General features: G+C 42.2%; 1 protein-coding gene across 2 annotated transcripts; it reads left to right on the top strand.

The window, feature by feature from the left end:
* Positions 1-12,889: 12,889 nt before the first annotated feature.
* PKNOX1 (PBX/knotted 1 homeobox 1) lies at positions 12,890-52,870 on the top strand. Of its 2 annotated transcripts, none has more exons than XM_033051521.1 (12): positions 12,890-12,975; positions 23,435-23,512; positions 27,697-27,798; positions 30,711-30,838; positions 31,991-32,162; positions 39,293-39,463; positions 40,753-40,852; positions 41,657-41,754; positions 43,708-43,836; positions 44,884-44,960; positions 46,454-46,626; positions 47,501-52,870. In XM_033051521.1, exons 3-12 carry the CDS (start codon positions 27,748-27,750, stop codon positions 47,710-47,712), a joined length of 1,311 nt encoding a protein of 436 aa, XP_032907412.1. In that variant the 5' UTR covers positions 12,890-12,975; positions 23,435-23,512; positions 27,697-27,747; the 3' UTR covers positions 47,713-52,870. The 2 variants fall into 2 exon arrangements, with proteins under 2 accessions (XP_032907412.1, XP_032907411.1); XM_033051520.1 differs by lacking the exon at positions 12,890-12,975 and adding an exon at positions 14,715-18,368.
* Positions 52,871-62,550: the final 9,680 nt, after the last annotated feature.

Genomic DNA, 62,550 nt, shown 5'->3' with positions numbered 1-62,550 from the left:
CCAGAGAACCTCTCAACTCTGAGGAGCATTAATTAAACTCTTAGGATTGTAAGCAAAATTTTCAGATCATCCTTCTCCTCTTGTGTGGCTCTTTTTAATGGAATTGTAAATTTTTTTTTTATGTTTCTGTGTTTCAGTGCTTAGATATTATCCTGAGTGCTCAGTTCAGGATCACTCCTAATGCAATCTACAAATATTTCTGAGCTCCCCTTTTTTATTTTTGCCTACACACATTCAATTACACTTGGAATTCATACCCACCTCTGGAAGTCTTGGATATGTGGCAGTTTTGGGATAGAATGTATTAATGCATAGTTAGAGACATAAGTATTTATAATGAAATATCCCAAAAACTTTGGCTCAGTGTGTGGAGTCAGTGGGTCAACTCTCAAAATTCATTTTGGTCTCCCCTGCCTTCTTTACAAACTTTTAACTGCAAAATAGATTGACAGGAACATGTTTCTGTAAATCTGCAGCACACAGAATATGCATTTTAACTTCTAACACTCACAGAGCCCATGCCATGTGTCTTTATTAAAATCAACACCTAAAATTCTTAGTGGGGCTGGTTTTGTTAACTCCAGTCTCAAACGTGGTTCAAATGGCAATGCCCTTTCCCAAACACTTCTTAAAGCAGTAATGTAAAAAATGAGCAAATGTAGATAATTCATGCTTGCTTTTTTCCTTTTGTTGGTTGAGATTTTGCTTTGTTTTCTGTTTCTCTCTCACGTTTGTCCATGATAGTGAGGTGCTCTTGCTGTTCCATTTGGCCATGGGGGTGCACTTGGTTTCTACAGTGTGTGACAGCAGTTCTCTGGCAGGGAAGAGGGAATGTGCAAGCCATGACACACCTTGTGCTGCACAAATGCTCATGCTGTGCCTCAAAGAAGGGAGCAAAGAGTTCCTGTTCCCTGGAGGCTTGGAAAGGGACTTGAGAGCACCTCCCCTCCACGCTTCCACTGCTCATTTCCAGGTGCTCCTTTTCCAAAAGGCATCTTCCATGCTTTTTTATTCAGCTAAAAATCATGCCAGACAAGGCCATTCTGATGTTTCCCAAACTCTCCTGGGGTGTTCCTAAAAGTGAGCTGCATCCTATAGTTTGAGGACTGGGAGAAATGTGAGGGGAATTGGAAAGAAACTCAGAATTCAGAAGGAAAATGCAGGAACTGAGAGCAAGGATGGTCCTTATGAGTCAGGTGTTGGATTGGATCATTTGTGAGACCTCTGGCTGCCTGGCAAATTGCATAATTCCTTAGGTTCTCATCCTTACTTTATAGATGAGGAGTTAGTGGTCCCAACTTTCTCTTTGTACATCACATCTATTTAGCGAGCAACTCAGCATAAAAACGAGTAAAAAATTGGAAAGATTTTTTCCTTACAACTTCTGTCTTGGGGGCACACATACTTTAAGAGCTCTGTGCTAACTGAGGTTCTCCCAGGAGATGCAGTGCTTATTAACAGTGTGACAAAAATACACTTCTGATAGGCTGGGCAGAAAATGCCAGAGATTTTGAAACTGCATTCAGGCAATGGCAAGGCCGTTGAGATACAAAAAAAGCTTTACAACTGTTCCAAATACTTACTAGTGGAAGACTGTTAACAGACAGGAAAAAATGGGGATGTGTCCAAAACCAGCAATCCACCCTGGTGAGAAATCCAGCTGCTGGGAAGTGGAATGGTGCTGGAATTCATACCAGGTTGTTGTCTCTGGACACCAGTCAATGGACTCCATCTTTTATATCACCCTCCTGTTAGCCATAAGAAATCAGTGTTTTTCAACTCCTTTTCTCTTGGCAGCTGGATGTGGAGAAGGAGCTTTTTCTCTCAAGTCCTTGCTGAAGAACCATTTCAAAGCTGTTGAATTTTGGAGTTCAGGGAAGGAACTTCACTACTCTGCCCCACTCCTGCCTCTTGAAGGTCACCATTGGACTGAGAAAAATCAACCAGTCTGCCCTTCCTGCAGCTGCTCGGCTCCTGCTGTTTGGGTTTTACTGCTGGGCCCAGAGCTGCTCATCCTCATATCCCCCCTCTGAATAACTTCAGTATTTATCTCTAGAATCAATGGCTGCTTTCTTCTGCACAGTCATGGAAAACCAGCATCTTTAGAGATCTCCAAAAGGACACCCCACTCCTCCCCCCTCTGCTTCCATCGCTGCAAATTCGAGATGACGATAAGAAAAGAGACCCGAAGAAAGAAATAATTGGGGGCTCTTTTCCTTGGTGTTGGCTGCACTTTTATGGTTGTGTTTTTTGAGGCTTTCCACGTAGCCTGGAGGAATGGGGAAGCTGTTTATTCGGACTCGAGGATTGCAGGTAACAGCTACAAGATTCCAGCTGCTGCTCGGGCCTCAGGCTCCGCCATCCTCGCCGATTTATGTGCGCTAATGTTAAGAGATTTGGCAGCACTTCAAGCGAGCGGGTGAAAACAACGTGTTTATTCTAAGCTTTGCTCTTGCCCTTTGACTTGACAGCGGCTGTGCAAGTGGCCTGGCTGCTCCAGCCCTGCTCCTCCAGAGCATGGGAAAAGCAGGAGCAGCAGCAGGGAGGCAGCTGGCTGGCTGCTGACTTAGAAAGGCATCATTGCGTCACGACACGCTGGGTAAGTTGTCTTTGCCATCAGAAGGGCCAGGATTTTCCCTCTTTTTTTTTTTTCTTTTTTAAAAATAATGTTGTGGGAGGTAGGTGCTCCACGAATTGATGGTGGGGATTTGGTCACTTTGAGTGTCACAGGCAAAGTGAGTTTTCATCCTTGAAATGTAATGCTTTTCTGACCCTTAAAAAAATGAACTTTGCTGGACTCCCTTTGAATCACCTTTTAAATTAATTATTTGTGAACTCATTAGGATTTTAGGATATTAGGCCTTCTCATATTTAATGTCTGGATTGTCTGAATGGAAACATTAAAGCCAACACAAGCAATAAAGATGGATTGCCAGTAAAATAAACAGTTTGGCCTCTGACTGCACAAAGGAAGCAGATCAAGTCAAGAAAACATTTCCTAAAATGTAAGGCAATTCTAATGGCTAATTCTTACTTAAACCTCCACTGTTCTCCAGTTTATTAATGCACACATTTAACTTGGTGTGAAAGTGGAAGTTAATTGGCATTCTGCTTCCAAAGCAATCTTGGTGTTATGATGGGCACCAAACTGCCACGTGAAATACAGAGTAAAAGTGAATGGGAAGCAGTAGGGCTGTATTTCTGAGAATCCAAAGAGTTTGCAAATGACACAAATGAACAAACATTGACATGCATATGGATTGCTAGGGAAATTCTGGCTCTGGATGAACCTCAAGGAGAATTTATGGTCATTTCTGTCATGCCAGACTTTCACCTTGTCTCTTTAAAACCCTTATGGTGAAACTCAGGCAGAGGTATGCCTTGCCCAGTTAGCATTTAGTGCTGTAAAATGTACATATGTAGAAGACTCAGTGGTTGGGAATCACATATGGGGCTCCATTCCTGAAGTCACCCAGCCAGTGAGTGCATTTTATACCTCTTTATGTGGAGCAGGCTCAGCAGGTTGCATGAGGAATGCAATGTCCTGGAGGGCTGACTTCATAATTTGTGGCCATGGATATATTTCCTTCATGAAACCACATTTATGTTTCTTTATTGTCATTATTATTTTAAAGGATTTTAACTACTTGCAACTCCAGTTTCTTTTTCCATAAGCCTTGCTCCTCCGTCTTTGCTATTCTGATTTTTGAGATTTCAAATGGCTTGGCTGCGGTGTTGAGGATCAGGTTGCTGGCTGGAGACATCTGGATGGGTCTGAGATCTGTGCATATCATGATCAGATCTCTTCACTGTACATTTTGAGTCCATGTTCTCATCCTTCCTCTGCATTTCTCATTTTTCTGTTTGTATGCAGTCTCATGTAATTATGGATATAAAAATGGTTTCCTTATGCATGGTATGAGCTTTTATTGCTTTGCATTCACTTTCTTTCTTTCTTTCCATCATTTCATGGTTAAATAGGAGAAAAGTTGGGTAATATGTACACAGGGACTGCTCCAGCAGACTGGAGCTCTGAGTATCTCTGTTACCATGTGCTGCAGCCAGAGAAGTTTACAGCATGCAGAGGGAAAAGGTTATTGTTAGTGTAACTGAATAAGTATTAGGGTTAATATATAATGTATAGGTCTATGTAATGGATAGTTTTTATTCATCATAAAATGTTCAAATGACTTGCAGATGTCTGACTGCTGCAGCTGTTGCAGACCTTGTAATGGCATTAGGCTCTGACTCAGAGAGCAGCTTTTTGCCAAGAGATTCTGGCAGTGGCTGCAGCTGTGATATTCCCATCGAAAAAAGGACTGTCAGCAGAGGAGGTGGTGATACAAAATGGAATGGGAGGATGAGAAAGGGGCAAGGCTGGCTCTAGGTATGACAGGAAAATGGAGGTTCTGAAAGCTTCTGTTTTTCCATGTTTAACTGCCTCAGTAGCATCCCACACTGCACTGACCAGGGCAGCAGCTGGAATTTACAGTCAGCACAGATTCTGGCTTGTATTACACTAACTGATGGGGAAAAACACAAAACACCAAACCCTTGATAATGTAAGACTTTTTTCCCAAGTTTTCAAAAAGAAAGAAAGTCCCTAAAAGCAGACAGCACTGAATCTCACTGTGCAAATGCAGTCTGTTGCACAAACAAGCTCAGCTGCTTGCTGTCTGTGGAGACTGTGGAGTCAGGGAATATCTTCCTTGGCAGCCAAAGGAATGCCAGCATCATGAAAAAGCACTGAGGAGGAAAAAAAAAATCCTCTAAGTGTCTCATGATTGTTTCCCTGTATCTGTAAAGAAAATAATGAAGACTGACATGCAAAGTAGGCACACATTATATACGTGGGATGTTGTACTGAGACAAACACGCTGGGTTTGAAACAGCTTTTTGATTCCTGAGTGACTGGAAAAGCAAAAGCATGACCATTTTTAGAAGAGATTTGGAGAAGGCAGTGCTAAACAAAAGCACAATTTTGACTGGGTTTGGTGATAGTTGTCAGAAAGTAGAACTGAGGGAAGCAAAGCCTGGAGGCAGCTCAGCTGTAAATCCCTGAAATGGGGAGGGAGCAGAGCAAGAGTCACCTCTCAGTGAAGAGTGGATTTCATTGCTGCCTTTTCTGTTGCTTTAGCTACTTATGGAGAGCAGAGTTTAGTCATGGAATGGGCTGCAGTGCTGGGCCTGCTCCATGAACCCACAAAGCCAGAAGCAGTATTGTTTCTGGCACCTTTTGAAGGGTGTCTGCTGATTCCAGTGTGTTCTCTCTCCTCATGATCAATGTATTTATGACAGTAAAGCTATCAAAATATGCTGGGTGACCTAATTCTGGCTTTCCAATATCTGAAGGGAGCCTACAAGACAGCTGGAGAGGGACTTTTTACAAGGGCATGGAGTGACAGGACAAGAGGGAATTGCTTCAAACTGACAGAGTTGGTTTAGACCAACTTATTAGGAATTTCTTATTAGGAAGAAATTCTCCCCTGTGAGGGTGGTGCCACAGGTTGCCCAGAGAAGCTGTGTCTGCCCCATCTCTGGAAGTGTTCAAGACCAGATTTGATGGAGCTCTGAACAACCTGGGAGAGTGGAAGGTGTCCCTGCTCATGGCAGATCTCAGAGGATCTCTGAGGTCCCTTCCAACCCACACCATTCTGGGATTCTATGAAAATATACAGATTATTAGAAAAAAGATGCTGTCTACATGAACTTCACTTACTATATTTAATAGAGAAAAATCTTCTTGTTGACATGGCCTTTCTATCCTAGAATGTTTTCTTATCAGTAAATCTTAGAAAAACTGTCTAGAAAGTCTCTTGTATCTCCTCTTTCTTGTGAGGAAAGGCTGACTTGGGTAATCTGACTCCAGGAGAGACTTATTGGCAAGCAAAAGGACATAATAGAATTGCAATCTGTTCAAAATTGGGAATAAAGGAATTAATGGAGGAGAAGTCTGCCAGTGGCAATTGAATATGATGGTCTGATTGCAACTTCTGATTCAGAAAGGTGCAAGCTGTGCCAGGGGAGGTTCATGTTGGACATCAGAATATGATGGTCTGATTGCAACTGCTGATTCAGAAAGGTGCAAGCTGTGCCAGGGGAGGTTCAGCTTCAAATTGTCTTCCTGGAAAGGGCTGCCAAGCATTTCAAGGTGGTGTTGGATTCCCATCCTGGGAGGTGTTCAAGAAACATCTGGATGTGGCACTCAGTGCTTTGCTCTGTCTGACAAGATGGAGATCCTTAAAGGTGAAACTTGATGATCCTGGAGGTCTTTTCCAACCTAAATGCATGTGCTGTGCTTGTACTCAGAGGACAGCAGCCCCTTGTGCTGAGGAAGAGCCTGAAAGCATTAATGGGAATGCTGCCCCAAACATAACCCATCAGCTGATCCAGAGGGGGCCTGGCTGCTCCAAAGATCTGGGCTTCAGCCAGATGTGGTGGTAGGAATGTGTGTCAGCTCTGGGCTCTCAGGGTGGATGTGGCACAACAGAGACAGGCTTGGCTGCCTTCACCCCAGGGCTGGGTGCATGGTAATTTCCACAAATCCCACCTTGGCAGAGATGAGGAGGGGAGTGTTTGTGGAAGGTTTCTGCCCTTGGCATTTCCTATTTGCTTTCAGCTCTGTGCAGACGTCTGTGTGGAGCCCAGCTTTGCTCCTGCTTTGTGCTGGGAGCTCAGGTGCCTGGCTAGACAGTTGCATTAGGCAGCAAAGCACCTAATCCTCACTGAAGGCCACCTAATCCTCTCAGCTTAATGGCCTTCTGCTCCTTCAGATAGTCCCTTCTTTATTCCTTCCCAATTTGTTCAGCAACTGAATTCTTTCCTCTTCCATCTCCAAAAGAGCCAGCTCTGCTGGCCAGCCACCCTCATTCCTGGTTACCAACACCTCCCAGTCCTTCAGGGCTCCAAAATGCAGGAACCCATAAAAGCAGCTGGAAGTAAATGACTAATGGAGAGGGAAGTCACGTCTCTATGGACTGAAGAAAGTGTTCTGTAGACCAGTGTTTGAGAACCTTTCATTAGGGCTTCCTGGTTATTTTTTCTGCATTTCACTTTGCTGAGTCCAAATCCTGCTCGAGCTGCTGGGAATTGTTCCACCGACTTCTGTGAGAGTTGGATCTAACCCCTGGTCTGAAAAGTAAAACTAGTCTTGCTGGGTTTCTTTCATTTCAGTTGGTTTCACTTTCTGCTTCTCAACTCCCAGAATAACATGAATGCATTCATAGTCCTCTGTGGTGACATTCACACAAAATATTCTTTTTATGTTTTTCATAAAATAAAATGGGTATCAGCAATTCCAGCTCTGTCCTTCTGACTCTATTTTTCAACCGTTTTTTGCCCCCTTCCACCCTTCTGACCCTCTACACAGAGGTAAATAAAAAATTCTTTTTACATATAGCACATTTTTGAAGAAACTTTGAACAGTAAAATACCCTCAGCTTTCAGCATTGTTAAAATCAGACAGTTTGCCCTCAGAAAATAACCTGTTTGTAGTTTCCCAAGTGGAAAAAAAGATATGCTGGGTTGTAAAAGGTGTTTGTTCCATCACCATGGACGTCCTTGCACAGTTCCTAGGGCAAGACATGGCACACAGGGAGGTGACAGTGGATTTCTACATCACAGCTTGTGGAAGCCATGCTTTTATTCCTAAAATAGCCATTTCTTCCAATTAACATCTTTCTGGTAAGAGAAAGGGAGCAATGAGTAGAGTATGGTGCTACAGAACACAGAGAAGGGAACATTATCTTACAGAGCTCTGGGGGGTTGTCTTCCAGATCGCCCAAAATTCTTTCCAAGTAACGTGTTAAAATATCGGTAATGCAGTGACTCAACCATATAAACAGATGGAGTAGTGTGCAGCCAGTGATTCAGCTAATGTACAGCTCTGGAAAATTCAAATTCGAATTAACACGAGGAGAAATATTGAATAAGACATTTCTAATTTTTCCTTCTGTTTAAGGAGGCTTTAAGTAGGTTGTTTTTTCTACTGAAAAACATAAACCAGTAGCAGCTGATTCAAAGCATGGCATCCCTGGTCCCTGCACAGAAACTCCTTGCAGCAGTGCTGCAACTGCAGTGCCAGCTCTTGGTCTGAGCCCAAGTCCTGCTGTGGGACACGAGCTCCTGATTTCTCCAGAGGGAGCGCTCCCAGTTCCGCACATCTCCGCGCTCTAGTTCAAGCTTAGCTCACCGTTTATTTCGACCGAGTTAACTCATTCATTTTGGCTTTTAAAATCTTAGAAGCTGTATCCACTATAAAGTAAATCACATGATTTTCCAGGCTCCTCCTATACCACAGAAAGTTGTGGCTGCAGATGTGAGTGTGCTGTGCCTGCAAACAGGGCACAGCGAGGCTGCTCTTGGGGATGCTCTCCAAACAGCCAGAGGACATCTAAGCTGTTGGCAGGTCTCACCACATCCTTTTTATTTCCTTGGAGTGACGAAAGGAGAAACTGGTTTTCTGCACTGTCAGATCAGCACTTTAAAACTCACCTGATTTTTATGGAAATCTGGGGGAAACCCTGTTCTCTTTAGATTATTCCAGTCTTATCACCGCAATTACAGGCTTTATTCCACAAGTTATGAGTACAGATTACTGCCACCTGCTTGGAAGCCCATCCCCTCACCTCTATGTAAATGCTGCCTTTGAAAGCTAAATCATGAAAGAGTTGCCATGCACACAGTCAACAGGCAGGAGAAGTGATCTGAACAGGTTAAATGCAGGTGAATGTTATGTTTTGCACAGAGTTGCAATATTCATAACGTGGTAATTGCTGAAGGATGTCAGAGTAAGCTCATTTCCTCTAGCTGCTGTATGTAGGATAGAGTTTGCCCCCCAATACACTTATACAATCCTACTGTGCCTAAATTGATACTGAAAATGCATTTCAGAGAAGAGATTTGGGAAAGTGCTTGTCTCATTTGGTGAGGCAGGACCTCAATAGTTCAGTGTGTGCAATTATTTGTGCCAGCTCTGAGGAGTGCTCTTATATACTGGGGACTGTTCTGAGTAGTCAGGTAAGGTCCTGACCCCACAAACCTATCTGGGCATGCTTTAAGTAATGAGCTATACTTCATAATTGCATTTAATATGCACATGTTGAAAAGGGTAACAGAAGTTAGAGAATCTGAGTGTTGTTATTTGCCTGAATAATGTCAAACCTCATTTTTATGCACTTGTAATGTGCTATTACAAGTACTAAATTGACATTTCATTCACCCTGGCACATGGCTTTTGCTTTTCAGAAAGAAAAGCAGCCCTCTCACCACTGCATTGACGTGAGTGCACCCATACCAATGGGAGCTCAGAGCATAAAACCTCATCAGCTGGGTAATAATCCTTACAAGATTTGTAGCATGGAGAATTTCCTCAGGAGTGCTCTCTTCCTTCCTATGGATTGGATCCTTGTTCTTTTGCAGAATTGATGAGGGACAACAGAAACAGAAAGTAAAGGCACCTGTCCTTTCTCTTTCTATTTTGTTTGGATTCTTTGTTGTTTGTTGTTCATCTCAGTTATTTCTTCATTCTTTTCCCCTGCTGCTCCTGTTTTACAAGTTGCTGCCTTCTCTCAAGGGTCGTGTAATTTTTAGGGCTTTTCTTAAGTCTTCATCTCCTGGAGCCATTCCAGCTGTGATATTTTAAAAATTAAGATTAAATTTTAAAAATTAAGCCTGCAGAAGCTGTATCAGAGATGACTGAAGACAAATTGAAAAGCAGAGATCTCTTGACAGTGAGTGGGATCAGAGCTTTTCAGTGAGCTGGAAGCCACGAGTTTGATCAGGAATGATTTTTAGGTTAACTTCTTGTGGGAATGAGGTTTATATGGTCATGTCATGTAAGTAGAGCTGTATCTGAGGGTGTATCCATGTTGTTTAATAATGTTTGAATCTACTGGCTTACTCCAGACAGGATTAAAGCTGACAGAATAATTTAGTTCCTGTGACTTTGATTATAATAAGTCGTGGAGCAGGGAGGACGTATCATGTTCTCCCTGAATCGTGGAAAATCTGCAGTGGGAAGTCTTGGGCCATAGCATGTCCCGACTAAAGAGAAATCTTAAATAAATCTCAACTTTGGAATAGATTTCAGTTGAAACTTGAACCTTACACCCTGAAGTTAACAAACCACAATGCACAGACATGTGGGGAACCTTTCTTCATTCTGATTATAAGCTTTAAGATCGAGGGAGTGAAAACATCTACTGAAATCACAAAAAGAGTAAGAGGCTGAGGAGAGTAATGGATGGAGTAACTTTAACTATAAAGGCAACCAAAATGTGGGATTACTGGGGTGAGAGGGAAACAGCAGGTGAGGAATTTCTACACCTGTTGTGCATGAGGGGGGAGCTCAGGAATAGAAAGTGGCAGCCAGGAAGGGAAGGAAAAGCAAAGGGAAGCAGGAGAAAAGAAAATTCAAGTCAGGAAAGGCATTAAGAAAGTCTTTGAAGATCACTGGGAGGAGAGATTAAACAGAAACTAAATTAGTTTTAATTTAATCTGTTTGCTCTCAGAAGAAATCAGTGAACTCCTATCCAAAGAAGTGCAGGCGAGGCACAAGGAGAACAAAGGGGTTGCAGGGAGAATCAAATTTGAAGAAGAGGCAGGTCTGGACATGGGAAGCAGTTAATTTTAAGCACTGTTTAGTGAATGTGTCACTAATGAATGTGTCAGGGATAATGAGAGCTGAAACTTGTGCTAGAAGCAGCCAACCTGGCCACAGAACTGTAGGAGAGGTGTTGCACAGCACAGGAGCAGAAACAGGGAAAGAGGCTCTTGTGAATGAGACAAACTAAGAGTTGGTTGGGGTTTTTTTTCCCTCATCTTTTAAAATAAATCATTCCCATTAACACTGAGCCATGATTTACCCATCTGAGCACTCTGGATTAACACAGTTCAGTTCCACCCTCCCTGCTTGGTGCAGAAGTTCCCTCTCTGCTCACAAGCCTGATGTCCATGTGGTTGAGACTGTGCAGGGAAAAATGGCTTGGAAAGGAACTCCCGTGAAGGCTCCAGGCAGTCTGGAGAGGGGACAGAGCAACTGTTTTGTCAGTGGACAAATGGTGGCAGTGTGCACAGGGTGACAAGATTCCTGAAGCAACTGTTGGCTGAGCAGGGCCTGGACACAGCAGTGACGCACAGCACTGAGGGCAGACTGGCTTGAAGGAACATTTAAGGACCTGTTTCTATTGCCAGTTCTTTAAAAAGTGGCCTGGCCCAGGAAAGTGTTATATAAAACAAACAAACAAAGAAATAATAGCTGGCTTGCTCCTGTTAAACCAGGAAGAGAGACACTGAGCATGAAAAATTGTAGGGTATTCCCAGTTTACAGGATGGATCAAGTAGATTCCCAGTGGTGGCTTTGCAGAGGGACTAAAAGACCTGAAAGTAAAACTGCTTTGGGTTTAAACTGAGCTTCCTAAAATGAGATTTACTTTTTATGTGTCACCTTCTTCCTCCCCTTGCAAACCTTTGCTCTCAAAGCCAGGGAGGGGTTGTGGGGACGATCTTTCAGAAGCCTTGAGAAGGAGGAACAAGGTGGAGATCGATCTCCACCTGTGACATGCATGACTCAAAGGCAATCCAGCCCTTTTGCACAGCAGAGACACTTTTTAAATATCCTGACAGCAAAACGGCCAAGCCACAGGGCACCCGTCTGAAAGCACATTCCTGACACTTTCCTGCCCCTTATATAGGAATGGTTTAGGGAAAGGGGGAATAGTTAACAGTGGTAACTCATAGGGGAAGAAACCGTGACAGCACTGATTCCTCCCAAGTGGAGTTTCGGTACAGAAAAAAACCCCATGTGCGGTCAGCATCTTTATTTCAGGGCATGGCAGGACACAAGCAGCCCCTGATCCATGGGCAGGGACCTGAGCAGTCCCTGATCCATGGGAAGGATCCTGGGCAGCCCCTGATCCATGGGCAGGATCCTGAGCAGTCCCTGATCCATGGGGGGCAGGATCCTGAGCAGCCCCTGATCCATGGGGGGCAGGATCCTGAGCAGCCCCTGATCCATGGGGGGCAGGATCCTGAGCAGCCCCTGATCCATGGGCAGGATCCTGAGCAGCCCTGATCCATGGGCAGGATCCTGAGCAGCCCCTGATCCATGGGGGGCAGGATCCTGAGCAGCCCCTGATCCATGGGCAGGATCCTGAGCAGCTCCTGATCCATGGGCAGGATCCTGAGCAGCTCCTGATCCATGGGCAGGGTCCTGAGCAGTCCCTGATCCATGGGCAGGATCCTGAGCAGCCCCTGATCCATGGGCACCACCCTGAGGGACAGAGCAGGTCTGCCCCCACTCAGATCCCGCAGTTTAGGGGTCTGGGGAGAGCAGGAGGCGCAGCTTTGGGGCTGGAAGGGTCACAAAGATCAGCCGGGCAGTTCCACCCCGCACAGGCCGGAGCAGAAGTTCCTGGCACGGCCCGTGAGGAGCCTCCAGCGCGGCTCCCGCACTCGGGGCTCCCCGGGGCGACCGCCGCCCGCACCAGGCGGCTCCCGCGGGACTCGCAGCTCCGACATCCGAGGCAAGAGGCTCCGCAAGCCCGGGGAGCAGCGCCCTGAGGCGATCCCAGGGCGAGCATCAAACGCTGCCCGAGGGACCGCGGCACGAACCGGCCATACCGGCCGCCACCTTCCCCTCATGGCGGAGCCACTTGGTACCTCCCTCCTCCCCCCATTCCCAGCAGTGGTTTCACCCCCCCGCCTCACACACGGCGAGGGGCGTGGCCTCACCCTCCATGCTTTCCCCGCCCCTTCATGCATATTCATGAGAGCGAGCCGGGCGGCCCCAATGCGGAGGGGCGGTGCGCCCAAGCCCCGCCCCCAATGATGAATATTGATGAGGCGCGCCGTGGCGTCGGGGGCGGCGCGGGCGGCGATTGGCCGGGCGCGGCGGCGCGCGGTGACGCGCGCGGCGGCGGTGCGGGTCCCGATTGCTGCAGCCGCTTGTCAGTGTGACGAAGATTGGCACCCGAGGTAAGCGCTGTCACTCAAACCCCGCTCCAGCCCCGCCGTCCATCACGGCGCGCCCGCCGCCCGGGCACGGCCGCACCGGGGAAGCGGGAGAGCGGCTGGGGAAGGGGCGAGCTGGGCGGCGGCGGCGAGGGGAGAAAGGGGCACCCGCGCTGCGCCGCCGCTCGCACGGACCGGGGGGTTTAAGGGGCGGTGGCGGGCGCGGGGAGGGGAAGGAGGGGAAGGAGGGGAAAAGCGGGGAGGGGTGGGGGGGGGAGCGAGGCGAGGAAGGTTCTGGAACGGCCGCCGTGCGCCCGTTGTGTCCCGGCGGGGGCGCGCGCGGGGAGGGGACGCGGGAGCGCGCGCGGGTCCGCGCGGAGGAGGAGGAGGAGGAAGGAGATGGGGGCGATGGGATGGAGGGGGGGAAGGAAAGAAGGAGGGAGAGGAGAGGAGGCGACGCGGTGCTTAAAGGGGCAGCGCCGTGCTGGCCGCTCCTCGGAGGCGGGGGGGGAGGAATCGGGGGGCGCTCCGGGGGGCTCCAGCACGGCGGGGCCGGAGCGGCGCGGCAGCTGCACCGCGCTGTCCTCCCGTCCCTCCTGCGGTCCCTGCACACCTGCCCTGCCCGCGGGGAGGGCACGCGGAGGTGCCCCCGGCCCTGCCCCGCTCTGGGGGATGCTCCCCCCGCGGTGGCGGGGAGCGGAGCCGGGCCCGGGCGGTGCTGGGCCGCGCTGGGCTTTGCCTCGCTTGTGGCTCCTTGCCGCTGTGAGCCCGCGCTCTCCCGGCTGGGCTGTGAGCAGACACCTTCCCCATAGGCCGGCCAGGGTTGCGGGGTGCTGTGAGCAGACACCATCCCCACAGGCCGGCCAGGGTTGCGGTGCTGTGAGCAGACACCTTCCCCACAGGCCGGCCAGGGTTGCGGTGCTGTGAGCAGACACCGGTGCTGTGAGCAGACACCTTCCCCACAGGCAGGCCCAGGGTTGCGGTGCTGTGAGCAGACACCGGTGCTGTGAGCAGACACCTTCCCCACAGGCAGGCCCAGGGTTGCCGGGTGTTTACGCGGCCGCAATTAGGAGCTGAGACTTGACACTGCCCAGAGGCCCTGCTGGGGATGTGTGTAAACAATAATAAATCAAGCGCTGGTTTTATCCCCGGGTATTGCCACATGTCCCGGGTCTCATGGAGCACTCCATGGCTTTCCCTCGCTCCCACCACGCCGGAGTCGTCAATTAACAATACAGCAATTTGAGTAGTTAACACGTTTGTGTGATAATTGTCTATGCGGCTTATTGCTCTTTTAAAAATATAATTTATTAAATATTTTCTTTAATCTGCTATGGTGATACGTTATTTTAGAGACAGGTCACAGTATTTGCTTATATTTTTAATCTAGTGTTGCTGAAGTTTTTAGTCCCTTTTTGCAGTTTTGTCTGAGTGAATGACTGCTGTGGTTTAGGGAGGGAGAATCACAGAATGGTTTTAGTTGGAAGGAACTTCAAAAATCATCTTGTTCCCACCCCTGCCATTAGCAGGGACAGCTTCCACTATCCCAGACTGTTCAAAGCCTCATCCAGCCTGGCCTTGGGCACTTCCAGGGATCCAGGGACAGCCACAGCTTCTCTGGGCACCTTGTTCCAGTACCTCACCAGTCTCACAGTAAATAATTTCTTCCTAATACGAGACACTATATGAAATCCTTAAAAGTGAATGAATTGCTGTTTTGTTGACTTTTAAATTTTTTTCCAATTTTTTTTTCCAATTTGCACTTGAGAACTACCCAGGCAAGATTCATTTTTTTTGTCCTTGTCCCTCTTTGGAGTAGGTTTGTGTGCATTCCATTAAACAGATCCCAGGAACAGGGGACATGATCATTATGTTCTGGATGTTGGAAAACACTTGGGCCAAGATCCTGTGGAGGAGAGCAAGAAGCTGTAGGTCATTCTCAGAGTATGCTGGATGTCTCAATTTTATTTTTAACTAAAAAAAATCCTTTCTTAGTTTTTACAAAAAACGTGATGACCATTTAGTTAGGTCCTAATTATATTCTCAAGCATGCTCTTGCTCAAAATTTCACTAGTGTGGATGGTTTAATGAGAATTGTAACAGTTATGGCTTAGGATAGCCACATATCTTGCTGCTCTCCACACTGTGAGTGCTCTCACAGGTTGTTCCCTGTCCTCTGTGGGATATAATCTGTTTATGGGCTGCCTGTGCTCTGGGGTTATATCCCTTTAGCTGTATTTGGATGTGTGGCTGAAGTGAGATAGCTTCTGCAGCTGGAGCAGTCCTGGTCAGTCCCTGTTAGCTGCATGTGTGAATTTTATGGATTACACCAAAACAGGAAACAAGTTGTGATTGTATCAGAAATCCATCTTTACGTGTGTTTCCAGATTCTGTCATTGCTACAGTGTCCAGCACCAGCAAACGCATTTTGAGTGCATTTTCTATCAAGTGAAATTGCAGATTTATCCTTTTCTGAGTCTCTGTGTAATCACATATACAATCATTGCATTCAAGCTTTCAAAAATTTCTGAAGGAAAAAAAAAATCCCCCAAACATTTCACATAATCTATTCAAAATAATTCTAATTATTTTTCTCATGTATGTTCTATTTTCTGTTTATTTTATGACCTGTACAGTGTATTTTTACTCTGGACTGTCACCACTTATTTCCTTGTCATCTCATAATTAAAGTATCCACAGGAAAACTTCAGTGTAGGTTTTACTGTGTTTTCTTTACATACTCTCCAGTTCAGTGGTGAAAGGCAGAGCTCAGTCAGGGTGAATATGGGAAATCACAGGGTAAAGAAGTGGCTGTTGTGCTGCACTGAGATTTTGGAGGCTCAGATAATTTCTCACTGATCTCCCCAGTGGGTTTTTTAATCTGTGCTTTTGTGTTTTGCTGGGCTGAAATTTTTCTTGTTACCATTTCCCATGTCCTGATAGAAAACCCAATAATTCTTCACATTTTGAGTACATTGTTGTTGTTAGGGTTGGTGGGGATTTTATTTTATATTTGGAAATTTCACTTTGGCATGTAGAAAGTCAAGCTGGTATTAAGTACTTACAGCTTTGATTTGTACTCTTAATACAATTTGTAATATTTGGGTTAAATAAAAATAGTATTTTAAAACTAAGCCCTTGCAGTCTTCCATGATAGGAGTGAAAGGAGTTTAGAATGAATGAAATATGAATTTAATTTATTTTAAATGCTTTAGTCTTATAAAATGGTTAATCTTCTGGAAGCTGTTATTTCTTCTTCAGAATTTTGCTTTCCAACTGTATTTTTTCTGTGCTGTAAATGCAGTGCTCTAATAAAGCCCTAATAATTCTGATTATTACCAAGTTTGGGAGTGTGGAGGAGCAATTCAATTTCCTGGAAAACAGTAACTCTTTGGTGAAATTAAGCCCTGTGTTAGTGGCTGAGGGTGAATAATCACAGAACCACCAGTGTGGCAGTGGAACTGCCTGTTCTAATGGCCATGCTAATGTCCTGAATGAAGCAGTCCAAATTGTATTTCAGAATATTATGTCGTGGTCTGGGAGCCAAATGTTGCCTCTGCAAAACTGGCACATATGTGAAAGCTTACTGTAAAGCAGATTAATATTTTTATTTTGGTCTAAGTAAGACCAAATGCAATTTTTTTTTGTGTGAAATTAAAAATGTTGCAAATGTTACTTCCCTTGCAGCAGCAGCAGCTGGTTACTTCACTTCTCACCTGTTCAAAGAGTCTGTAGGTTTAAAAATTAGAAGTCTCAGAGGGGTTTATTTTGCCACAGCTCAGTGCTGTACAAAATGTAAAACAACTTAACTGCTTTTCTAAGCAAGAGGATTCCAAGAGCAAGGAGAAAAAGCTGCTGATGGAGTTCTTTCATTTGCTTATTTGATGCCAGATGTTGCCAAAATGTTTTACCCAGACCATTTTATGTCTCCCCAAGAGAGCTGAACACTGAAATATTCACACTTGTAGCAGTTCTTCACTTTGTTCACTGAGGTGCTTTCATGCCAGAACTGTGGAATGTGGGGTTCATTGGGGAGAACTGGGGGTGGGATAGAAAATAAAATGATGGCACCACAGCTCTGGAAATGCCAATTTTGTTGTTATGGAGCTGTGGCACGTTTTTGTGAAGTTGGTAACTTGGCAGTAACTTGGTTCCCTTGCCACTGTATGGCACTGAGAGGCAAAAGTTGGTGACAGAAAAGGAAATAAAAGTTAGATCTTGTTCTTGCATGGCTGGTTCTCATCCTTCACAGGATCACATTGTTTGGGGTTTGATGTGGCAGCTGCTCCAGGCCATGGTGTTCTCATTTTTTAGTACCTGGGTGTACAAAAGAGGTACTTGCTGTTAAACCTGAGGGCTGTTTAGGTACACAGAGAGTCAAAAGGTGACTTTTGAAAATAGGAGCTGAGCACAATGATCACAAACTGTCCCTTGTCCTGCTGCACCCAGGGATCTGCAGCTGATGGGAAAATCAGGCAAAAAAATAGGATATGGCAGCTTCCTTCTGGGATACTGAAAGGAGGATCCATTTCTTTTAAACCTCCAAATTCCAGTTTTTATTTTATTGGTGAGGTTTTGGAATTGCCTGTGTTTTTTCTTGAGGGCAGAAGAAGCTAGGAAGTGTGGCTGTACTTCACATCCTGCTTGGTTTTTTATGAGTTACACAGCAAACAAAGCAAAGGGAAAAGGATAGTATCATACTTGCTGAAAAATAAAGTCCAAGCCTTTTATATTCCAGGGAAACAGAGGCAATTAGAGGACAGAAATTGTCTCTTTGCATGTGTTTAACATGCCTAGAGAACGGGGGAATGAAAATGTGTGCTGTGTTGTATGATTTTGTAACCAAAGAACCTCCAGGTCAGTCTGTGATCACTTCATTTGTGTTTTCTAGACCATTTTTATGTGGTCTAGGCTATGATAGTGGCAATACCAAAAGGAAGATTACCTGGTTATCTTTTTCATTATTATTTTGAGGTGTTGATATCAGTAGCTTAATTCTTAGTCCTACTGAAATTTGCCATGATGAATATGTTTGAGCAGGGTTATTCTGCCAGCTTTAAAATGATTCAGCATCTTGAGAATGACTCTAAGATAAAGTAAATATGTTAATTTATAAGAAAGGCAGGATTCTTCTTATTTAAGAGCCTATCAGCAGTTGAGTTGTGCATTTTAGTGTTGCAGAGGGGAAAGGAGAATAAGCATTCACATGGAGCATATGGCTGTTCCTTGAGAAACTTCAACAGACCTTAACCTCTTGGAAAACCTGATTTACCTGGTACTGGGCAAATATTTATTATCTAAATTACCTGAATATTCCATGTAACATGAGTGTCTTCCTGTCTGTTGGTCCTTGCATGCCACCTGCTCACCTGGACCAAGTAGTTCAGCATGGTGCAGCTCACAGCAGTAGGTGATGGGTAAGTTTAATCCTAAATAGTCTTTCTTTACCCCAGAACTCTTATTCAGCAGCCATAACTCCAGGAAGGATGGAGACTTGTGTTTGGGAGAGGTGGGGAGTAAGAGTGGAGCAGGAAAGGAAGAGTTTTTATTTAATCCTCATTTTAAAAAGAAAATAACAATTTAAGTTAAGACTTAAACTTAGTAGCGAAACAAAGTTAGTTTTTCAGATTTGACCAAATGTTAGAGTCAAAACAAGGAAGGTTCTGGGAAAGTTAGTGATGGAGGATTGCAGGACACGGACTTTGTATCACTTTCAGGTTTTTTGGTTAGTCCAAGTTAATGCTTGACTCATTAATGGGGTATCCAGAAATCATAGAAGATATAAAAATGAAATAATTAATAAGGGAACATCTTGATCTTGATGAATTGTTTAAATGCCAGAAATGTGGAGAGGGCATTTTCTTAGCATTCAACATCCGAAGTCCATTTTAAATGCATTTATTATTTAAATAAAACTCCTATTCACCCTTCAACTGTACTTCAATAGCATCAGGAATTCATGCCTTCTTAGAATAATTGGAAACTTTTATGGTTTTATAATAAAAATGTTGGAAAACATAACATATGCTTACACAAACTGCTCACATTGTAAAATATTCAATAGCAATAAAGGCAGAGAGACTGGTGGTTATTCTGTGTCTTCTTTATGAAACCACAAAGTATAAACACAAAACAAGATTCATTTCAATCACAGTTTATTGGGTGCTGATGCAAATCATGATTAAAATAGGATTTCCTGTTGCTTTGGTTTAATTTGCCTGGAAGGAGATGGTTCCATGAGTGTCTCCAAAAGTAAGAAATTTGGGATGTGCTCATGTGGATATTCCAAAGGTTTCAGTGGCAGAGGGATGGATTTGTGTTTATCACATAAGCATCTCTGTTTATCCATGAGTTCTCACCTTTTTTTGCTGTTTATTGTTTGTTTGTTTTGTAATGAAATTTGATTTTTAAAAGTAATTGAATACCAGTAAGCAGGAGTTGTGCAGGATGAGTTCCAGCTGTGGAAGTGCTGATGCACATCCTCTGGGATGTAAGAAGTGTTTGCATTCTTTCCAATGTCTCCCTCTTGCCACGAGAGCAGCAAGGGCAGATGTGACACCATCTTCCTGATTTTTGGGTCCAACATGTTATGAAAGCACTTTGGGTAAAAACTGAGGGCAAAAAAATAGTTCTCTGTCCTTTAACAGTAAATGTTTGTGAGGTTTCTCATGCTGGACCCATAAAATCCTTCTGTGTGTAGTATTAAAAATACAAAAAAAAAGCAATCTTCATTTATTATGTGAATATTGGCAGTGGATGAAGGAGTGATGGGAAATATTTTTACTCCTTTGTACCCTAATCCTTCAAGAGTCTTGGAACAATTAAAGAGGGAGATTTCCTTTCCCCCAAGTTTTGTTTTTCTCTTGCCAAAAATTGCTGTTTAGTCCCCTAAATTCCTTACTATTACTTTATGAGGCTAATAAAGCTGGGTCAAATTACAGTGTGAATTGGGTAGGAGAAATGAGATACTGCAGGAAGCTCCTTGAGTTTGAGGATCTTTGAGGATTCTATTTTGCAGAAGGTAAGAAAGCAACCTGAGGATTTCCTTCTGGAATTCCAAGAGCTGCCTGGGGGCAGGATAGCTGGCATACATCCTTTAATGACTGCATTGGGTAGAATTCCTCACCTTTCTCATCCTTGTTAAGAAGGACTGTGGTAAATTGGTGATGACATGGAATCAGGAATGTGACCCATGATTATGCAGCTTTCCCTAGAAATATCTTGGTGTACACACCAAGGATGGGTGCAGAATTAGGAGCTGGAGTTCTTCACAAGACTCAGATCCCCTCAGTTTTATTTCTGTTGTGTCAGATCCCCTCAGTTTTATTTCTGTTGTGCCTGGAGAATTCCTATGATCTATGCATTCTTAATATTCATTTTATCACTTAACTACATATGCAGTTTTAGCTTATATAGTGCCACATCTTTTATGATTTTTTTTTTAATTTGATACTTGCAAATAGGGGAATTTATAGACTTAAATGTGCCAAAAGCAGAGTTTAATCAAAGAGTGAGTTGCTAAAGGAACATAAATCTTTTAATGAGATGGTTTGTTGTTGGTCATGCTGTGTGACAATGTGTGGTGGTGCTTGGGAGGTATGGCCTGTGGTCTGAATACTTTGTATGGGTTGTTAAGATCTGAGATGGAGGGATATCAAAAGAGGATGCTGTGAAAAATTAATGGGACAACATAGCAGTAGATACACTGTTGGAGAGCTCTTGCTGAATAAAGTCACTATTACATAGTAAATGTTCTCAAAATCCTACATGTAAAGAAAGGTTGATGGTAGCTTGGAGTGTAGCCTGTATTTCTACAGAAATTCAACTTAAGCTGTGGATTTTAATTTATTTTTAATTTTCAGTTTCTTAAAGTATCATTTGCATTCATTTTTTTAATGTCATCTCATATTCATCAAGATTAACATATAAATAACTATTGCACCACCAAACAATAAAGGGAACAAAGTGACACAAAATAAATCTCATTTTACTGCAATCAGAAATTGGTTTTGTGGCTTTTTAGGGCTTGACTCCCAGGGCAATAGACAGCATAGCTGTTGTAGAGTAAGTGAGTGGCTGTATCTGTGTGATGGAACTCCCTGAGGCTGCTGTTATGTTCCTGAACAGGAACATTGTCTTTCTGAAAAGTATAATATTCTAAATAATGACTGTACTTTTTAAGTACATGAGACAGAGGAAATGAAAGCCACCTTGGTGCTGAATGAGGAGAACATTTTCATTGAGCACGGTTTTAATAAACTTGGCTGCATCAACTTCATATTGATTTGTTTGTCTTAATTCCTGTGAATGTCTGCTCATATTTGTACTTGTGGATGTAGGCACAGGTCTTTGCTTCCTGCAATCTGAAATGCAGAATGAAAGGATGACTCAAAAGAGGCTTCTTCAGTGCTTGAATGAACAAGTTCCTATTTTACTTTGTAGTTAAAACCTCAGTGGTGATTCACTTTCTGAGAGACAGAGCAAGTTGCCCTTTGTTTTGGTTTCACAGTTAGGTATTTTTATTACATTTTACATATTGCAGTTTTTATTATTATTATTATTATTGATGGCATTACTTTAAAGCTTGTCTGCCAGAGGAATAAAAGGAAAATAAAAATGGCAATAGCAAGTCCAGGCTATGACTCCACACTGCCTTGGTGTTGTCTCCACCCTGTAACAGGTGTATGTGTTCCCTCTTTTGCCCCCACTGAAATGTGCAAGAAGAATCATCATCTGCAAGCTCAGATCTCTCTTGTCTGATATGTTTTAGGGAAGACAGCAGTATTAAATGTTGTCCAGTGTCTCTTTGAAGAGGCCAAAATCACTGTAATATCGTGTGGCTTCTTCTCAGCCACATCCTTTCCTCTGCAGCATCTTTCACTTCTTCATACATTGAATATTTGACCAACCAGATCTGGCAGCAGTGGCCCCATCAGTTCTTGGCTGCAGTTATTTCTGAATGGAGGTGCAGGATTTTCAGATTTGCAGTAGTCCTGAGACGAGGAATGGATAATTTATCTGTCTATCTGTCCTGATTTATCTGTCAGTGACCTCTGTTCTGAAGATGCCATGAATAGTGAGAAGTCATTTATTTGAAAATAGCCCAGTAAATGGAAGTGAGGATGAATACCAAAAGGCATGGCATGTGAAGAAGGGAGTAAGAGGGTTACACTGTCCTCAGAACAGAATTAAGAAGCTGTAAAAATGAGAGGAGCCCATTTTCTGGCGATATAGATCTTTGACAGTTTAAGGAAAAGTGGTAAGAACTTTTAATGTGCCATCTGCTCCTTGAACCTTCTAGGCCAGGTTTATCACTTTGGACTGAAAGTCCTTTTTGCTCAGTGTTCAGTCTCTAATGGCTGAAATTTAAACTGCCTTAAAACTCCTCAAATACCTTCCCTGCTCTCTTTAGAACCAGGTTTCATGAACTTGAGATGGCATCTAGATTGAGTGGCACTTCACATTTTGTTTTTCTGTGAACTTGTCTGAAAACCATCACTTCTTGAAAAACAACACATGCATAAATTTTTATAAATTTAAAGACCAATTTCAATTTCATCTTGCTTTCAAAAATGTTGGAGTTACTTTCTCTCTGGTTCTTGTTGTGAACTTTGTCTGTGTGAGAAACAGATAATCAGGTTTAAGATCTCAGCTGTGTTTTAGCCATCATTTAATTTCTGGTGGCCTCTGTGCAAGCTTAGTGTCTGAACTTCCCTAACATGGTTTTTTAAGCAGTTGTGTTTTCTAAGTAGGTTTTCACAATCTTTGCTACTTTGCTTTCACAATCCTTACTACTTTTTAAAAGTAGCTTCAGTGTATCAAATGGGTGCTATTAAATGTAATTAAGGTAATTTTAAGTGGTAATTTTTGGAAAGCTTTTTAAAATTGCCAAATAATCCTGTAGCAGAACCTGTCTTCACAGAACAGGATCCTAACAATGGCCCATTTCTAGCACCATGCTTTGATTTTACCATGGATTGTAGTCAAATGATTATGAAGGAAATTTAAATGGGGGGGAAAATCTCACACCTTTCTTGATTTCATGCTTAATTTTGACAATGGTGGTGAGTTATTCCTGTTTGCATTTCATGGTTTTATTTTTGGGATGTGTCTTGTCTAGTCTTGGCAGACAGACACCAAGCCAAGGAGTAAAATATGAAGGTTGAACAGTGAGGGAGTTATTATCCAAATGGAGCCTTCTGTTAGAGGTGTCAGCAGAGACAAAGGTGAATGTAGAGAATGAATGGAATAAGATGAGAGAAAGATCAAATAATGGGATAAGAAGTTCAAGCGTGGGATAATGGGTGTGATTAGAGATTATTAACAATACAAAATTTGTGAAACGTGCAAAGAAATTCCTGTCTGTTCATTAAAACTTGATGAGGGAACCACATAATAGAACAATTTTTTTAAAAATCATGTTGAGTCTTAAAATGTGTTTTCTGTGGTGTTTTCTTCTGACTGTTTCTCTGTTGGTTTTTAGGTTTCTGTCTTCCACATTGTACATCAGTGGGATCTCTGCTGGAACAAGATAATGTCTTCAGCTCATTGAAGGAAAGGGGTGAGCAGCTTTCTCATGGCCAATATTTTATCTCCTTTAGAAAAGAGTGTGCCTGGAAATAAAGATCATCCTGTACTGTTGAAAGGGAAGCCAGTTCTATTTGCTTTTCATGTATCAAAGAGAATTGATTTTTGTTTCTTTTTAACTTGGTGTGTGAATATAAGGATCTAATGTTACATAGCGAGTGCCAGGAGTAAAGTTAAATAAGAATGAACAAAGAGCCATGCCGAATCTGCCACTCATGCATTTCTCTCTGAAGGACTTCAAAGAAACACGTTTGAGGGAAAATTAGAAGGAATGATTACTTGTTAACAAGTCTGTTGGGTAGTTCCTTCACAACCCTGAGAGGGTTGGTGGTGAGGTTGTAGCCTGCAGCATAACTATTTATATCTCTTACAAACATCTGTTGTAGCTTGTGTATGTTAAAAATGATACCACTGATCTCCAGCAGCTCACTTGCACCTTCTGTTAAGGTTACTGGGTGGTCCCTGTGCCCTTAATTCTAAAGGAGTAAGTGGAACAAGCGAGGAGTGGAGTGATGAATGTGATCACTCTGTGTGTACGTTCCAGCTCGCATTTAATCTCTTCTCTTACATTCTCAGCTTGCACAAAGCCTCCACGTTTCTAATTATGATTACCCCTCTTCATTTAACTTCCTTTCTGCTTTACATTTTCCCTTCATACCTCATTTCATAAAAGGCTTCCCTTTTTTCCCCCCTTTGCTTTGTATACCATGATCTTTTATGAATTCCCTTTTGCCACAGGTATCAGTGGAGTTTCTGATTGCAGGTCATGCTTCAGCTTCCAGTTACACGACCTTAAGTTTTACCTTGGGTTTTCCACATGTTTTGCTTTCAAAATAAATAAAACAAGAGTTAGTTCTGTTCTGTGTGAAGCAGACTGGCAGACTCACCCTCAGGTTATTTTTATTATTTGTAACTCTTTGAATATAACACAAACACACAGTTTTCCCTCTACTCTCAATTTCTTTCACAGACAATAATTGGCATTTTGAAAGCTAAGATGTCCAGGAGTCATATATTCTTGTGTTCACCTCAGATACCCCAACACTCTGTGTCCTGAGGCAGAGTGTGCTGGTTGGAGATGGCCCTGCTGTGAGCTGAGAATCCACACCCATGAGCCAGAAATTAGCACACCAGTAGGTCAGCCAAGAGCAAGGTTTGTCCGAGTGCACTTCAGACCAAGCCAGCTGCTTTCCATCAGAGCCACCTTTAGCTGGGAGAGCCCTGAACCAGCCTGGCTGCTGGATGTGAAAAGGATCAGAAACCATCCACGTGTGGAGGAGCTGTGGAAGTAATTAGCTGTGGCAGTGATAAACATCTGGGAGTGATAGCAGCCCCATGGCTGTCTGCAGCCTGAGCATCTGCTGAGCCTCTGCTGCTAACGAGCCCTGGCTGCTGCATCCCAAACGAGCTTATAAAAGCCAAATCTGGAAATTCCTCCTCTGTCACTTTTCTTCAAGTTTCTACTGAGTAATGAGGAAATGTTTCTTTTTAGTGAGCAGAAGTAATTCCTCAGTTAATTGCCTCAATTTAAGCGTGTGATTAGCTCAATTTGTTCTTCTTGATTTGCAGTGGTTGTCTTCACTAAATCTCATCAGTTCCTATCTTGCCTAATAGCTTAATCTTTTCCTACTGTAATTATAAGTCAGAGGGGAAGCTCTGGTGGGAAATAAAGGATATACCCATGTAGAATTCTTTCCAGTCATTCCCCTGGGAGAAAATCTGGCAAAAGTCCTCTTTAGATGAAATAATCTGTGGATCTAGCTCAAAGCTGTGCACCTCCTTTCTTCTTTTGTGTGGCCTCAGGGCCTTCCAGATGTGGAACGTCTCTTCATTATGGAAATCTGGAAGGAGGGGTTAGTCCAGCTTGTCGTGTTCTCCAAAATTTCTTGCCATGTCCAACTGTCTTACCAGTTATCTGAATTATCTTTGTGGCCTCTCTCTCCAGCCTTTTCTTCATGCCACAAATATGATCTTACTTCCCTGTGAATTCTTAAGATTTTCTTCCTCTTCTGCAACTGTTTTATTTTCTCATTTTTGCCTAAGAATTTCATCTTTCTCCCACAGTCAAACAATTTCTTTAGCAGTGTTTTCTGTGGGACTTAGCTTTAAAATAATCATTAACTAGTGTTCACTCTTTCTTTGTTTATCAACTCTTCTGCTTTTATTTTGAGGGTAGTCTGGTCCATGCTTGGGATGTCACAGTCATAAATTAAATGTATGTCTTTTGAGAAGGAAGAAAAGCAGCATTTTCTATGTGCCTGTTCCCTCCATCAACACAGACAGGCACTTGCACTGGCTGTCAGCTGCCATTTATGAAAGAAAATAAAAGTTTAAACATCAGGCAAATGCTTACAGGGCTGATGCTTTAGAATGTGTTCCCTAAAAGTATTTTGAGGGTATTCATCTCACTTATTATTTGAGTATTTATCTCACTTATTGTGGCAAATGCTGATTTAACTTTCAACACTAAATGATTTATAACTGTAAAAAAAGATTAAATCTGAAGTACTTCTGTCAGTAAGTGCACTTAGGTTGTTCCCTTTGAATTTTTAATTTTGGTGGAGAAATCAGTCATGGTTTTGGAGTTTCAAAGAAAGAATATTGATGTTCTGTAAAAACAGATATAACCTAGTTTGTAGGGAAGCCATGCTTACATCATCTTGGTGAACTTCTCTGGTCTTTGAAGCTGTTTAAAAAAGAAGATTTTAAAAATTGCACTCATACTTAGGAATTACACTGAGTGAATTTGATGCAAAATAAGGCTTGAGGTTGCTCCTGAGGAGTTTGGTTTGTCTCTGTGCCTGAAACTGTTGTCAAAAAAGGGAACCTTGAAATTTGTCCTGTGTTTGCAAAATGAAACACTCACTTGAGACTGTTATAGTCTGTAGGGGAAAATATCCAGAAATGTAAAAATTGCTCTTAAAAATGTTCATATGCAGTAGTAGTATGCAATAAGGGAAGGACTTAAAAATAGTTGCAAAATTTGTAGTGATTGAACACATTGCAAAAGAAAAAGATTCTGTTTTAGATCTTAAACTGGTGAAAATTTTAAAGCTTAGTTCTTCAATACTGACATCAGTGATAAAGAGCAGAAAACCTGGAATTATTAACCTGGATGTAATGTCTTTTGAGACATGAGCTCTGACTTCTTTTTTAACGTGGATTTTTTTTAATAATAGCTAAATGTTAAGACTCCTGTGTGTCAAGGAAAATTGACTTCTGTGTTAATAGTTACTGGTAATAGCTTAATGAGTTATGTGATTTCAGTTGTAATGGCTGCAAATCTGACAGGAAATTGAAATGGGAAGTAATAATTAGTTGGGTACACTCTATCTGGTGGTGGTGCTTTGTTAATTTATTATTTTTTAATTACTGTATGTCTTAACTTAAAAATGTTTAACTCATCTGGGCACCAAACTTCAGCTAATGCCTAGAGGGAATAACATGATGCATTTAGTTGTGTTTAAATCCTGTTGGAATTAATATTTCCCAAAGTATCAAATGTGTCTGAAATCAAGACTGCTGAATTCCTAGGTTCCTTTTGAAACTTTATAATCACGTGGGCCCACTTGTTAAAAAATTGTTAGATATTGTTCCCTTCTTTGTTGAACCTCAAATGACTTGGATGGCAAATTCCTGATGTCAGAAGATTTGAGGCTTGGTCTCTGAAAGTAATTTCAGACCCTGCTTTAGAATAATCTGGGATTCACACCCAAAAGTGAACAGGGTATTCCTTAACATTTTGCATGTGGTTCATCATTTTATCTGTTAGAGTGATGCTCAGTGGGTTGGGAGCCTTTTCAAAACACAGAAACACAAACCTACCCCTTTCTAGATGTCATGAATTACCTTAGAATGTCAGTAAAGTAATGCAGAAATGAATGCTAAAGTTTTTTTGTGAGTACAAAAAAACCCCAGCCTCTTTTTAAAAATTTTACTTTAAAATATAAAAAGATATAATAAACTTTTTGCTGATAAAACCTGTTATATTTCCAAACTGAATTTATCTGTGATTTGAATTTCCATGTGTTCATTGTTGTCAATAAAATCTCTGAGAGGTATGCATAAATCTGAATTTCTACTTTTGTTTTTTCTTCACCCTTTAGAACTGGATTCTAACTGGCCACTTTTTTAACTTTTTTTTTTTTTTCTTTAAAGAATATTTGTTCACACTTATGATGATTTGACACAATTAATGTCTTAATAACCATGATGGCAACACAGACATTAAGTATAGACAACTATCAAGATGGACAACAGGTAGGTGTATTTTCCTTTCTTTAGAAACTAAATCCACTTAGAAAGAGGGAAAAAATTAATGACTTTGTCCTTAGTGCCTGCTTTGGCATTGTTTAAGCTGGAATAATGAATATTTATGTATATTTATGTGTATTTGGTCATGATGTTTCTTTTTTGTACAACAGGCTGCGTAGTTTTACACTTTAAATTGCTGAATTTAAATGCTGTTAAGTGGAAGCAAGTTGTGAGGTGGCCTCTACTTTGAAGACCCATTTTTCTCTTACTCTGTGTCAGCCCTAAACAAAAGTAATTTCACAATTATAAGCCGCACCATTTTGACTAAAATTTTGGTCCAAACCCGAAGTACGGCTTTTAATCAGGTGTGGCTTATATATGGACAAAGAATGAAAAGTTGCTGTTTTAGTTTGGAGGACAGGTGTCTGCTAAGAAAGGCAGGAGCTTCTCTTTGAAATGGAGAATGTAAACCCCCTCCCTCCAAATTATTATAATTTTGAAATCAAGGGGCTCTCAGGCAAAGATATGGGAATTAGGAATAACAGTTCTTTACTAGGGAAATTAAAATAGAAATACAGTACTACAAAGAACAAACCCCAAACCCTGACACAGTCAGAGTACAACCTGACACCCGTCAGGCAGGGTGTTGGCAGCAGTCCCATCCCATGGTGGCTGCATCCTCCTGCAGTGACAGATGTGGCTCAGTTGGAGCAGTGCTCCTGTACAAGGTGCAGTTTCCCTCCGGAGCTCCAGTGGGGATGTGGAGAAATCCGGTTTTCCTCTGGAGTCCAGTGGAGAAAGGGGCTCCCTTAGTGTCCCAAAACCTCTGTTTTTATCTTGGTAAGAAATGTTGGGCTCTTCCCCCTGGCTGGAGCAACTCCCAATGGGATGCAGTAATTTTATCAGTCCCACAGTGGGACTCAATGGCCATGAGCAGAAAATGACTGGCTGGAGGAAGGATGGGTTGTGAAAAGATAAAGAACAATGCCCTGCCTGGTTTCAATGGATGGCCCATTAGCAGAATATCTCCCAGGGAGATCAGGATCACTGCCCCACCCTCAACAGATGGTGATAGAACAGATACCTTTTATCACACTCTGTGTTGTAACCCAAGACAGTTGCCAACACCCGGACATGCGGCTTGTAATCGTGAAATGACTCAGCAGATGGCAACAATGGGGAAAAACCCAGCAACTCTCCACATCTCCTACAAAATGTTCATCTGAAGGCAGTCAGATTTTTGATTTTTAGTTTTATTGTTTGTTTCATCTATTGCAATTCTAATTTCTCTCTCTCCTCTCACATACTTTACATATGTGACTTTATTACCCCAGCAAATACATACCATCCTGTGGCAGTGAAACTAAAATATGGATTTTTTCCTAAATAACAGATTGAGAGAGCTTTTTCTTCCTATCTGTTGTGTGTTTCAAGCTCTCAGTGTCCAAAGCAGACAGGTAATTCTGGTGCCTGCTGTTTTTCTAGTTTGGAAATGGCTCACAGAAAAAACCCTTGCAGTTTTAATTGAGCTGTTTCCTCCTCTTAGGGAGATGGAACCCAAACTGAACACACTCCCTGCCTTCAAACTCTGCAGATGTATGGCCAACATTCATCATCACTTGTCTGAGTCATCCCTTTTTAATTTGCTCCTCCTTCCTGTCATTAGCCAAGAAATTAGTCCATTAGTTACATTTTATTTTTTTTTAAGCGTTCTGGCTGGAAAAGCATCTCTGCTTGCTGAGGGAGCTCTCTGCAATGCAGGCTGCTCTGTTGGGTGGGAGATGCTGAATTTTCTCAGTTTCTGATTTTTCTAGAAGATTACTTGGTCCCAATAGGTAACAAAGCACAAACCTTTTGGTTCTCCCAGACTGTTAAGAATACTATAATTTTTTTCTGCTGCTGTTACTAAATTCTGTTAAAGTCAGGTTCTCTAATAGTTTCTGGAGACCTTCATCTCTGCAGCTGTCAGTTCTGGCTGCCTGGAGATATCTGGAACAATGTTTGTCCTCTACCTGAGATAAGTGAATTAAGAGAAAAGATTGCAGTGGTTTCATGTCTTTGTGCAGAGAAAACCAAAAAGTTTGAGCTGAAGGGTAGAAACTGTGATTTTCACAGCACAGGTTCCTGGAAGATCTTTCAGTCCAAAAGATATTTAGCTGGAGGTGGTGTTAAAAAACCACTTGTTACACCTTCAAAGCACCCCAAAGGTGTGCCCAGCCTCCTGGTGCAATTTAGGAGGTGCTCAGGTGAAGCTGTGGCTCTGTGTTGCTTTTCCATGGTATAAATGTGTGTTACATGGATGTGTAGAATGAGTTACTGCTGTTCTGTGGTTTGATAGCCCTAAAATGCTTAGTTCTTACAATATGTAAAATGGAGTGCCAAAGGTCATGGGAGGTTATGCTCCTATAATTGAGGGACTGGAGGGACACAGGATATTTCAGATCTTCTTATGCAAATGTGCATTTTAATGGACAAGAAAACCTAGAAAATCCTTTTCTTCACTACCCTTATACAATGCACCGTAAAAAATATGAAAGAAAACTTAAGAGAATAAACTTTTCTTTACATTGATTTCATCCTAGATGATTTTTATGCAGACATCCCCATGAACTTTTTGGAGCAATGCACTGTAGGCTATTCCAAAACCAGCCACTTCAGAGACAAAACGCTTCAACAACTCACTAATATCTGTCATTCCCATTTTAAAGCCAAATGCTAAAACTTGGAAGTGACCTTTATCCATCAAAAAGTGTCAGGGATTAAAAGAGGGGTTTTGTTGCTGCTACAACTTCTTGTGTCACTGCCAAGTCACACCAACCTCCTGGCAATATAGGAGCCCTTTGCACTGCTCTTTCCTTAGAACACAGCACCCTTATTTTACGTCAGGGCTGCACATTTACTCTTTTTTTTCTTTACAGATGCAAGTGGTAACAGAGTTAAAAACTGAACAAGATCCCAACTGCTCTGAAACTGATGCTGAAGGGGTGAGTCCTGCCCCTGTGGAATCTCAAACTCCAATGGATGCAGACAAGCAGGCCATTTACAGGTAGTGATGGACTCGTGTTCTGTCTTTGGAAGGGGGAGGACAGGATAGAGGATTTGGGGTTTTTTAATAAATAAAGAATAATTGGCTTCAAATCAGGTGATCTCTTGGCTGTCCCCATGGTTTGTAAGGGAGAGAATGAGATCAAACAGGCTTCACTGTCAGTCATCAGCCAAGGAAAACCCTCCTGAGCTCATGGGATTTTTCCATTTCAGCAGCTTTAAAGGGTATTCTAAGGGTGGCTGGCAAATTTAGAAAGCTACCTTAGATTTTAAACTGTGGTCACTATTTGTCATATTGTAGTTTTATCTTTAATACTTCAATTGTCATTAGATCAATCTTTACTCCTTTTTCTTTAGGGTTAACAATCTATTCCCCAGCAATTAGCTCAAAATGGATTAAATATTGATGTGTGAGCACACTAATGTGAGATTTTTCAGAGGAAAGTTCTGTGCTAAGCAGTTTGCTCAGTTTTCATGGGGTTAAGTGTTCTTTCACTTTAACTGCTTTATAAAGACAGAATTATTACTGGTTTTCAGATTAAAAAAAAAAAAAAACCAACAAAAAAACCAACCACCAAAACAGGAAAAAGCCAAATAAAACACAAAAACCCCTCAACCTAAGGCTGAAAGATGTATCCATTCATTTACAGACTTGTGCTAGCAAAATCTTCTCCTCAGAGCATGATTTCACAGGAGGCCTCTAAGCACAGCCTGAATACTCTTCTCAATTTTTAAAGTTATTTTGTGATCTATAAGTATGGCCCACATTGAGGAATAAATCAATTTTATCAGGCTTCATTTAAATCTGCATTCATCCTCTTTGTAAATCCTAAATCTCATTTCTAGTGCACTGTATTAATCTGTCTCAGTGCCACTCAATTACAGTGAATTAAACAGTCTGAGCTTTTTTGCTTGTGATTGTTCTCTTTAATTAAATCATTAATGCATATTTTACTACTGTATTTGCCTCTGGAGTGTGGTAAATCAAAATGAAAGTAAACTTTTATCTTATTTTGCTCTAGCCAGGGGTGTTTTATGCAGTCTCTTCCAGAAGTTGTCACTTAAATGAGTGACTGTGAGCTTTCCTGAGCTAGATGTCTTAATTTTCATGTAAGTGAAAATACTTATTCATGTATTTAAACTCTTTTTCCAGGCACCCACTATTTCCCTTGTTAGCACTATTATTTGAAAAATGTGAACAATCTACACAAGGCTCAGAAGGCACAACTTCTGCCAGTTTTGATGTAGATATTGAAAACTTTGTAAGGAAGCAGGAGAAAGAAGGAAAACCTTTTTTCTGTGAAGATCCAGAAACTGATAATTTGGTAAGTATTACCTGTTTCTTTAATTTCTGAAACAATCATCGCATTTGCAGCTTCTTCCTAATTCCTGATCTCAACTGTTCCTTGTAGTTTCTCCCCACATTGCCTGTGTGAGATTCTTCTTTATGTTAATGATTAATTTTTTTTTTTAATTCTTTCTGACCCCCTTTTCCCTTTTATCTGTAAATTTACATTGGGCTCTTCATATTTGTTTCATATTCTCAGCTGACATGAGTGTATTGGAGACAAACAGAAACAAATCCTTTCCATAGCCAGATTGACTCTGCAGATTAATTTTAGAGTGTTGGGTGTTTAACATATTTATCAAAAACATGTAATTGATGTAAATTTTTTTCCAATTTTATTTAAATCATGCTTCACCTAGTTAATGTGAGAGAAGAGCTGTTACAAGATGATCTTAGAAAGTTTTTAACATAGACCGTTTTTCTTTCATGTCATTGACTCCTTTAGGCTTTCTGAAAGTCATTCCTGTGATGAGTTCTCTATTTTGAATATAGCTGCCTTCAATATTTCACTCAAAACTGAGAGTTATTTCTATTCTGCATGAAGCAGGTCTGCTGACTTGTTAAGCCTCAGGTTATGTTCTTTATTTGTAGCTCTCTGAATCCAACACAAAATCACTGTTTTCCTGTATCTCTCTAATCCCAGTTTCTTTTCAGAAGCACATCTGAAATCTAATAGTTGGAGTGTAGTAGCTGTGGCTCAGTGGATGAGGAAAGAGCAGTGGTTGTGGTTTATCTTGACTTCTGATGTCTCTTACAATGTTCTCATAGACAAACTGATGAGATAAATGAGCAGTGAGGTGGATTGAAAAATGGGTGACCCCCTGGGCTGGAGGGATTCTGCTCAGCAGCATGAAGTCCAGTTGAGGGCTGCTCATAAGTGCTGTTCTCCAGGGACTGATTGTGACACCAGAACTGTTCAACATCTCCATTAGTGACTGGGGTGATGGGGCACACTGCACCCCAGCAGGTTTGCAGGTGTTGCAGAACTGGGAGGAGAGGCTGATCCTGATCCACACATGGCTCTGCCACCATTCTGAGGTTCTTCATTGCTTTTGGAGGAGCAGAAAAATGGGAACCTCATGGAATTCAGCAAAGGGAAATGCCAGGTCTTGATAGGGGAAAAAAACAGACTGACTCTTCTCAGTGGCGCCCAGTGATAGGGCAAGAAGAAATGGGCATGAACTGAAACACAGGAGGTTTCATTGTACCTTTTTACTGTGATAGTGATTGAATACTGCAGGGAGTTGTGGAGTCCCCATCCTTGGAAACACTCAAACTCAGCTGGACATGACCGTGAGGAACCTGCCTTACCTGACCTTGCTTTGAGCAGAGGGTTGGATTAAACAATCTCCAGGGGTCCCTTCCAACCTCAGCTATTCTGTGGCTTCTGTGAGCCTCCAAGGATTTGTTTCCCAAAGATCCTGCTTGCCTTGGCCTGTTCCCTGTGCTTTTGGTCATACATAAACACTGTCTCAGATCCAGCTTGCTTTGGTTGTAGTCAGGTCTGGTGTGTTCAAATAGTCCTTCCTGTCACTGACCTGTTTATGGTTTTAGTTTGTGCTTCCAGTGACAAAGTCTCTTGGTTTATGTGGTGTTCCCCTTTGCTGAAGGGCTGCACAAATCTGCCTGGTTTTGCTTGAGGTGGGTAAGGAATTATTTGTTTATGTCCTGGATTCCATGGCTGCTGAGGTCAGTAGTGGCTTAAAGTGGAACCACGTTGCAAAATCAAAAATCCTTGGCATTGAGCTCCTGTCCTGTGGTCATATTGTTAGCTGTGACTTTCTGTTACTGGATACCAAATGAAACCTGAGTGCAGCTTGTCCTCTGCCTGTCCTGGAGGCTGGGAGCTCTGAGCAGCTGACGTTCTGACAGGCTCTTCGTTTGGTATGGAGCAGTGAGCACAAGTTTCTGTCGAGTTGTGAACTGGCTAGCATGGCTTTCAGTCTCTTTTCAGCTTGAAATATTGGTGTTTGCCACAGGGAAGGCAGTTTTATCTCCCTTGTGTCATTTATATATTTTTAATAGAGATTGAAGAGTCTGTCTTTAGAAGCAAGAAACAGCATTGTGCACCTTTTTTCCATCCTCTGCTCATGCTGTCCTTCCCTTTTTAACTCCAATGTTAATTCAACCATTCATCTGAAAGGAGAAGCTGTTAAGACTGATAATTAGACTGGGCTAGAGTGTAGAGCAGAGTCAAACAAATAAGGTGTAAATGCTTGCTCAGTAGGATCAGCTGGGAGCCAGAGCTGAACTGAGATGAACTGAGCATCACAACACTAAAGAGCCAAATTCAAGTCCTATCTGAGAGTCACAGGCCTGTTACAGTAAGAAAATTGGTCAGCTGTTTCATTTTTTTTTCCTTTTACATCTTTGAGATGAGATATGTAGGACTCAGCCAGTTTCTGTGACAGAGCTTCAACTGACAGCTCCAAAGCAGCAGAATATAATTCCATGCTCTATGCTGCCTGTGGGCTAATTAAGTAGATAACAGAAATTATGAAGGGTCACAGATAGTGATTGTAGGGTCACTTACAGTCCTGGCAACGTTCCACATTGTGCACTCACTTGAAGTGCCTTGAATACTCCACAAGAGAGTTTGGAGTTCATCCAGAGGACCACAGAATGTTAATCTGGGTGGCACAGGCATTAGATCAGTTTGACCAGAAAGGAAGTTCATTAAGAGCAGTGGATGCTTGTTCTAATTTGAGTAGCTCTTACTAAGCTGTGGTCTAGATTATCTTGTTACTTTGGTATTATAATTCCCATTCTAAATTAATTGGTGGCTTCCTGCTTTAGTATTAAAAAGGATTTCAGCATTGGGAAATGTGGGTAGCATCCACCTGAAACTTAATTTTAAGGATACTCACTAAATTGCCTGTAAACCAGGTTTCAAACCCTCTAGGTGGAGGGATGCAGTTCTAGGGATGCTGTTCCTCTCAGTTAAGCTCTCCAGCAACATCAGTTGGTGATCTTGAATCAGCAGGGCAAAGGGTCAGAATCAATCAGAATTGTTGCCAGGACTCTTTTACTTCTGCAGTCTTTCCCAGGTCTGGGTGCAATCCTCTGGGATTGCAAATCTGAAATGCCACGTGCTCTGGGATGGCCCTGTGGTTCTGTCCTGCAGATCTCCTGTTTCCAAATCCTGTGAGAAGGAGGTGGAAGCTGAAGGTCGTGCTCATGTTCTTACTAGACTGGAAATGTGCTTTCATAGAGCTTGAATTTCCTCCATATCTTCTTGGAATGTTATTTGTATCTCCCTTGGTCCTTTTAGCAAGCATCAGTGTCAGAAGATGTGTGTTTGCTGTGAATAACCAGATTCTGGTGGTCTCTACTGCTGCTTTCTGGAATTGTGCTCAGCTTATCCACATAACCCTTTCCCCTTACCCTTTGCTATCCCTGCCTCATTTTTACAGATAACACAGATCCTGGAATGAACCAAGGCACCAACTGCTCTTTGTTCTCCTTTGGTGCACAGGACAGCCACAGACAGACTCCTCCATGTCTAAGAAGTTGTTCAGCATGGGTGCTTGCAGAGAGTTTTTTTAGACCTTTCACAGATTATTTTATGTTTTAAGACATTCCTTATTTAACACTTTTTTTGTTGCTCACTGCTAGCCCTGCAGAAATACCACGTTGCCTCTGGGTGGTTCCTGCCTCTTGTGTTGCTTTATTCAGAGCAAACTCTTCCCACACATGGGTGGATTTTTTAATTTTCCACCATTCCTAGGACCAAAGGATGATTTTAGAGGTTTGTAGTCCAACCTCCTGCACAGAGTAGGGTCAGCTGTGGAGTTAGAGGAGGTTATTTATGGCTTTGTCAAGTCCAGACACAATACAGAGCAAGGAGTGTTAAATATACTCTCCCTTTTTATTTGAACAGGACACTGCCTTTTTTGAAGCCCCCCCAAGTTTTTGTTTCATTTGGGGTAAGGATTTTTGGTTCAGTACCCTCTTCTCAGTCCTCTTGAATTCTTAGTTGTGTCAGGAAGCTGAGCTGTAGGGGTGAAGCCAGCTGATGTCATTTGAATGGTGACTGACCAAGCCTGCCTGAATGGCTTGTGCTGTTTTCATTTGCAGAACTGTCCCATAAACCTCTGGTTACACCTTTGCCAACTTTTGAGTCTCATAGCTGAGGACTCAAATAGAGGAGTCAGGTTATCAAATCAAAACAAATGAAAACAAAATAGCTTTTCTTCCAGAGTTTGTGTTTTTCCAGTGGAAATCTAAATTGCAGGAGGATTTGGGTCAGGGAGGTAGGTGAGCTGTGAATGTAAAGATACAATTTTTTAAATTTGGAGATGTATTTATGCCTGAATAGGCTCTGGATAGCAAGAACTGGAAGTATTTTCACTAAATTTTCTTCCTCTGCTTCATAATTTACCATTATTTTTACTTAAAACAATTTCAACAATAGTGGAAGCTGTCCCTGCCCATGACAAGGGTTGGAACAGGATGATTTTCAAAGTCCCTTCCATCCCAAACCATTCTAGGATTCTGTGAATATACACAAATCTCATGGTTACTTCATCTTCATGCATTTCTCTGAAGTCATACTCCAGTTTTATTGCTACAGCTGAAAAGACTGAATCAGTTATAAAATTTCATTTTTCTGTGGCATATTCTATGCAGCAGAACTGAATAAATGAAGTATTACTGCTTCTGTGGCCTGTCTGAAAACACTTCTTTGTATTACATTTGTCCAACTTGAGTTATTTTATCAGGAGTTCTTGGTTTCTGTAATTTTAAGGGAAAAATGAACTTCTGCTGACATTAAGTTTGGCCCACCTGTGCTGCCAGAGAGCAGGAGCCATGTGGCCACAATTAATGGAGCTGTAAATGAATTAATAAGTCCTGGTGACAGGCATGGCATATTTACAAAGTTTTGTTTTCCTCCTAAGCACAGCAGCAAATTAGTGTGATGGAGAGGGGCTCTGCAGAAACCTGGGTAGTGTTACTGAGTCTGGGTTTCTGCTTGATTTTGACTTTAATTCAATTTTCACCTCAAGTATCAACCATCAATTTGAAACTAAGTCTAAGCTGAAGAAAGGGCTTTCATTTTTCCTGGAAGCACATGCTGATAAATAAATAGCACAAATTTGGCTAATGTTTAAAAAGCCCCAGCTTTCCTGACTGAGCAAAAATAAACTAATCTCTAATATGGTCAAACATTATATGTCCAAAATCATATTTTGTTACCTCAGTTTTAGCTGAATGTTTAAAGCATTCATTAATATGATGTGCAATTTGTGCATCAGTCACACATGAAGAATTTTCTATTTTAAGCTTTTTTTGTCTCTGAAACAGAATTTCTTGAAACACGGATGACCTTTGTTTTGTGCTAAAATTTAGTTTAAGTGCTTTAACTTTGTTGTGTTTAAAGGTGCTTAAGCACAGTTTAAACAGCAACCTGGGCTGGGTTAGAAAATCACTGGTTTGTGTCTCAGTGCTGGGTCACTGCACTTCATGTTTCAAAGGCTTTCAGTGTTATAGGTTGAAAGAGTTACCAGATATTAATTTGGATCAACTCCTCAAATAGCTCAGGTTTTTCTGCAGCTGTTTTTTGATACAAGTTTTTTTCTTTTTATCCCTGAGAAGAAATAATTTTTTAAAATCACTTAATTTCTTAATATTTTTCATATTGTTTATTTTAACACACAGTTGTCTACACCAAGTGAGTGTCCTAGAACCTTTTGCTGAAAAAACAGAGAAAAGATCTGTCTCAATGAAAGTTAAAATGTCATGGTGGAGAGGGGAGCACACCCAAAAGTTTTCCTGCCTTGATCTCCTTTGGGTGACTTGAGAAAAAGCATCTTCAGCTCCCAGTTGGCTTCTTAAATTGGAAGTAACAGATAGATTAGTTTGAAGGGTAAAATTTCTGTTCACTGGATTCACTGCTCTGTCCAGGAAAAAAAACCCTCATATAGAATAGATTTTTCCAAATAATTGCAAAGTGAAGCTCTGCACTGTGCCTCAGAATTACAAGTGTTCAGTTTCATAAACTGCAGGATATTTGTCTCAGAGATCCAGCACAGCACAGAAATGTTGGGGGTGGCATGTTGTATAAAAAATAATTACTTTGCTGGTTGTTGTGTACATATTTGAATGTCCTGGATTTCCTACTGCTTTTAGACCATCTGGATTTGGTTTTAGCCTCTGATCTTCTGCCATGACCCTTGCAATCACCTAAGCTATTTTTATGCAGTATGTAATACCACTGGTTATCCAGGCTTACAGTGTTTTTCTCACAGTGAGCATGACAAGTGTTCTCCTCATACGTGGATCTCCTGTACCTGGATTTTAGCTTAAACATGGATTTTTTTTTAATTTGTTTTAGTGCTTTGTATTTAATGTTTTGCTTTTCAGAATCAGTCTCCTCACCTGAAAGTTCTTACAAGATTTTACCTGAGAGTTGTTCATCTTTGACATACAATCACAGAGGAACTTAAAACCAGTAGCACTGAAGAATTGTTTGATTACTTTAAGCTTTGTTGGACAGCATGACTAAATTTGGGATTTCTTTATTCTAATTTTATTTAAAAATAAAAGCCTTCACCCTCCCTAGCAATCTGGGGGACAAATTTATGCTTAATCAGGAATTTTTTCTTTCTCACTGCATCTCCAACTCATCTGTACCCTTCTGGTTTCCGTGTGTCAGGATGGAAGGTGGAGCTGACCCTGGTTTTTCTGATTTATAGAGCTCCAGAGAGCTGCTGCTGGCCAAGCCTGTCCCAGCCCTGCTTCCCAAACCATCTGTGTGGATGGGATTGCTTTCCATCACTGCAGTGCTGTGTGCTCTGTGACCCACACTTGTAGCAGGGGGTTAAAGACCACATGGGCTCATCCTGTGCCCTGTGACACCTGAGCTGCTCTGTCTCCCTGGAGTGGCACATGTGACAAAGATCACTTTGTTGTCCTGTTTTATTTCCCCTGTGTAGCAGTTTACTTGTGTTCCTTTCACATTCCAGGATTTAGCAATTAGCAGCTCTACTTTAACTGCGTGATCTTTGTTACTGGAAAGCAATGTTTGCTTAAATTTCCCATTAAATATTGTTTTTAACAAACAGTTATTTTGTTTCTGATTTTATTTTTTTCAATTCTCTCCCTCAGATGGTAAAAGCAATCCAAGTTCTGCGTATCCATCTGCTGGAGCTAGAAAAGGTTAATGAACTCTGCAAGGATTTCTGCAGTCGTTACATTGCCTGCCTGAAGACAAAAATGAACAGTGAAACTCTATTAAGTGGGGAGCCTGGAAGTCCTTATTCACCTGTGCAATCTCAGGTGTGTTTCAAATACTGTTCAGTGGATTTTTTTGCTTTGATTTCCTTAGGAAGTTCCAGCTATGCTTCTTTTGCCATCAGTTTGCAAACAGAGTTTCTGCAGTTTCCTGTATTCTCTCAAATCAGTTATTAAGAGTAGAAAGTGCTTTTTGGATTTTTTTTTTTTGTGTCACTGCTTGATGGACAAATTTGTTGAAATGTGCCAGAGCACAGAGTCAATTTTTTATTGTCTGTCTTGCTTTTATGATTTTCTCTCAGTTCAGCAAGTGGAGATATTCAGAATAGCCTGGATTTGCTGTTTGGTTGGAAGGAGGTTAAGAACCAGAATAAACAAAGAAGAAAAATTTTGCTTGTTAAGGCCACCTTAGTCTGCCTCCTTCATTAAAATATTGAGATGACTGATACATTTTATACACAATCTGTATTCTGGAATAAATGGACATTAAAGTTGCAATATTGCATTTTCTGTATTAAATGGACCACAGTTAATAGGTTAATAATAGATTGTGGTTAATGTTTTTGCATTTAATCTTGAGTCTTAGGGCATGGCCCTTCTCTGAATTATTCATCTGTCTCATGCTCTGTATTAAAAATTACTTTTAAACTTCACTTTCTGGACTCCTTATATAGGTTTGGATGTCTGGAAGTGTGGAAAGAAGATCCTAAAATCAGGCAAAAACAGATTTTAAAAGGTTTTTTTGTATATCTCTTCTAGTTTTCTGTGGAGACATGAGGGATCCATTTGCATTTGCTATCAAAAGAGATTATTCATACATAGTAAGGAAATGTGTAAGAATTTGCATGTTCAGGGTTCAGTAAAAGCTATCTTGAGCAGAATAAAACATACTGAATATTTAATACATTATGTTCAAATTGGAAGAATTAAGGTAATAACTAAAATTCTAAAGCTCTGATGCTTGTAATAAGAGCATCAAGGGTCATTTCATTTGTCCTTTTTCCCTCTTGCCTTTGGAAGCTGTTTCTTAATCTTTCTATATCTAGAACTAAAATTTCTCAAAATTGTTTTACATCTTTTCTAGCAGTTGCTTTCATGAGGGTTTTCAAAGGTAATGGTTGGTGATAATGAGGAAGTTAATGTAGGTAATGATGAACCCCTAATGAAGTATTTTTCTCTTTGAAGGTAATCCTGTGATTAAATTCCAAATGTATTTTAGAGCCAAAAATACCTAATACAAATCACAAAAATACACAAGCATGCTTAATCTCCTTACATTAAAAAAAAAAAAAGGTTAATAAAAATGTAAGCAACTAATTGTTTTATTTTTCTAGCAAATTCCAAGTGCCATTGCAGGCACACTCAGTCCCCAAGGGATCATGGTGCCAGCATCAGCATTGCAGCAGGGAAATGTAACTATGGCAACAGTAGCAGGTATGACACACTAAAAACAACTGGCACCTTGCTCTTCATCTTGATTTCCTTTATGGTTGTTACAAAAACTACACAAATACTTTAGAAAATGTGTTTTAGTACCTGAAAAGTTGTTGTAGTACAGTCAAGTGCTTTACTAGTTTATGAATGTTTGATTAATTTATAGGGTTTCCAAGTGTGTCTATGGGAGTGGCAGTTACATATATAACATTAAGAGATCTTAATATGCAACATTTCATTTGTTAAAAGTAATTTCCACAGACTGTGGTGTTTTATTTTTTTTTTTCCCCTTAAAAAGAAGAATTCTATTTAACAAAACCATGCATTAGCTAAACCATTGCACTTGTTGGCTACTTCATGCTCCTTGGAGTTTGGGGCCACAAGTCTGTGAAATCCTTGATGTCCTTGTTATATGGAAATGACATTTGAGATTAAATGTTTTAGTCTTGCTTCTCAGCAAGGTTTTAAATCAAACCCAGCTGCCTGCCCTAAGCCCATAGGTGTGATTTGGTGTTGTCACCTGGTTGAAGACTTAGTTAAAACAATTTGAACAACTGTTTTATAACCTGATTTTCATTTGAAAATAGATTTAGAATAAATTCCCTAAAATACAGGGAAGTATAATTAAATTTTGTACAGTTTTTTGTGCATGGATGAAAATTTTAGTGCAGCAAAGAGCACATCTTGCATGCTGGCTAGAAAAGAGTAATTGATAGATTATCAAAAGTCTTGTAATGTGTTTAAAGAGAATAATACTTGAAGGGTTTTTTCTTGCCCATAATCTGTGTTTCTGTTTTGCTTCAGGGGGGACAGTGTATCAACCAGTCACTGTGGTCACTCCACAAGGACAAGTGGTGACACAGGCACTGTCACCTGGCACTATTCGGATCCAGAACTCCCAGGTTGGTTTCACAAGCTCCATGGGGTGAAATGCACCTCAGTGGTTTTAGGAGTTTTGATTTAAATTTGACACACTGGCAGAACGAGCTCTGTGTACACACAAAGTAATTAATTGTGAATTACAGGTTGTATAATGTGTCACAAGGTCCCCCTTGCCACAACAGCTCATCAAAGTTCCTGCCTGTTAATTGTCTTCCTTTACTGATGCCAGAACAGTATAGGTACAAGAAATTAAAAAAAAAAAACAAAAGCAAAACAAAACAACAAAACCCTAACTAAATTTTTTAACCCAAAAAAAAAACCCAACAAAACCACCAATGCAAACAAAAAACCCTCTGATTCAAATGAATCCTTTTTCAATGATTATAACTTTTCTAATCATTGAACTATGTTTATGGCTGGATAAATGTAATGTATTGCATTAAGGTGCCACACTGCTATTGTGAGAAATTTGACTTTTTATCACAATGGCAACCACTACTACTGTGTTTATCAGAGTTTTTCTATTTTGAGAAGCATTTTTGTATAAAACCTTACAAATATTTAGTTGAGACTCTGGGAGATCCTCAATTTTGCCTCCTTACACCCTAAAATATGGCCAGGCTCCCACTCTTTTGTGGGAGGCTCTTAAGAGCTGGATCTGAAGAGTTCAAAGAAACTACTAAAGAAAAAGAGAGATGAAAACTAGACCATATTCTGGTAAAAAAAACCTTGCTAGTTTTCTCTGGAAGTGGTAAACCAAATCTTCCTGGAATCTGGATTTAATTAGAAATGTGAATGAGGAGCTCCCATCTCCACAACATAAAATCTGTTGGTAATCACTGACTCACTGGTTTTCTCCCCCCTTATTCTGGCCTTCCAACCCAAAAAGTGTGCACAGAGTGTTCTTTGAATTGGCAGGAGTGTGGCTGTACTCAGCCATGCTCTCCCCTGGAACACAGACAGCTCTGTCCTCTCACACCTCTCAGACAGAAATGGCTAAAATCACTCTCCTGCACTGAAGGGATTGTGAAAAATTGGCATTTTTTTACCTTTTATGAAAAAATAAAATACTGAGAGGAAAATAATGCCTCTTTCTTATAAATAAAGAAGGACTTGACCTTCTGTACACATCTGTGACTACTCTTGATGGTAGTAGGAGTCTCCAAACCAACCTATGCAGAGGTCACTAATGGAAAATCCTTCTTCAATGTCTTCTTTTTCAGTGTTTCAGAATGCTGTGGAGGTAGGGAAAAACACTGTAGAAAAGCTCTTGAAAGTTCATTATAAATCCTCCATATGCAAGCAGGTTATTTAGAATGTAAGACATTACTTTGGAAATTAAAATGTGCTCCAAATATGTATTTGTAGTAATTTGATAGCCTAAACCTTGTTTAAAACTCATTTCCTACACATTGATTGACTTAAGAAATTGCTCCAATTTGTCTGGAAAACCTGATTTAGAATTATTTTAGTTACAATTGTCTGAAATAGAATCTTGTATGCAATTTATGTGCTGTTTCTTTCTATTTCTGCATAAGCATTTAAGAATGTACTCCCAAATGTTCAGATAACCAATGTGAAAATGATTTGATGAATCCATAGGAAGTGAAAAACCAAGAGAAAGAAATATGGATATTTAGGAAGTAGTGTGAATGTTGTAAAGTGAATTATAGGTTCTACTGTATAGATCTCAATGCTCTTTGAGAATTTAATGCATTTATTTAGCAGGACCTTTAGCATCTTAGTTTGCAACTGCAGCATAATAATTAATTTTACTTTATCCTTCATTTAAGTCCTAAAACAGTAATATTTTACAGCTTCCATAGTTGTTTATGTTTGCACACAGTGAGTATATTCAAAATATTCAAGCCTAATTTCTTTTCATTCCTTCTATAAATGAGTTGCTCATGCATTGATACAGAACTGCCATTACTGTGTTAACTGCCTTATTTCTCCTAAAATTACATGTGCAGCTCCAGTTGCAATTAAACCAAGATCTGGGCATCTTGCATCAAGATGATGGCTCATCAAAAAATAAGAGAGGAGTTCTTCCCAAGCACGCTACAAATGTGATGAGATCTTGGCTTTTTCAGCACATAGGGGTAAGGACTGAGCATGGTCAGATTTTTATGCAGCTCTTTTGTGTGGTCTCTTACAATTCTTATTCATAAATAAGGTGAATTTATTCTGTTGTCAATTATGGAGTCTCAGTTCAGTTTTTCCTGGAGTCATTTGGAGCAGTTCCACAGTCTAATGCTGGTTGACTTCTATTGATATTTTAATAAATATTGCATTTACTGCATAGTCTCAGTAAGTGTTGTTACAAGGAGCCTTTCCTCATTTCCCTGTGTTGAGAACTAAATGCTCTCTACACCCTGGTTCATGGCACAAGGAGAAATAATTCCACCTGTATTTTGTGGTGTTTTAGGGGTATTTTTGACCGAGGAAAATTTCAAATTTTCTGTCTTTATCTCCTTTCCAATCCTTCTGATGTGTACCAAGCATGTCACTGTCTGCTTGTGCTCTCAATTGTCTTCCCTTTTCATGAATACTTTGAAAGGATAAATGGCTCTCAAGCTCTGACAATGCTGAGCTGATTGATATTTTGCCTCTCTGTTTTGCAGCAGAGAACTGATCCAGGGAAGCTGCATGTGCACTTCTTGTGCTATGTGCCCCATCCTCATCTGCTTAGAGCAGCTTTATTTAACTCCAGAGTGCTCCTGAGTCCCCTGATTTATAGAAATAAATAAATATAGAAATAAATATGAGAGCTCCTCAGTTCTCTCATATGACACTGCCCTGGCCAGCAGAACTAATCAGAGCTGCTCACATGCTGAGCTGCCCAGGGATCATGCTCTTTAATAAAGACTGTCAGCCATGAGAAGCTTTTTCTTCTGAATTACCCAGCAGCAGCTTCATGGTGCTACAGACACTCTCAAGGATAAAATCAGTTTTTGTGTAGTAAAGCACTCTTTGTTGAATTATTTTCATCTATAAAAGTTTGTGAGGTTTCTAAGGTTTGTGTTTTAATGAGTCAGATGGCCTTAATCCACCCTCTTTAATCAGATGTAATAAAGGAGTTCTTAGTTTTGATGAGGAGATGAAAAACAGGCTTATGCCTTTTTTGTTTGCTTTTCTGGCCTCTGTAGCATCCATATCCAACAGAGGATGAGAAGAAGCAGATTGCAGCACAAACAAATCTGACACTACTCCAGGTTAACAACTGGTAAGAGCAAAGCCCTTAATATCTGTCCTTGTTTCCACATGCTCAGAAATAGTGAGGAGGATAATTTGGACATCTGGAGTTCAACTTAAATATTCTACATATGTTGCAAAACATATGTATTTCTAATGTATAGAAGTACCAGAGTTATGCACTGGCACACAAGCACGTTGTTTTTATAAGGTGTAATAATACTCATGCCATTTAAATTATATAAGGACTCCAGAAAACATTGCAGCATGAAGGAATTATGTTCTGCTCCAGTGCTGAGAGAGATGGAAGTACTCTCATGTCTCTTCTGCCAGTAAAGAAATTGAAGTCTAAAGGCATTCAGTGGCCTGGTGGCTGCAGATGTTTCAGAAGTTACCAATAACAGATTCTGTTCTTGTATCAAAGGATGCTGTCCTGAGCAGTGATGTCTGAATGGAGAGGCAGTTCATGGTTCAGCATGTTTTGTCATGTCTGATCTTTCCTGGAGGTGTAAGATAAGACACCTGCCCTGCAGAAGAGAGGAGGGAAGGTGCTGACACTTGTCCTATTTGCCTTGTGGCACCAGTTCCTAAAATTGCTGCAGCAAAGTCCCCCAGGGATCTGCCTCAGATTTCAAAGATGACACTGGCTGTGAGGCTGTGGAGGGTCCAGGGTGGGAAATAGCCAAGATAGTGACAGAACACTGGTTCCAAAAGTGGAACTGGGTGACTGTGCCTGTGTGACATGTGGCCATGCAGCTCTGTGCATTTTGCAGAGCATTGTATTACAACTTAGGAACTGCCAGCTGCACCTGATCTCCTCTCATTGCAGGTAAACTTGGCACCTGGATGTATTTTGTGATATTTAGGGATGATGTCTTCAGTCACAACTCCCTGCCATAGCTCACTATGTGGAAGTTGATTCAGTTTAAGTATTTTCTTGTTCACTAGCAGAAAGGGGAAGGGCAGCAATTAGCATGCTAAAATAAGCAAGAGAAAATCAGAGAGCTAAAAGGAGCCAGGACAGATCTGTGAAATGTGTTTGCTGTCATCTCCTGGATCAGGAGGCAGCCCTTGGAAAGCCAGGGAGCCTGTGAAATAAGTAATGCAGAAGCTTAAGGGAGTAAATGAAAGCAGACCAAAGAAAGCAGGTTAGGCAGGGGCTAGATTTTAAGTGAACCCTAATGAGAGGAGTGTCAGCTTTCTGAGCTGGGCTGTCAGCAGGTTTTCTGGTGCTTAGTTTTTAATAAGATCCTGAAGTGTACATCTGTTGTGCTGTCTGGAGAATTTTTCCTTCTGAGGTGGGGAAAAAATGCTGTTGACTGCAAAATGATGGAAGTGCTTTCTTAGCTAGCTTACCAAAATTGAAGGATGCTGGTGCTCTAGGAGTAGTTCTACACTTCCAGCTGATAGAAGATTTATATTCCTTGGTTGGTTTTTTTTTTCCTGCTGCATACTTTATAAATGTGAGAGACAGAATTTGCAGCCAATTAGTCCTAAGTTCACTTTGCCCTCAATTTTATTTAGGTTTATCAATGCTAGAAGGCGAATTCTTCAGCCAATGCTGGATTCCAGTTGTTCTGAAACTCCAAAAACAAAGAAGAAAACAGCCCAGAACCGACCAGTGCAGAGGTTCTGGCCTGACTCCATTGCCTCAGGAGTTGCTCAGCAGCAATCGAACGAGCTCACGATGTCAGATGGTGAGGAGAGCTGCCTGCACATGGATAATAAAGTTAATTCCTCTCTGACAGGAAAATGGAGGGTTTGATGCCTATGGTGGGAGGGAAACTTCTGGATATTTCAGTATAAACATGGTTTTATTCTGGGAAGGCATAACAGAAATGTGTCACTTTTCCTCTCTTTAACAGTTTTCTGTGGTTTGAGCAAGGGTATTATATTGGAATTCGTGTTGAGAAACTTGCTTTTGTTTCCAAAGTTCTGGAATGACAGAATAAAAGCTGTAAAACTGAGATGTACTGAGTTCTCTCTGTGTGCATGTCAGGAGTGTCCTGTTGGATGGGCTGCAGCTCCAGCTTCATGGCTGAGCAGCTGCAATTCCACATCTGCCTCACGTGCTTCAAACTGAACAGTGAGAGGCAGAAAAATGTCACAGAGCCTCCACAGCCTTTGACTGAAGTAACTTCCTCCATATCAGATCAAACAAAGAGATTTAATTTAGGAAAGATAAATAACTGCTTTCATGGCAGGATCATCCTTTCTGTCCTGCTGCCTGGTGCTTTATTCTTTCCAGTTTGTAACAAATTGAAGTCATCATTGAAGTCATCTTGAATCTGAACACTCCCCTTTTTCTGCAATGAATTAAGCTGGAATACTTTGCAGAAATGGTGATGACTTGATTTGGAGTGGGTGTCCATAATGCAGATTTAAGATTCACAACACAAAGTTTAAGATTCCTGACCAACCTAATTCTGGCATTTCCTGATATTTAATATTTCACCACCTATATCCCTTCTATTTTAATGTAGTTTCCTAACTGCAGATTAGAAACAAGCTCTGTAATGTGTAAACAGAAGGCAAGCAAGGTGCTGAAGTGCTGTGACTGTGCTCCTGCAGGTGCTGTCGTGACCATCACAGCTCCAGTGAACATGAACGTGGACAGCCTGCAGTCCTTGTCCTCGGATGGTGCCACCCTGGCTGTGCAGCAGGTGATGATGGCAGGGCAGAGCGAGGATGAGTCTGTGGACAGCGCTGAAGAGGATGGGGGAGACCTCTCAACAGCAAACATCAGTGGGCTGGTGTTGGATAACAGCGACTCTCTGCAGTAGGAAGCCAGAGAGCCTGGAGAAAAACACTTAGGAAAAAGAACGGACTGACTGACTGACTTTTTATAGTTTGCACAGCAAACATTTTACACAAGTTTTATTTCTAATATGTTTTATATGTAGATATAGAAGGGTGCACTTTTTTGTATTTCATAGTAAGCTTAAAGAGTGTTTTTGCAGGTGCAGCAACTTCTTTCAAATGTGTTTTGGTTTTGTTTTGGTTTTTTTTTTTCGTTTCTTTTCCTTATTTCAGAAAATTATATCTAGTAATATAAAGAACCACGTAAGCACCCCTTTGTTCTCTGAATTGGAAGTGCTGCAGTTTCTGATGAATTATGCAGTTTCAATTAGTGCTGTTATTTAACACAGCTTTTGATGGGCAGGTGATGTAAATTTAAAGCATGTGACACTAGTGTGTGAAACTTGATTATTGAGTTAGATGCATATATTTGAAAGATGCTTCTGCACCTTAAAAACTGCTAGTCTGAGGTGGACAGCAACACACATAAAAAAGAAACTGTTGATGTGTGATTCAGTAGAGAATGTATGGCAATTTAAATAAGTTTAGTTTCTCTCATAGTCCATGAGCCTGTTTATCATTTGCTATAAAAACTCCTATTTTTACCTTGCTGGGGTTATTGGATAAAAAAAAATATTTTTATAAATTCACTAGAAATTGGGATGACAACTGTATTAAGCAGGAGGAAAAAAAAAAAAAGAGAATTTCCAGAGGGGAAAAATAAATGTTTAGTATTCCTATTTGGAAGGTCTGAAAATTGACCCAATTTAATAAACAAGCCTACAGTAGCATTCTATGATTCTCAGCTATCCCACAGTGATATACTATATTTGATAATAGGTAAGAAGGGCCCACTGTTTGATGGGATTTTGATATTGTCAAACATTGATTTATATTATGTGTAAACTAATATTCAAATTGCATAACTCTGTATCTAGACTTGTATCTGAAAATATTTGCTAAATGAGTATTCAGGTAAGTAAGTTCAAATACCCACAACTTTTCCAATTATTAGAGAAATTTAACAGTTTATAGTTTGTACAACTGAATCTAAAAAAAATGAAAAGTTGCCTACTATACAGTCATGAATTCTGCTATTTTATTGCATTTGAAATATTTTCCCCTAATACAAAAAGAAAAATATAACATGGATTTATATAAAATTTCTTCAGATCTGAAGTTTACTACCAGAATATACAGCAGGCTTTGTTAGAGTAGGAAATCCTTGTGTGTCATTTAAAAAACGAAGAGCTGTTGATGAAAACAGCTGGGGTTTGGTTTGGTTTTGTTTTGGGATTTTATTTTTTTTTTTGTTGTGGTAACAGTTCATTTCTTTTATTTTCCCAAAGTTTGAAGTCTGTGATTGTCTATCCATGAACACTTGCTTTTCCATGGAACTTTGTATTTCCCATTGTTGAGTACAAATAAGAGACTCAAGAACCTCATGGTATGATCAACACCCTCCTTTGTCCCTGTCCATTTGTCACAGTGCTCACAGCCAGAACTTCCTTCTGATTTATTCCAAATCTGGGAATGTTGGGTTTCTAACATGACAGGGAGAAGCCTTTAGAGTCTTCAAACACTCTATGTGAACAAAGCCCTTGGGCAGATACAAATATTGCATTGAATACCTAATTTCTGCTCCCCAGAACACTCAAGCACATGCTGAGGTCCCCTTGGTTTCAGGAGGATGAAGGAATTCACTGCTGGACATTGCTTGGATTGTCTTCCAAGGCAAGGCTGAGCTGCCAGGAAGAAAAGCTTCAGGAAGAAATTCCATTGCCATACACACATGGAGAATAACACAAGCTGGGAGTTTGGGGTTTTTTAAATGGTTTTTACTCAACATAAGAGGTATTGCAGCTCTGGCTCTCACCTGGCTGAGCATGTTCCTCAGTTCAAGTGCTGTAATGATCTGCTCCACTGGACTGGTGATTTCTAAAGAATTTGTTTCCTTCTGACTTCTCTGCTTTGCTACTGATGTGCCATGTTTGTTAAACAGTGAATGAATAATGAAAGATGGAATTAGGAAGGTTTTGATAGCATGGCTATCTCAAAAGCTGTTGTCAAATCCAGTGTGACCCCAAAGACAAACCCTGTACAAATCCTGCTCCTTTGGAAGCATTCAGCCCACTGCCCCTACAAAAGTTATTTTAGATTACTGGAACCAGATGCTGTATTTTTGTTTTTATTTGTTTTTAACTCCAGAAGTGCTTCATCACCCCCACCATGTCCATTCAATAGCAGGTTATATTTGTTGGTTTGTTTGGGGTTTTTATTGGAAACAAGCAGGCCTCAAAACCTCAGGGTTTTCAAACTTCTGAAAGTTTATTTTTCAGAAAGAAGCCATTTTATAGTTACCTTTTTTTTTTTTTTTTTTAATAATTATTATCCCCACCTTTCATGCAGCAATTCTATTCTTCCAAAACATGACCTTGTCTTCAGCTACTTTACCACTTCCTGGAGGCTGAAGTTGACAGAATTTACTGTAAAAGGGGAATATGTAATAGTTTCACTGTCAGATTAGAAACATTTAATAAAATAGGAACTTGAATTCCTAAATCTGAAAAAGCTTCACCAATGTAAAAGTATTGCTTAACATAAGAAACTCAAACCTTTTCTTTCAATTCAGTGAGAATTCTGCAGTGGGTATGAACTGCAGGGAAGTGCTTGTTCTTTTCATGATTTAAAAGTAGAGTCTTTTTTTTTTTTCTGTGTAGGAAAATTGCTGGTTTCAGCAAAGCATCACCATTCAGGAAAGGTACATGTTTACATTAGTTAAAAAGTATTTATAGGGGACCTAACTTCAAGTCTGTGTATAGTTCCCTCCCTCCCTGCCCCCAATTAAAGTCATATTCATATGCAATAGAACTAATTTGGTTTTTGAATCAATGTGATTCTTCTGCAAATACGATTTTGAAACTTTTTTTTTTAATCTAACCCAAACCAGGGTTCTCAGTCCAGTTTTTTCCATATCCCTGGAACAGGCAAGGCAATTTTCTGGTTTTGTTTTGTTTTGTTTTAACATTGGAAGCATTGCAGTTCAGTAAATCAATTCCAAAAGGGTCAGGATAAGTTTCTGAATGACTGTTACAAAGAAATAATCATGTTGGAAAATACTCAGAATCAACTCTGGCTCTGCAGAAGGTTTTCTACATCTGGATATTGTGTCCCAGTGGAGTCCTGCTGCCCTCAGGGAAGCTCCATACACATCCATGTCAGGCTGCATTTACCTTTCCTGGTACCTGATCTGTGGCAGAATCTTTTGGAGACCCCTCCAGCTCCACCCTGCCTGCATTCCTGGGTTTTCTTCCAGTGGAAACCTGGGTGTGGATGAAGGGCTTGGCAGGGCAGATTTCAGGGTGACCTGGAGTGCAACAAATATTTTTTTTTTTATGTTCAAAGATGCAGCCAGGAGCCAGACCCAGTGAGGAGCTGCAGATCCCATTCCTGTGCTTCCCAAGTAGCTTTGGGTTTGTGGTGTTGGAGTGGAATGGGGGCAGAGGTGGCTCAAACCCCAGCTCCTGGCTGAGATGGGCTCAGATCAGGGGCCACTGCCACCCAGGGCACAGCTTGGAGCCCCACCTGGGCCATTCACTGCACTCCCCGTGGGTCCCTTCCACCCCAAATACAACGTGGATTTGTTTCTGGAACAATCACAAGTCCTCCTTCCTGACTTTAGGAACTTGGCAGCTCATGGGATGAAACAAAGCCTTTCCAAGGGATGATAGTTGCACTTAAAAACCCCCTCCAGAACACCCTGGTGTTTTGAAAAATTGGAACACATGCATTTAATTGTAATTAAAATTGATTTAACATTTTATTTTCTGAAGTTGAGTCGTCTTGGGAGGAAAAAAAAATGAGTATGTCTATGCAAGACACAAATGTCAAAAATGTGTGAATTTCCCATTTTTAGGTACTGTATTGTTATTGTCTTTCTGACTTCTGTTCCTTTGATTAGTCTCTTCAACCTTTCAGCCTTACATTTGGCTTAGAGTTGAACAGGCAAGATGTAGTTTTGAAATCCTGTTGGAAATGTAACTAACCTTCGTTCCCTCATGAAAATCTCGCATGTTAAACAATTAAGTGAAATGTTTTGGTTTCCTAATAATAAATTCCAACTCTCACCACCTCCTGAAAGCAGCATATCCCTGCATGTTGAACTGTGGTGTGCAAACCATCCCACACCAGCTCTGCAGAGGAGCTGAGGACAAGAGCAGCTTCATTTTGCCAAGCTCACACTCAGCGTGGGTTCCTTCCCCCCTCCCTGCCCTTGGCATGCTGAACTCCTCCAGACCTTCTGTGTTCTTTAATTTTCAAGTCCTGCAGTGACCTGATGCTCCAGTGCAAAGTGCAGTGAGATTGGCACTGATGTGATTTTCAGTGATTGCCCAGGTCAGGTAATTTGTTCATTCCTGTCACCTGGAAATACAAAATCCGTTCCTTTTCCGTGACTAAGTTATTTAGGACCTGCTGAATAATCATAGCTGGTTTTGCCAGAGAAAAGCAAGGTGTGAGAAGGCAGGGAAATGCCTTTCCAACCTTGCAGACACCCATAAAGATTGGTGTAAATAAAATCCAGTGTTTCAGGTGGTGACAGAAGCTGCCCATAACCTGCCCAGGGATTAGAGCACTGGGTCTGTACAATCAACAATCTTTAAAATGTGAACCCTGCAACTTTTCTTTCCTTGGTTGTTAAGGGATTTTGGAGCAACTGAAGTTAAAAATGAGAATATGCTTCGTGGATGATTTGTTTTTACACTGCTGCTCTCTGTGAAAAGAAAAAGCACATTTTGGAAGCAAAGCGTTTACATTGCTTTAACAGTATTGTTTGGCTGAAGGACAAATATGATTTCAGGAAATCTTGAGCATAGTTTCAAACTGTTTAACCAGTTCTTGGCCAGGGAAAGTCCTTGGCCCTTGTATTTGTTTGGAGTTTCTTGTTTATGCAAATGAAGAACAATGTTTACTAGTTCTTACCAGTGTGGGGATTTTTATTACACTTTTGTAATGCAGGAGCAGCTTTGGTGAAAGAAAGAATTAGCAGGTAAATAGTCCATAATGTTTGTGACTTTGGGTGGGGCTTTTTTTTGTTGTTATTTCAAAATTATTAATTAAAATGGCATGGACATCAAACTTCAATAATGGTTCCAAGCTTATATGGTAGTGACTTATTTGAAAACTCTTCCTCTCTGCAAATCCCATGTGTTGTTTAGCCAGATTGTAATAAATTTCTAAAATTGCTGTGTTCTACCAAATCAGAAATCTTCAGGAAATGAGCAGCTCCTTTATGACAAGATTCTTCCCAAGCAAGAATTTCAAACTCATTTCATATCAGCAGAGATTAAATCAGACATGGGTACTGTTGGATTTACTTCTGCTGAGTACTGGAGCATTATTTATTGCTGCTGGAGCATTATTTATTGCTGCTGTCTCTTCCCCAGCATCTGGCATGGTGGCACCACGTGTGCCTCCAGAAGGGAGGAGGGCAGATTTTGGGTCATATTTTGTGGTTAGAGGGTTAATCTCAGAGAGCTGAGTAGTTTGTGTTCTAGACAAAGGAGTATTTATCATTTCCTTGTCTGGCATTAGAAGAGTGTCTGAGAGGAGTGCCAGTAACTCCTGGTGACATAACTGGAAATAATTTTAACTCCACTGCTGCCAGCATTTTTTTCCTTCATCTGAAATGAATAAACAACCTAAGAAACAAAAAAATCCCTGTACCTATAAAGTACAAAGGCTTTTGACTGAGAGTGGGGTTAGATTAGAAAAAAATTCTTCCCTGTGAGGGTGGTGGGGCCCAGGACACCCCTGGATCCCTGGAAGTGCCCAAGTTGGACCCTGGGGCTTGGAGCAGCCTGGGACAGTGGGAGGTGTCCCTGCCATGTTGGAATTGGATGAGCTTTAAGGTTCATTCCAACCCAAACCATTCTGTGATTATGATAATATCAACTAAATTATGTCCCATATTGAGTATTTTCAGTTGGATGGTTTCAAATTCCCCTGAGAGATAAATCCCCTCTTCAAGGAGCCATTGCAGGAATCAGAAGTTCAGTTGTAAATGACTGGTGAGCTGCTCTGCCTTTCTGGAGCATCAGTTTACCAAGTCCTTTAGTCTGCAGCTCAGGGCTGTTCCTAAATAACTCTTCATAAAAACCAGAGCAATATCCTCAAATCTAAAACAAGGGAAAATAAACTACACACAGTGTGAAATGAAAATTCTGCAAAAACCACCCAACAATATGGCTGGGATACATATTAGGTATTTATTTATCCATATATAAATTCATGCAAGTTCATAGTGTGTGAGGTATGTGGGATTATACCTGTTGTGTATTTAAAACATAAAATGAAAAATCACCATTTAGATGCCCTCCTAAAATCTGAAAGCAGTGAGACCTTTGCAGGTGAAGTTTGGTTTGTCTTCTGATGCAACTGAGGTGTGATCAGGGAAAATCTTTGGGTATTTGCTTCTCTGTAGGACTTTGGTGTCACCATGGCACAAAGCAGGAGCTGAGGCCCTTGGACCTACTCCTGAAAATTATTCCTTGCACGTTTTTCTTTAAGTTCACCCTGAATTCTAAATACAAACTGATGCATATACTAAACATGACTGTGGTAATAAAAATTAATTTAGATAATTTTTTGCCAAGATCCACGAACTTTTAAAATTAGATTTTCAGTAGTCATGAAGAATTGCACAGATCATACTGGCAGTGATTGTCCCTCTGTGCTGGGCACTGCTGAGGCCACACCTTGAGGGCTGTGTCCAGTTCTGGCTCCTGCAGGACTCAATCTCACAGGATTTTTCCAACCTTAATGGTTCTGTGATTAACAAAGCAGTGATTGACTTCTATGGACACTTCCCTTAATTTCATGTTCATCAGATTCTGTTTCCTGGTGTTTCTGCACAGCTCAGCTCATGGCCCTGTTTGGTCTTTAAGATTTAAACTCTTTGCTCTCAGCAGGGGCTGGCACACAGAAAAGACAAGGGGATTTACTGAAATGTGCAATTACAATAATTACAAATTCAATTAGTGTGCAGGTACTGATTTTTCTAAGATCCTTAGCAGTATGTATGGTTCCATGGACAGGATCCTAATTAAGGCCAGGAAGGAGAGAGAGTATTTCTGTTACTTTTTTTATTTTAATACACAAAAAGAATATTTTGCACAGCTGATTCTGATTAAATTTCTGAACTCAGTACTGTAGCTGGATCGAGACCTGAAAGCTCTTAAAAAATTTAAGCATCATCATCAAATGAAACTCAGAATGGCAAAAATCCAAAGATTTTGAGGAATTGAGTTGGCATTTGTTAGGTAATGCCTATGCTGCTCTCCCAGCTCTTCAGATGCTGGCTGGAAACAAGGTTCCTGCCTCACTTGTACACACAGGGACACTTCAGCAGCTACAGAAACAATAATTTCCCTCTAAGATCCTCCATCCTGCTTTCAAACAACTGGTTTTGTATTCTTATCCTTTTTTATTTTTTTTTTCTGTCTTTGGAAACTTGGCAACAATTAATCCTTGATTACATACCCTGGACTTTTTTGTGTCTCTTGAACTTCTGAACTGTGAATAGCCATGAATAATGACTGTGCAAATCACTCCAGGATTCAAAGCCAGCTGCTGGAAAAAGCCCAACAGCCTTGGAGAACTGACTTGTGGGTGCTGCTATGGATCAGGATGATTTTTAAAAAGCTGTTTTTAGTGTAGATGCACAATGTTGGTGCTAAATCATAGAACAGAATCACAGATCCAACTGAGTTAAAAAGATTGAAGATCATGGAGCCCAACTTTTTACTGATCCCCACTTTGTCCATTATCAACACTGAGTGAGAACATTCTAATTAAATTAGGGGATCCTCTAGGAAACCTCTGTTCTCATCCTGATCAGAAATCACCAGTGCAGAACCTGCCATGGATCAAGATTTCTGATCATTTCAGAGCATAATAACTAGGGGAAAAAAAACAAAGGGCAGGCAGCCAAGTTCCCCACACATGGGCTCTGCAAATGTGGTCTGGGGGGCTGAGGCTGTTTGGTGAACCACACCTGAGGAATTCACCTCTGCTGGAAAAGGTACAAGGACTTGGGCAAACACTTCAACTTCTTGACATAGGTGTGCCCAAAGGAAGCCTCCTGATGGGCTTCCATTCATTAATATTTTAATGAATAATTAATATTTTAATGTTTTACAGCCTCATGCTCATAAAAGGGCTGAGGGTAAAGCATGGCTGTATTTAAATCAATCATTTTGTGATTAGCACAGTGAAGAAAGCCCTGTCCCTTCTACAACTAACTGAACACCAGTAATGATCTTTTACAAGCAACTCCACAAAACCTGATTGGTCTAAATGCAAAATGAGTTATTTTGAGGAGCTGCAGATTTCTGCTTTCCTTTCAATTCTCAGGGCTCATTTAGGGATGCACAGGAGTTTGTTCTGGTTTGCTCTTGAGAAACACTCAGACCTTCCCTGCAAACATGTGATGCAAAGTGACAGTGACCATGTGCAGGAGCAACCACAAAACTACACCCCTGCCCAAACTGGGGAAAACCTGATCTGGAAAAATCCAAATTATACCAGCAATACTGTGTTCAAATTGCAGACAAGCACATGGGTGAATAATGCTGGAGAATCCAGGACAACACCCATTCAAACAAAGCCCAGGGCATTACATTTAAGTGAATAAATTCTGACACCTGATCACTGTGAGTTTTTCATTTTCTCCCTGTGTGGGTGCTGTTCATGGTTAAAGTTAAACAATGCAGCTCCTGCTTTCACTGTGATGAAATGCAGACAGAGCTGCTGGAGACAGAAGGTATCTTCACATCAGAGCAAAGAAACTGCAGCACCTCCCAGGAGCAGCTTGCAAAGGAGCCAACAGGGACCTTTTTGCTGAGCTATTTGAACAATAACTCTCTCATTGCTCCCCTGCTGACACTGGGCAGAGAAGACAAACCCAACATTATGCAGGGGCTGCCCATCTGTCGGTCATTCCGCCCTGCTCCAAGGTTATCAGTCACACAAAGCAGGGAGCAGTGAGACAGATAAGATGCCTGGCAGAGGATAAACAACCCCAGCAGCCCACCACCCTCCCCAGGCAGTGAGGAGTCTTTCCAAATCCCTCATGACTCCCTCTGAATAATCCCTATGCTTGCAAAACCCATCACTGCGCTTGCAAACTCGTCCTGATCCCCTTAAATTCTTGGCAGACACAAAAGAGAGCCAACCCCATGGACTCAAACACCTTGCAAGGGCATACAGGATGAGGGTTCCTTCAGCAATTTGTAAATACCTGGACAGCAAGTAATTAGGAACCTGTAACGGGAAGAATTTCTTGTGTTGCTGGTGGACACGTCTGGTGTCTGTCTGGAAGGTGAACAGTGAGCTTTAACCTCACTAAAAACTAAGATTTTTATACTGAATGGGGAAGAGCAGAAGGTGAAGTGCTGTTGTTCCCTGGCACAGAAACATGGAGCAGCTGTCCTGTGAGGAAAGGCTGAGAGAACTGGGATTGTCCAGCCCAGAGAAGAGAAGGTTTTAAGTGACCTCAGTGACCCTACAAAAGCCATGGAGAGAGAGAATTTCCAGGGGTCTGGAGTGACAGAACAAGGAGGAATGGCTTCAAACTGAAAAAGGAAATTTAGGTTGGATATACAGAATAAATTCTTCCCTGTGAGGGTGGGCAGGCCCTGGAACAAGGTGCCCAGAGAAGCTGTGGCTCTCCCTGGATCCATGAAGTGTCCAAGGCCAGGTTGGATGAGCTCTGAGGAACCTGGGACAGTGGAAGGTGTCCCTGCCCATGGGAATTGGATGATCCTTAAGTCCCTTCCCCAGATGATGGAGACCCTTGTTGCATCCCAAAAGGCAAATTCACCTGCTTCCTCCAACCTTTTCCTGACCCTCCATCTGATCCATCTGGATCCACCTGCTCACTGGGGTTTTTTTGGTAGTCAAGCAGCATCAGACAGAGCACGAAGAAATAAGAAGCTTTGACTGCCACCATCCTCATGAGATGGGGCTTTGCTCTGGGGGATGGAGACAGGGAGCTGGGGTTGTTCAGCCTGGAGAAAAGGAGACTCAGGGGTGACTTTATCACTCTCTACAGCTCCCTGAAAGGTGGCTGTGCTCAGGTGGGGTTGGGCTCTTTCTCCAGGCAGCACTGACAGAACCAGAGGACACAGTCTCAAACTGCACTAGGGAAGATACAGGTTGGATATTAAGAAAAAGTTTTTCACAGAAAGAGTGATAAAGTACTGGAATGGTCTGCTCAGGGAGGTGGTGGAGTCACCATCCCTGGATGTGTTTTTAAAAGTCTGGATGTGGCACTGGGTGCAATGGTCTAGTTGAGGTGTTGGGGATGGGTTGGACTTGATGATCTTGGAGGTCTCTTCCAACCCAGAGATTCTGTGATTCTGTGAAGGAGAGGGGTTTACCTCCTAAGAACACAGACCTGTGCTAACCCACCTGATGAGGAGATTGGAGAGAAGGTGTCAGCCAACCTTCTGATCCTGGTCCCATCACTTGGAACCTGATGGAATTACAGGAAGGAAAAGCCTGACTCCTAGGAGGAAGTTTATCCAGCGAGTTTAATATAAACACATATACAAACACAAACACATACAAAAGCAGAATCATCTTCCAAATAAATAAATAGCAGTGTTTGCCCCAGTTACACGCCAGCAGCAATCAGCTGAAGCCCTGCAGAGCAAACCTCACAACCAAGCAAGCTCACCCCCTACACACACTTTGCCCTGGCCCACAAATGACAGAGAAGGTGGCATCACATCACATCACACCCCCAAGTCCTCCGGGATGCTTTGAGCTCCTCAGGCCGTGCAGGAACATCCAGAGCATCCCCAGCAGGGAGCAGAGCCTCACTCCTCGCCCTCAGCATCCCTGCACTGCAGCTGCCCCCCGAGGGCAGGGCAGGTGCAGATTTGGGACCCGCGGGTGGTGACAGATCCGGCCAGCACGGGCACCTCGTCCTGGTCATAGCAGACACAGCGGGGACAGCCGTCGGCCAGCGGGCTGCCCAGGGCACGGCAGGCGGGCTCCGGGCGGGGACACTGCGGCTCGCAGGCGATGTCCCCGGAGGGCTGGCAGCGGCACAGCGTGCGGGCAAAGTCGATGTAGAAGGAGCGGCCGGCGGGGACCAGGTTGGGAAAGCCTTGCAGCTCGCAGTCGCTGTGCAGGTAGGGTGGGCAGGGGCAGGGCAGGGGACACGGGGGGCAGCAGCCACCGGCAGTGGGGGTGGCTGTCCCCTCCAGGTCTCCCTCGGGGCACGGGGGGCAGCTGCTGGGGTCACAGCTGGGTTTTGGGGCCGCGCTGCAGAGCAGGAGGCATGTGAGCCACGCCTGGAGAAGGGTGCTGGGGAGAGCCATGGTTCTGGGGGAAAAAAGGGGAAATAGCAGCATGTAATTTCAGTAATTTCACAACTATAAGGTGCACTCTTTTGACTAAAATTTTGATTGCAACCCGGAAGTGCGCCTTATAATCCGGTGCGCCTTATATATGGACAAAGGTCTGAAATTTGCCAACCAAAGTGCGAGCCGCGCCAGCTGGCACCAGGGGGTGTGCCAGGGCCCGTGGCACAGGGAGGGCACTTGGGGCTGCGTTTAAAGGTTACACCAATCTGTGAAAAATGTTTGCAAATTGAGCACCTGCCAGTAAACTCCACAATCGTGCAATTCTGTTACTAATTCATTACTTTGTTGCACGCGGATCCTCGCTGCAAAAAAAATCGCGCCTTATAGTCTGGTACGCCTTATGTATGGACAAAGTTCGGAGATTTGCCGACACCTGGAAGCGCGCCTTATAGTCATGAAATTACTGTAAATATAAAGCCTCATCTCTAAAGCAGAACCTCTCATCTCCAAAATCCCGTCCTGGCCCAACCACAGTGCTCACTATGGTGAGCCCAGCCCACCCTGCAGCACTCCCCAGCTTTGGGGTGGCTGCCTTGGCTAGCAAATGGGACTTGTTCACCCTGTGGTGATGCTAATCATTTACACTGAAGTGACTAATTAAGGCATTCAGGCCTGGACAGAAGAAGGGCTCAAAGAAGCACTGTCTGCTTTGGAGCTTGTCCTGTGGCTGCTCCAGGCACCAGGTCTGGTGTCAGCTCCCAGCCTGTCCTGCTGTGCCACTCCCTGCCTGCCTTTTCCAGGCACCTCACTCCTTCAAAGGAAGCCAAGGGGGTCACTCCATCTTTATTTCAACTGGAAAAACCTTTTTTTCCTTAAGGAAGATGTTTCCCATGTCCCACCCTGTGGGACTCTGCTCTTTGCCTTCTCCATTTCTTTGGCCAACCTGACTTCAGAGAGTCAGTCCTGACATTAAATTCCCTCCCTGTGCTCCCTCCTCCTTCTCCACTCACACCTTGGATGCACAGCACCTGGCAGCCCATGCTGAATCCTTTGCCTGATTAAAGGCTGAGGAAAAGCCTCTTTTCTTTTTTCTTTTTCAGCTTTTCAACACCCAGTGTTTCCTTTAAGTGCATTTTTGGATGCCTTCCCTCTGTCTGAGTGTCCTGGTGTATTAAATACACCTTCTTCCTGCACTGGGTCCTTCCAGGTCTAGTTTTTACTCACATTTGCGCCATGCCAACTTTGGTTATATTTATATCATCACCCTTTCTTAGCCCAAATTTCCTCCTCTTGCAGGCATGCAACTACACAAAGTTATTTCTTAACATCTCTTTAAACAAAAATATTTGCAAACTGCATAACCATAAAGAAAAATCTTGAAAGCACGGACCTCATCCATTAATTTGAAAAAAAAATAAAGACTTTGAAGCTTTTCTTGTTTTAAAGCAAGTTTTTGCAGTTTAAGTTACTTAGACCTGCTTTATCTTTGCTGGAGTTTACTGTTCTTTCATTGACACGTTTTATTCTAGTTGTTGTTTGTCATTCCCAGGGGGCTGGCACAGAACCCAGCCATGCTCCCCATGGAAAAGCTGCAGCTGGGAAGGATCTCCCTTCCCCAAACCAAGAGCTGCCCCACACAGACAGAGCAGGGCACCACCACCAAACATCAAATCAAAGTTTCCTCACACCCCAGCCTCACCATTCCCAAACACCTGACCCACCCAGCAGTGAAATTGGGCACCTCCAGCAGAGCTGTGCCCTGGCTCTGTCACTGAGCAGCATCCCGCTGTTTCCTGGGGCAGTGTCCATCCATCCCCTCTGTGCTGGGTGCAGCCTCTCCCCAGTGTCCCTGGTTACCTGCAGGGTGGCCGGGCAGGGCTGGGATGAGCTGCAAACCCTTGGGAGGCTCTTGCCCCACAGCCCGCCCGGCTCCTCTATTTATGTGGCTCCAGTGAAAGCCTGGCTGGGGAAAGGGGAGGCGGGGAAGCCTCTGAGGTGCTGGGCAGGGCCAGCAAGATGCTTATCTCGGTGGTGTTGAGTCTGAGCTCAGGCTGATCCACGTCTGCAGGTCTGTTCTTGCTCCCTGTGCCCCTCTGTGCAAACTCCACCAGGGTTTCTGAAAAATCAGCACCCCCCTGTGCTCCACAGACTGCTGGGGATGGGCATACCTGGGTGCAGAGGGAGAGCAAAACGAGCAAAAAGCTCTGGCAAGGCAGCACAGCTGAAATGCAGCCAGCTCTGGGGTGATGCACCCCAAAATGCAGGAGCCAGTGCTGGGCATGGACCTTCCCAGAGCACACATCCTTGTCTGCACACACCTTCCCAGGACAGGGCAGCCCTCCCCAGACATGCTGTTCATGTTTGTTTGGGGTCTGTTTTCCCCTGGATTGAGCTGCAGGGAGCCAAGACCATGGATCTCAGCAGAAAAGGGGTGCATGAATTTCACCTGCACTGAGCAGCCCGAGCTTCTTCCCCCTGGGCCCTTTGGACCCCGGTGTGGAGATGTCTTGCCCTGATGTGCTCATTGGAAATGTGCCCTCCAGCCTTGCAGAACAGGGGGGTGAAGAGCAGAGGCATCTTGGGGCAGCTGGGACTGGACAGCACAGAGGTTTTGGGAGCACACACCCCCTCACCCTCTGGAGCAGGAGGTGTTGGGAGAAGAGCACAGGCTGCAGCTCAAGGGAGCACTGGAGATGGACACTGCACTCAGGACAGTGGGCTGGGATGCTGCCTGGCCTTCATCCACGTCCTGCTTCCCTCTCATGGCTCCTGAAGCCTGGAAACCCCCATCCCTGTGTCCAGAGCCCCCATACCCCACAGAGCTCAGGAGCACTGAGCTGTGCCAGGCTGGGCAGCTCCCTCTCACTGGGGACAGAAAATATTGGCAGGGTCTCTGTCAAGGGAAGGAACAGGAACTCAAAGGGGGTCATCACTGTCAGAGGAGAGGCCCAGGGATGTGTGGAGAAGGGACAGAGGGTGGGAGGGACACTCAGACACACTGCTCCTGCCACCAGTGCTGTGTGCAGGCACGTGTTTGTAGGTCCTGCAGGGATTTCTGCAGACAAGTCAAATGAAAACTCCTCCCTGGCTTCCTGAGGCCTTTTCCACACCAGAGACAGGGTGGGCAGGATGTCACAGCCAGCCCCTGTCACTCCTAACCCAGCACTCCGGGGTGGTGGTGGGGCTGTGTCCTGGGGACATCCTCAGGGTCACAGCCTGGCAAACAACAGGAGACCCAACACCAACATCCCTGGGCAGGGCAGAGCCACTGCTGGATGTGCCTGCAAAGAGCAGCCCCAGGGACAGGGAAGGGGACACCAGGAGCACCTGGCCAGCCCAGCTCCAGCCCAGGTGGAGCAATCCTGAAATATCTGGAGCTCACACCCAGCTTTATTAGCTCCCACACTCATAGTTAACATCCTGAAGAAGCTGTAAATATTCTGGTCAATA

This window comes from Catharus ustulatus, chromosome 2, assembly GCF_009819885.2.
Source record: "Catharus ustulatus isolate bCatUst1 chromosome 2, bCatUst1.pri.v2, whole genome shotgun sequence".
NCBI lineage: Eukaryota > Metazoa > Chordata > Aves > Passeriformes > Turdidae > Catharus > Catharus ustulatus.
This window is presented reverse-complemented; position numbering and strand designations above follow the sequence as displayed.

Excerpts from the sequence above, each read along its gene's own strand:
- PKNOX1 (XM_033051521.1), top strand. The coding sequence starts at position 27,748 with ATGATGGCAACACAGACATTAAGTATAGACAACTATCAAGATGGACAA. Across the intron at positions 30,839-31,990 it reads GACAAGCAGGCCATTTACAG|GCACCCACTATTTCCCTTGT; the intron begins GTAGTGATGGAC and ends CTCTTTTTCCAG. Across the intron at positions 39,464-40,752 it reads ATTCACCTGTGCAATCTCAG|CAAATTCCAAGTGCCATTGC; the intron begins GTGTGTTTCAAA and ends TTATTTTTCTAG.